Source organism: Artemia sp. Qi Xiang Cuo, chromosome 12, assembly GCF_049724085.1.
Source record: "Artemia sp. Qi Xiang Cuo chromosome 12, ASM4972408v1, whole genome shotgun sequence".
Taxonomy (NCBI): Eukaryota; Metazoa; Arthropoda; class Branchiopoda; order Anostraca; family Artemiidae; genus Artemia; species Artemia sp. Qi Xiang Cuo.
In genome coordinates this window covers 33587047-33659135 of record NC_142805.1, presented here as the reverse complement: position 1 = coordinate 33659135, position 72089 = coordinate 33587047, and the positions used below count along the sequence as shown (strand labels likewise).

The following is a 72089-nucleotide window of genomic DNA, read 5'->3' as shown; positions in this document are numbered from 1 at the left end:
GATGGTAATTAAAAACGAAATTTTTGTGTTATATAAGTAGTTTTTGTATCTTTTAAAAGAGCTTTAAGGGGTTTGAGAGACTCAGTTGCCTGATTCCGTGTGGTTTTTTCTTTACTTGGTGGTCATTAAAAACGAAATTTTTTGTGTTAAATAAGTAGTTTTTGTATCTTTTAAAAGAGCTTTACGGGGATTGAGAGACTCAGTTTTACCTTGTCACAGTTACATTTTCATGATTTTTCAAAGTTCATTTTGAATTTCTTTCGTTGAAATGCAAGAGTTGGAATATTTAAGTATTGTTTGTTTGTGGTTTACATTGTCACAGTTACATTTTCTTTATTTTTCAAAGTTCATTTTGAATTTCATTCGCTGAAATGCAAGAGTTGGAATATTTCAGTAGTGTTTGGTTGTGGTTTAACTTGTTACAATTACATTTTATTGATTTTTAAAAGTTCATTTTGAATTTATTTCGATGAAATGAAAGAGTTGGAATATTTCAGTAGTGTTTGGTTGTGGTTTACCTTGTCACAGTTACATTTTCTTGATTTTTCAAAGTTCATTTTGAATTTCTTTCGCTGAAATGCAAGTGTTGGAATAGTTCAGTTGTGTTTTATCTTTGAGGTCCTTTAATAAGATTCTATTTCATGTAAATTCAAATATCTTTTTGCATTTCTTTGCTTGAAATCCATGTTATTTAAATATTCAGTGGCGAATTGTTATTGTTTAACTTATCACTCCTTAATTTTCTTGATTTTTCAAAGTTCATTTTGAATTTCTATTCCTGAAAAACAAGATTTGGAATAGTTCAGTAGTGTTTGGCTGTGGCTTACCTTGTCAACGTTACATTTCCTTTATTTTTCAAAGTTCTTTTTGAATTTCCTACGTTGAAATGCAAGAGTTGGAATAGTTCAGTAGTGTATTGTTGTGTTTTACCTTGTCACAGTTACATTTTCTTGATTTTTCAAAGTTCATTTTGAATTTTATTCGTTGAAATTCAAGATATGGAATATTTAAGTATTGTTTGGTTTTTGTTTAACTTGTAAAAGTTAAATTTTATTGATTTTTCAAAGTTCATTTTTAATTTTTTTCTTTGAAATGCAAGAGTTGTAATATTTCAGTAGTGTTTGGTTGTGGTTAACCTTGTCAAATTTATATTTTATTGATTTTTAAAATTTAATTTTTTATTTTTTTATTTGAAATTCAAGACTTGGAATATTTAATTAGTGTTTGGTGGTGGTTTACCTTGTCACAGTTACATTTTCTTGATTTTTTCAAAGTTCATTTTGAATTTATTTCGTTGAAATGCAAGAGTTGGAATATTTCAGTATTGTTTGGTTGTGGTTTAACTTGTCACAGTTAAATTTTCTTTATTTTTTCAAAGTTCATTTTTAATTTCTTTTGTTGAATTGCAAGATTTGGAATATTTCATTAGTGTATTGTTGTTTTTTACCTTGTAAAAGTTAAATTTTATTTATATTTATTATTTAATATTTTAATTATTTAGTTGTAATTAAAGAGTTTTAATATATAAGTAATTTTTTGATGTTTTTTAAATTTTCACAATTACATATTCTTGATTTTTCAAAGTTCATTTTTAATTTCTTTAGTTGAAATGCAAGCGTTTGAATATTTCAGTATTGTTTGGTTGTGGTTTACATTGTCACATTTAAATTTTCTTGATTTTTAAAAGTTAATTTTTAATTTCTTTAGTTGAAATTAAAGAGTTGGAATATTTCAGTAGTGTTTGGTTGTGGTTTACCTTGTCACTGTTACATTTTCTGGATGTTACATTTTATTGATTTTTCAAAGTTCATTTTGAATTTCTTTCGTTGAAATGGAAGAGTTGGAATATTTAAGTAGTTTTTGGTTGTGGTTTACCTTGTCACAGTTACATTTTCTTTATTTTTTAAATGTTCATTTTTATTTTATTTCTCTGAAATGCAAGAGTTGGAATAGTTCAATAGTGTTTGTGTATTTATGACTTTGTCAACGAGAAATTCTATTTTTATTAATATTGACATTTTTATTTTCGATAGTTGACAATCATGTTATGGAATATATAATTAGGTCTTTCTTTTTATATAAATTATATCAGGTACATACTATTGTTTTTTCAAAGTTCTTTTTGAATTTCTTTCTTTGAAATGCAATAGTTGTAATATTTCAGTATTGTTTGATTTTGTTTTACCTAGTGACATTTACATTGTATTGATTTTTCAAAGTTCATTTTTAATTTCAGTACTGTTTGGTTGTGGTTTACCTTTTCACAGTTAAATTTTCTAGATTTTTCAAAGTTCATTTTTAACTTCTTTCGCTGAAATGCAATAGTTGGAATAGTTCTGTAGTGTTTGTTTGTGGTTTACCTTGTAACAGTTACATTTTATTGATTTTTAATAGTTCATTTTTAATTTCTTTCGCTGAAATGCTAGAGTTGGAATAATTCAGTGTCAAAGTTACATTTTATTGATTTTTAAAAGTTCATTTTTAATTTCTTTCGCTGAAATAAAAGAGTTGGAATATTTCAGTTGTGTTTGATTGTGCTTTACCCTGTCAAAGTTATATACTTTTGGTGTTTCAAAGTTTATTTTGAATTTAATTCATTGTATTAGAGCAGTTTTACTATTTCAGTTGTGTTCCGACGTGGTTTACCATGACACATTTTCATTCTCATCATTTTTCACTGTTGATTTTGAATTGTATTTGCTGAAATGCAATATTTCGAATGGTTTAGCAGTGTCTGGTTATGGCTTACATTGTCAAAGTTACATTTTCTTAATTGTTCAAAGCTCATGTCGATTTTCTTTCGTTGAAGAGTAATAGCTGAACAATTTCAGTAGAGGATGATTGTGGTTTACCGTGTCACAGTTAAATTTTCATGATTTTTCAAAGTTCATTTTGAATTTCTTTCATTGAAACGTAAGATTTGCAATATTTCAGTAGTGTTCGGATATGGTTTACCATGACGCAGTTACATTTTAGTAATTTTTAGAAGTTCTTTTTGAATTTATTTAGTTGAAAAGCAATATTTGGAATTTTTCAGTAGTGTTTGGTTTTGATTTACCATGTAAGATTTAAATTTTATTGATTATTAAATTGTAATTATGAATATCTTTCTTTGAATTGCTAGAGTTGGAATATTTCAGTAGTGTTTGGTTGTGGTTTACCTTGTCACAGTTAAATTTTCTTGATTTTTCAAAGTTAATTTTAAATTTCTTTCGCTGAAATGCAAGAGTTGGAATATTTCAGTGGCACACCAGTCTAAGATAAATTATATCAACCAAACTTTTTCTAAATCTCTCTCAAAATGAATCTGGGTGTTGTTCTTATCTTGGTGTTTCCCGTGGCGATGTGTGTGTGTCAGAGCTGTGGGTGTGTTTGCCAAAAAACCCGTAGTTGTTAACACGTTGTGCGGTCGTGATGCTCACTTTTTTTGCAATGGTTAAGAAACCCGGAGGGCTTCACATTCAATAGGAACGTTGTCAATGAAAGGTACGCGCGTAGCATATAGTTTAAAAACAAGTGTAATCATAACTCTTGATTAATTGCACATGAACTTTGAAAAATCAATAAAATGTAACTGTGACAGGGTAAACAACAAGCAAACACTACTGAAAGATTCCAACTCGTTCATTTCAACTAAAGAAATTCAAAATGAAATTTGAAAAATCAAGATAATGTAACTGTGACAATGTAAACCACTACCAAACACTACTGAAATATTCCAACTCGTGAATTTCAAAGAAATAAATTCAAAATGATCTTTGAAAATTCAAGAAAATGTAACTGTGACAAGGTAAACCACAACCAAACACTACTGAAATATTCAAACTCTTGCATTTCAACGAAAGAAATTCTAAATTAAATTTTAAAAATCAATAAAATTTAACTTTTACAAGGTAACACAAAACCAAACACTACTTACATATTCCAACTATGTCATTTCAACTAAATAAATTAAAAATTAACTTTTAAAATTCATGAAAATGTAACTGTGACATGGTTAACGACAACCGAACACTACTGAAATATTCCAACTCTTACATTTCAATGTAAGAAATTCAAAATAAACTTTGAACAATCATGAAAATGTAACAGTGACAGGGTAGACCATGAACATACACAGCTGAAATAGTCTAGCATGTACATTACAACGACTGAAGATCGAAATGAGCTGGGAACAATTAAGAAAATGTAGCTTTAACTATGTGTACCACAAGCAAGCACTGCTATTTTATTCCAGCTACAGCATTTCAACGAAAGCAATTCAAAATGAACTTTGAAAAATCATGAAAATGAAACTGTGTCATGGTAAACCACAACCAAAACTCCACTGAAATAGTCAAACTCTTGCTTTTCAACTAAGGAAATTAAAAATGAACTTTGAAAAATTAAGAAATTGTAGCTTTGACAGGGTGAACCACAACCAAACACTACTGAAATATTCCAACTCTTGCATTTCAACCAAAGAAATTCAAGATGAACTTTGAAAAATCAAGAGAATGTAACTTTGACACTGAAGTATTCCAACTCTTGCATTTCATCGAAAGAAATTCAAAATGAACTTTGAAAAATCAAGAAAATGTAACTGTGACAAGGTAAACCACAACCAAACACTACTGAAATATTCCAACTCTTGCATTTCAGCGAAAGAAATTCAAAATGAACTTTTATAAATCCATTATATTGAACTGTTACAATGTAAAACACAAACAAAAACGACTGAAATTCAAAATGAACTTAGAAAAATCAAGAAAATTTAACTGTGACAAGTTAAACCACAACCACAAAAAACTTAACTCTTCCAACTATATCATTTCAGCGAAATAAATTCAAATTGAACTTTGAAAAAATCAAGAAAATTTAACTGTTACAATGTAAACAACGACAACACGCTACTGATATATTCAAACTCTTGCATTTCAACGAAAGAAATTCAAAATGAACTTTGAAAAATCAAGAAAATGTAACTGTGACAAGGTAAACCACAACCAAACACTACTGAACTATTCCAACTCTTGCATTTCAGCAAAAGAAATTAAAAAAGTAATTTGTAAAAATCAAGAAAATGTAAATGTGACAAGGTAAACCACAACCAAACACTAATGAAATATTCCAAATCTTCCATTTCAACGAAAGAAATTAAAAATGAACTTTGAAAAATCAATAAATTTTAACATCAAGAAAATGTAACTGTGACAAGGTAAACCACAATAAAACACTACTGAAATATTCCAACTCTTGAATTTAAACGAAATAAATTCAAAATTAAATTTTAAAAATCAAGAAAATGTATATGTGACAAGGGAAAACACAACCAAACACTACTGAAATAGTCCAACTCTTTCATTTCAACGAAAGAAATTCAAAATGAAAATTAAAAAATCAAGAAAATGTAAGTGTTACTATTTAAATCACAAACAATCATTACTTATATATTAAATATATTTATTTAAATATAATTAAATTAAAATTTAAATATTAAAAAAAAATAAAATTTAAAATTGACAATTTAAAACAAAACCAAACAATAATGAAATATTCCAACTATTGAATTTAAACGAAAGAAATTAAAAATTAAATTTTAAAAATCAACAAAATTTAACTTTGACAAGGTAAAACACAACCAAACAATAATGAAATATTACAACTCTTTCATTTCAACGAAAGAAATTCAAAATTAAATTTTAAAAAATCAAGAAAATGTAAGTGTGACAAGGTAAACCACAACCATACACTAGTTAAATATTCCATATATTTATCTAAAACGAAAGAAAATATTTCTTAACTTTGAAAAAAAAATACAATTTAAGAGTTAAATTTTAAAACACAACCAAACACTTATTAAATATTCCAAATCTTGCATTTAAACTAAAGAAATTCAAATGAGCTTTGAAAAATCAGGAAAATGTAACTTTGACAAGGTAAACCAAAACCAAACACTACTGAAATATTCCAAGTCTTGCATTTAAACGAAAGAAATTCAAAATGAACTTTGAAAAATAAAGAAAATGCAACTGTGACAAGGTAAACCACAACCAAACACTACTGAAATATTCCAACTCTTGCATTTAAGCGAAGGAAATTCAAAATGAACTATGAAAAATCATGAGAATGTAACTGTGACAATGTAAACCACAACCAAACACTACTGAAATATTCCAACTCTTGCATTTCAACGAAAGAAATTCAAAATGAACTTTGAAAAATCAAGAAAATGTAACTGTGACAAGTTAAACCACAACCAAACGCTACTGAAATATTCCAACGCTTGCATTTCAACGAAAGAAATTCAAAATGAACTTTGAAAAATCAAGAAAATGTAACTGTGACAAGGTAAACCACAACCAAACACTACTGAACTATTCCAACTCTTGCATTTCAGCAAAAGAAATTCAAAATGAACTTTGAAAAATCAAGAAAATGTAACTGTGACAAGGTAAACCACAACCAAACACTACTGAAATATTCCAACTCTTGCATTTCAACGAAAGAAATTCAAAATGAACTTTGAAAAATCAAGAAAATTTAATTGTTACAAGTTAAACAACAAACAAACACTAATGAAATAGTCCAAATCTTGCATTTCAACTATTGAATTTAAAAATGAACTTTTATTAATCAAGAAAATGTAACTTTGACAAGGTAAACCACAAACAAACACTACTGAAATATTCCAACTCTTGCATTTCATCGAAAGAAATTCAAAATGAAGTTTGCAAAATCATGAAAATGTAACTGTGACAAGGTAAAACTGAGTCTCTCAATCCCCGTAAAGCTCTTTTAAAAGATACAAAAACTACTTATTTAACACAAAAAATTACGTTTTTAATTACAACCAAGTAAAGAAAAACCACACGGAATCAGGCAACTGAGTCTCTCAAACCCCTTAAAGCTATTTTAAAAGATAAAAAAAATACTTATTTAACACAAAAATTTCTTTTTTAATTACCATCAAGTAAATAAAAACCACACGGAATAAGGCAACTGAGTCTCTCAATACCCTTAAAGCTATTTTAAAATATAAAAAAACTACTTATTTAACACAAACATTTAGTTTTTAATGACCACCAATTAAACGAAAACCACACGGAATCCGGCAACTGAGTCTCTCAATACCCGTAAAGCTCTTTTAAAAGATACAAAAACTACTTATTTAACACAAAATTTCGTTTTTAATTACCATACAGAAAAGGGAAACATATACTCATGTAAATGAGAATATCGAAACATTTCACTCTACTTTAAAATTTACAAAAACGAATAGTGGCAGACACAAATTCCGTTTTTAATTCCAATACAGTCAAGACAATTAACACGGGCCCGGCAACTGAGTCTCTCAATACCCGTAAAGCTCTTTTAAAAGATACAAAAACTACTTATTTAACACAAAAATTTCGTTTTTAATGACCACCAAGTAAAGAAAAACCACACGGAATAAGGCAACTGAGTCTCTCCATCCCCGTAAAGCTCTTTTAAAAGATACAAAAACTACTTATTTAACACAAAAATTTCGTTTTAAATGACCATCAAGTAAAGAAAAACCACACGGAATTAGGCAACTGAGTCTCTCAATCCCCGTAAAGCTCTTTTAAAAGATACAAAAACTACTTATTTAACACAAAAATTTCGTTTTTAATGACCACCAAGTAAAGAAAAACCACATGGAATCTGGCAACTGAGTCTCTCCATCCCCGTAAAGCTCTTTTAAAAGATACAAAAACTACTTATTTAACACAAAAATTTCGTTGTTAATGACCACTAAGTAAAGAAAAACCTCACGGAATCAGGCAACTGAGTCTCTCAAATCTCTTAAAGATCTTTTAAAAGATACAAAAACTACTTATTTAACACAAAAATTTCGTTTTTAATGACCATCAAGTAAAGAAAAACCACACGGAATTAGGCAACTGAGTCTCTCAAACCCCTTAAATCACTTTTAAAAGATAAAAAAACTAATTATTTAAAAAAAAAATTTATTTTTTAATGAACAACAATTCAATAAAAATCACACGGAATTAGTCAACTTAGTCTCTCAAACCATTTAAAGAACTTTTAAAATATACTACAAATGACCACCATGTAAAGAAAAATCACACAGAATCCGTCAACTGAGTCTCTCAAACCCTGTAAAGCTCTTTTAAAAGATACAAAAACTACTTATTTAACACAAAAATTTCGTTTTTAATGACCATCAAGTAAAGAAAAATCACACGGAATTAGGTAACTGAGTCTCTCAAAACCTGTAAAGCTCTTTTAAAAGATACAACAAATGACCACCATGTAAAGAAAAATCACATGGAATCCGGCAACTGAGTCTCTCAATCCCCGTAAAGATCTTTTAAAAGATACAAAAACTACTTATTTAACACAAAAATTTCGTTTTTAATGACCATCAAGTAAAGAAAAACCACACGGAATTAGGCAACTGAGTCCCTCAATCCCTGTAAAGCTCTTTTAAAAGATATAAAAACTACTTATTTAACACAAAAATTTCGTTTTTAATGACAATCAAGTAAAGAAAAATCACACGGAATTAGGCAACTGATTCTCTCAAACCCCTTAAAGCTCTTTTAAAAGATAAAAAAACTAATAATTTAACACAAAATATTCTTTATTAATGATAATCAAGTAAAGTAAAAACACACGGACTTAGGCAACAGAGTCTCTCAAACCCATTAAATCTCTTTTAAAAGATATAAAAACTACTTATTTTACACAAAAATTTAGTTTTTAATGAACATCAAGTAAAGAAAAATCACACGGAATTAGGCAACTGAGTCTCTCAAACCCCTTAAAGCTCTTTTAAAAGATATAAAAACTACTTATTTTAACACAAAATACAAGCAAGCAAATAACATGGGAATTCCTATACACGCAAGCAAATAATTGAGTTATTTTTACGTCACAATGTTTCAACTTAAAATCATTCTAATTATAGCATCCCATTTCTCATACTTTAATTACCTGTTTCGCTTTCTTAACCATCTGAAGTTTAACATCACACGGAATTAGGCAACTGAGTCTCTCAAACCCCTTAAAACTCTTTTAAAAGATGTAAAAACTACTTATTTTAACACAAAATACAAGCAAGCAAATAACATGGGAATTCCTATACACGCAAGCAAATAACTGAGTTATTTTCACGTCACAATGTTTCAACTTAAAATCATTCTAATTATAGCATCCCATTTCTCATACTTTAATTACCTGTTACGCTTTCTTAACCATCGGAAGTTTAACCAACGTAAATTAAGTTATAGACAATACTGGTTTAATCTCTTGGCAAAGAGTGTAATGACCTGTTTACCTAACAGAAAAACCGGAAGGAACGTAAAGTCCCCAAATTCAAAAGATGGTATATACTCCTGTGTCCCTATTTATCGAAAGGTTAGCAAACATATGTTTTTTAATTTCTATGGCTCCCCTCGCCCATTGGGTGTAACCCTTATCATTTGAAATAGCTAAGGCTTCATAAAATTTTACAAAATGATCTGGTTGAAACCAAATATGCTCTGCTAAAGCAGAAACAAAAGTTTCTGGAGGCTTGCTTAATTGTAGGGTTTTTTTCAATTGAATTTCGGTGTTCAATAAACCTTTCAACAAATTGTTGGTGGGTCCTACCAATATAGAACTTCCCACAAGAACACGGAACTTTATATACCCCACTTACTAAATTTCCCCGGGTTAAATCCTCACCAGAACTAAAAAAACTACCCATTGGCCTCAACAATTGGAAACATTTATCAATACCAAATTTACGTAAGACCCGTGAAAGTTTTTCACCCAAACTGGGTACCTATGGTAATGAAATGAAACTTTTTGATACATCTAAATCTAAAGACTGAGAAGCTCCAATAACCATACTATCATGTTTAACCCGTCTATTTTCAATTATTTTGTCAAAGAACTTAATTGGGTAGCTATTACAAAACAAAATATCCCTCAAGTATAACAATTCCGAATCCAGAAATTCCTGGGAACAAATTCTAAAGGCTCTATCCACTAGTGATATTACAACCCCCCTTTTCACCGACACAGGGCGGCAAGAATGAAAATTTAAATACCTATCATAGGTCAAAATCTCCAAGAAAAACTGTATTTTCAATATCTTTCTGTATATATGGGGCTATTTTTTCTTCGAAGAATACTTCTCGTACTTTTTGTTTTGCGACCCAGATGGAGCATATATGTTGACAAATTTACACCCACCTGTCTCACACCTAATTATTCTCCCGTCTGTATCGGTTTGAATGTTTTTTACATGGAGCTTTTCTACATGTATTATTGCCACACTTCTTTCATCTGCATTGTAATTCGTATAATAATTATATTCAGGCTCTAAACCTTTTAATTCCCTCGTTTCATTATCTTGTATAAATGCTAAGTCTATTGTTTCTTTTGGTAGATAACCTTATAGCTTTATTTGTCTACTTTTTTGCTTTATTCCATTTACGTTCAAAGTAGCGAATTTTTTGGACGCTCTTGCTGATTTATCACCATGTCTTCTGCATTTTCTCTAGTTCTTGCTTTCTTGGTTTCTAATCCTTCTACTAATAAGAAAGAAGTATCAGCGTAATTGATTAGTTCCAAAGACTGGCTTGCCAAGGGCTGTTACTGCTCTGTACGATTTCTTCCACACTATCGATCATACCTTCGATGCTTTCAAGTTGGCTCGAAAGTTCAGCTTGCCCTGTCTGTGATTTCGTTCTTTGCGATCTTTTGTTCGTTTTCATACCCCTAGTGAGTACTCCTGCTGCGAGCCTCTTGCAACTCTTCCTCTTTGCTATCCGTATCTTGTCCCTTTTTCTCCAGTTTCATTTTTCTTTTTAGCTCATCCTTGTAATCACGGGTCGTTTCCCACTTTTCCGATCTTGCGATTTCCTGTTTCATTTTCTCCATTTCGTCATCTATTTTTTCTTCCTGATTCTTACACGCATTTCTCTTTTCCTGTCCAGTTTCTGATTCTTTGGGTCTCAGGTTGGTTTGGTTTTTAGGTTGTTTTTCCGGCCAAACGTTTCTTTGTCTACTAACGGCATTAGGGCCACTTGGTTTGGATGTTATGTTTCTTTGTGACCTCTGTGAGGAAAAAGAACACTGAACTGCTAAATGTCCTGTTTCATCACATATAATGCAAGTTTTGATTTAGCCATCATACCATATCCACATTCTCATTCCATTTACGAAAATGAAAGAAGGGATGTTCTTATGTAGGCCTACTCTTATGCTTGCTATTGCTCTTGTTTTGGCTGTTTCGAGATATCTGTCACCAGAGTAATACTCACGTTTGCATGAGAAAACCCTACCATACCTTTCCAATGTCTCTTGGACATCTAACAACTCCATTTCTAATAACATTCTTTCTATTCTCACAAAAGTGGGTTTTGTTTCGGAACTTTCGACGCATACAACTCTTTCATCAAATGATAACATTCCGTCTTCAGTTTTAGTGAGGAACTTATGGAGCTCGTTGCGAGTGGTGAACTTCACAGACATAGTTTTTCTATATCGCAGCCCTGATCCGTCTATACTTATCAGGCTCTCTTTTCGACTCCATAATGTTTCAGCCATCTGTGTACTTCTACCTCTAGAGGTACATCTCATCCGAGAAAGCCAAAAAGCTCAGAAACCCAGTGTTTGTTCGTACATACCTTGCTAATACCCCTCCTGGCTGTTGCGTCATTCTTTTCTCTTTGTTTTATCTTTTCAGGTACTACCATTACCTTATTTTTTTCTTCTTTCTCTTTCTCTCCTTATTCCTTTTCCTTTTTTTTGTTTTACCAAATATTCTAATTCGCAAACAAAAAATAAATAAACCTACTACAAAAACAAAATTTAACACAGTAATTTCCCCCTCCCCCTTTTTTTCTTTTTTATTTTTTCCTTTTCCTTTCCTTCCCTCTTTTTCTTCCTTCCTTCTCTCTTTTTCTCTTCTTTTTTCCTCCCTATTCCCCTTTTTTCCCTTTAATTTACAACTCTATCAACACTAACTCCTATCTCGGGATTAATTAAAAAAAACTTTTTCCACAATATAAGTTTTTCAAAGAAAAGTAAAGAACTCCACTAAACAAAAAATGAGCAAAAATAAAATTAAATAATCTAGAAAGCGTGAAACTACCATAAATCAGCATTGATAAATAAATGAAACCCGAAACGAACAGAAATTACAATAAATAACCGAATCAAACTCAAAACGAGCAGAAATTAACATAAGTTGGACTCAAAACCCCTATGCCTTCCCAAGGCCAGAACATAGTTTGCACTTTACTGAAAAAAATATAATTTTTTTTTTTTTATAAAAAACTTTATAACTTTAATAAATCAAATAATATTAACATTCTGATTACTAAATTTCAGTACATTTATATTAAACTGACAATGCAAATTAATTTGTATTTTAGTCGGTAAAGTGCAAATTATGTTCTTGCCTTAGGAAGGCATAGGGATTTTGAGCCCAACTTATGTTAATTTCTGCTCGTTTTGAGTTTGACTCGGTTTCTTACTGGAATTTCTGTTCATTTTGGGTTTCATTTATTTATCGATGCTGATTTATGGTAGTTTCACGCTTGGTAGATTATTTGATTTTATTTTTGCTCATTTTTTGTTTAATGGAGTTCTTTACTTTTCTTTGAAAAACTTATTTTGTGGAAAAAGTTTTTTTAATTAATTTCTATTCATTTTATATTGAAATAGTCTTTTAAGAGAAAAATAAAATAATATTTTAAATCTTCGTTTTTTTTTAAGACTTTATAGTTTTGTCTGCTATTTGTATAATGGAGAAAAATTTTCAGCAATTTTTAACAACGTAGACCCTTTTAAGAATCTTGACACAAATAGTAGTGTTTCATTTACTTTCATACCTTCTCTAGTTGACCTGAAATGTAAAATGTGATACCATTTCCAAAAAAATCTCTTTAATTTCTTTGATAGCTTGCATGCACTTACGCTACTTTGATTTGGTTAAATTTTAAGAGCAGAAGCAGCACCGAAGGTTTGAACATAATACCTTCAGTCGTACCTGGGATACTGCTAAGATACCTTATTGAGAATTAGCATTAACACAGTTCATTTTGATTTAGTCTTATGGCAACATATAGTTTTTAAACATAAAGTCAAATGGGAGGGTTGACGCGGGAGGAGATTAGTTTCCCTCCAATCACTTTTGACTATTAAAAAGGGCATCAGCCCTTTCTATTTTGAATCGAATGAGCCCTTTTCGAAGTTCTTGAAAACCGACTAAAAAGGTACTTGCTAAGTTGCTAAGTAATCGACAAAAAGGGAGGATTAGATGGACAGAAAACAGCTGATGTTCTAAGAGCCAGACGAAACGTAATAAATGCGATGGAAAAAAAGAAGAAAAGAAGAAATACAGAATCACAATCTCTGACATTCGAAAAGCATTTGACAAAATAAGAAGAAAAATTCTACTTATTATACTAGGGGTATATGGTTTCTGTAAAGAGTTTATCGAAGGGATGACCCATTTTTGTGATATTTGGAGCAAGAGATACAAGGAATCGAGATAAGAGGAATCCAACCAAAGATAGAAGAATTTGTCGACGACCTCACGACTTTCACGGAAACAGACATGGATTATTTACGAGCTCTGCATTGTATAACTAGGTAGTGCGATTTGTTCAAACTAGAATTAAACAAAGAAAAACGTGAAGTCCTGTCTTTAAGCTGATATATACTGGTGAAATTGTTTCATCTATTTCTTCGTCCGAAGGAATAGGCTCTGATTTCCATGGTTTTGAGAAAAATCTTTTTTAATTCTATTATGGTGCACTACTTCTTCCTTTTCATTATACTGATGTTTTAGAACATAAGTTAAGTTATTTGGTAGAATTTTTACAATCCTGTAGGGCCCATCCCATTTCAGTTTTTAATTTTTTGTCCCTTCTAGATTGGTTTTGTATACATAGACCAAATCTCCTAAACAATAATTTTTATTATTTTTGCTTGTTCTTTCATAGTTTTCTTTTTGTTCTGTTTTCGCATCTTCCAAATTGTCTTTAACTTGTTCCATAGCTTTTTTCATTCGCATCACAATTTCTTGTTTGTATTGGTCCAGTTTGTAATGTATTCTATCATTTTTTATTTCATCTAAACAAATTCTGGGATCTCTTAGATGTTGGAAAAAAATGGTATTTCTTTAAAAGAACGTGAAAAAGCCGCATTTACTGCAAAGACTACGAATGGTATAGGTTCGTCCCAATTTTTATTTTCCTCTCTTAGATGCATCTCCAGCATGTAAGCTAATTCCCTATGTTTGTGTTTAGCTTTTCCATTAGTGGATGCCATGTGAGACGATGTAAACCATCGCTTTACCCCCAAATATTCCGTATTTTTGTCTAATAATTGGGCTCTAAAACATGGCCCATTGTCACTAAGTAAAATTCTAGGAAAAATTCTGTAGCATCTTAACATAAGATTTTACTTTTATCTATATAAGAGTTATCGAAGTCCTTTAAAAAATGTTTAAACTGCTCTTACAGTTCCGTTTCTTTTGATAGAAAGGATTTAATCGATAAACAAAAATCATTTTTATATTAATGGTTCGAATTATTTCCATTATATTGTATTTCTACTGCTTCCCGTTCGTTTTGGATGGTTGATATCAAATTTCCTTCCGGATCAGGATTTCGTGACAAATAGTCAGGTAACATTTTTGTACGGCCCTTTAAATATATTGGGGTGCATGAATATTCTTGCAGACGTAGTATCCATCGTGTCAGCCGTGCTGAAGTATTTTGCATCGTATGTAGCCAAATTAGTGATTTTTGGTCTACACGTAAAATGAATTTTTTTTCAAGCAAAAATTGCCGAAAATATTCTGTAAAAAATACAACTGCTAGGCATTCTTTTTCAACCGTCGAATATTTTCTTTCTGCCTCCGTCAGCGACTTGCTGGCCTATTGGATTATTGCTTCTACTCTTTCCAAATTTATGTTTCATAAAATGGCCCCAATTCCGTAGTCTGACGCATCTGTTTGTAAACAGAAGTCTTGTGACAAGTCTGGTAGTTTAAGTATTGGTGCCTGTAATAATTGATTTTTTATTTCATTCAGCGCTTGCATTGCGCCCGCTGGACATTCGAATTTACCTGATTTTTTCAAAAGGTTTGTCAAAGGTTGTGTTATTGTTGCATAAATTTAATATATCGTCTGAAATAACTTAACAAACTTCAAACTGATCTGCAGCTTTTTTGATCTTTAGGTGGCTGTAAATTTTCTATGACCGTAAATTTTTCTGTATTTGATGAAATTGTACCTTGGTTTATCAGATGTCCAAGAAAAACTAGTTTTAGTACTGCTATTTTTATTTTTCTGGTTTTAATTTTAAGCCTGCTTTTTCAAATTTTTACAGTATTTTACTAAGTCCGACTAAATGGTCTTCCAGGTTTTCAGTAAACAAAGTTATATCATCTAGATAAGCCAAGGTATCTTTTTTCCTTCCTGGTTCGTTATCTTTTAACATCAAATTCATTAGTCGACTAAAGCAATTTTGACGAAATGATAAGCTAAAAGGCATACGTTCAAATGTGAACTTTCTTCCATCGTCTAAGATTACTGTTGCTTTGTGCTTTGTTTCTAGATCTAAAGCTATTTGCCAATATCCTGCTATTAAGTCAAAACTAGTTTAGTATTTTGTACCTCCCAGCGAATCTAAAATCTTTTCAATTCTTGGTAATTTCATAACGTCTTTTACCGTGACTGCATTTAACGCTCTAAAATCCATGCATAACCTCTAGGTATTATTTTTTTTCGGACTGTTACTAGTGGAAAGCACCGATCGCTAACACTTTCTTTAATTATACCCTATTCATCCATTTCCTTTATTTGGTCTTCTACCCATGGTTTTAAATGATAAGGTGTTTTATACGGTGACTTTTTAATTGGAGGGCCCTGTGTTGATATTTTGTGCTTGATTAAGTGAGTTAATCCGCAATCCGCTTTTTATCTTGTGAATGTCCATCTCAAATCCCAAAGAATATTTCCCATCCGGGTTTTTACGTTTTCCAGTAAATGTTTTAAATCGAATTGATGCAAAAAGTCAGTTTTTGTCATTCCATATTTTTCTTGTGGTTGCGGTTTTGATGGCATTTTTTCGTGGCTAGTGAAATTTACGCTTAATTCTAGGCTGTTTAGAGATTTTATATCTGAATTGCAAATCTTTTCCACTGACCCAACCCCCAATTTGGTTCAGTTTTACTTGGTTTTTATTTAGATTTGATAGTTTTAAGTGTTTGATACCATTTTAATTTTAATAACTTGATTTTCTACGAAAATCGTGGGGTATTCTTTTAGGGTGTATCCTCCTATCATGGCATCCATTGTTTTAACCTTTCCTTCCTTTGTATTTAATGTCAATAGCACTTGAGCTGTTGTTCCCCCTTCTATTGTGATTTTTACGTTTATTTTTAGGTTATAATCCGAATCGTCACTCTCTTTATCTGTTGTTACGCAAATTCGCCTATTAGTTTCATTTGCCTGGCTTATGTTTATTGTGTCAGTTATGGGTTCCCTTACGATCCCATATTTCTTTATAGCATCTACTCCTAGAATACAAGGAAATGGTAGCTGCTTACATAGTATCACCATTACTGTTATTTCTTTATCCCCTGTGCTAAATTTTAATGGATATTCCCTCAAAATTGTCAGTTTGTGACCTGTTACTGATGTCAGGGTATTTTGGCATCTGCTTACGCAATTTTTGACACTAGGAGGAAACCTCTTAAAAACTTCTTCTTGAATTAATGATTTAGATGCACCCGTATCCAGTAAACACGGTAAATTTTGGAAATACTCAATTTTAAAACAACGCAAAATCGGTAGATTATTATTATTTGCATTTTATCACAACGCTATAAACTATAAAGGGGTCTTTGTAAGGAAACAGCTCTGTCGACCAATACAGGCTGGTTTCTCCGTTTAAATGCCCAGTCTTTGACCAAAAGTTTCTGGGGTTATCCCAGTTTTCTTCAAAGTTATTATTTTCACCCTGGGTGTTGTTAATCGTATGATTTCTAGGCCTAAATTCTGGAATATTATTCGGCGTTTGCCAAGTGTTATTTGTTCCCTGCCTTCCAAAATTTCTGCCCCCATGTGTTCTGAACTGGTATCTTGTCTTGTACGTCTGGCCTTCTTTGGGTATTCTATGCCAGAAATCTGCCGCATAGTGGTTTGGTTTGCCAATATAATAGCAGTTGAATCTTTTCCTATATTGCTTTGTGATTTGCCCTTTCTCATGGGGTCTATCCCTATTTCTATATATTCTTGACCTGCCACCATTTGCTCTATAATTTTCATCGGGAGGAGGAGGTGGATGTCCATAATACTTGGTATTCCAAGTCATTAAGGATCTAATACCATGGAATTGGCCGTCAAATGGGGAGGGTTCAGTATATGGTGGGAGAGTTCAGCCTTCCTCATGCCTTCTTGTTTCACGATTGGGCTCCCCAAAGCTCACCCGCTTTTGTCCCCTTTCATATTTCATACTTTCTCGGCCTCCAGTGTTATTTATTGACATCTGATCAAACTTTTTCATGGCCTCGTCAATTCTTACCTCTGTTTCTACTAGGATTATAGCCTGCTCTAAATTTTCCGGTTTCCGTGATAATATTAATCTTAATAGCTTTTTTGGTAACCCTTGGGTAAAAGTATGTAATTGTACTTTCTGTACTGTCTCATCATTTCCGCCTTTCTCTAACTGTAAGCATACAGATCTAAAAATTTTGTATGCATATTCCCTGATACTAATTGAGGCATTGAATGTCACTACCTCTGTTCTTAACCTCTCAGAGATACTCTTCTCTATGAACCTTGTTTTGAAAGATTCAATTAGAGTACAAATGTCCTCGGGCTCTTCCTTAATTGTCTCAAAGTGTTTAAGGCCGCTTCCCTTTAATCTGGCTGCAACGCATTGCTCTTTGACCTTATCGTCAAATGATTCAGTTAATTCCTCGAAATTTTTTTAATTTTTCAATAGACTCATCTACATCTGAAATTCCCGCGTATTCTGGTGTAATTTTTGCAATTTCAAGTAGCCTACCGTTTTATAGGGAAGCCATTTTTCTTCTGGTAAAGCCATTGTATTTCAATCTACTAATTTTACCTAGCCCTCTCGACCCAGTTTTTGCAACGGCCACCAGTTGTGGTAAAATTGTTTTTGTGTTGTTAAGGTGACGTTGTGGTAGATACCTTTATTCTTCCTTTATAGGGGAGATAAACTATGGCCCTAAGGTATTTAAACTTTGGTAGCGTGCCTTAGGCTATGACTTGACTAATTAGGCGTACCAGCAGGGTATATTCGACAGACTAAATGTAGATTGTAGAGAGGTTGGATTAAATACAATACTTTTATTCATTTAACATATACCAGTACAAGTTATAATAATATATATCATATATATATATATATATATATATTTATATATATATATATATATATATATATATATATATATATATATATATATATATATATATATATATATATATATATATATATATATATATATATATATATATATATATATATATATATATATATTTCCGCTGAGACTGGTGGTTCCAGAGAGACAACAAAAATCAGAAACACTTGCAAACACCAACCCACACATGCAAACAAATAGATTCAGACATACGAACAGAGAAAGACAGGCACTTTAGACATTCAAACAAACAATGACAAATTCTTGGACTTGCAAACACCAACCCAGACACGTAAACAAATATATTTAGACATGCGAACAGAGAAAGGCAGTCACTTTGGACATTCAAACCATCAAAGACAAATTCTCGGACTTGCAAACACAAACCGAGACATACAGACAAATAGATTCAGACATATAAACAGAGAAAGAAAGGCACTTTAGACATTCAAACCAACAAAGACAAATTCTTGGACTTGCAAACATCAACCCCGACATGCAAACAAATAGATTCAGACATACAAACAGAGAAAGACAGACACTTTAGGCATTCAAACCAATAAAGACCAATTCTTGGACTTGCAAACACCAACCCAGACATGCATACAAATTGATTCAGATATACCAACAGAGAAAGACAGGTACTTTAGATATTTAAACCAACAAAGACAAATTCTTGGACTTGCAAACACAAATCCAGACATGCAAACAAAAACATTCAGTCATACAAACAGAGAATGACTAGCACTTTAGACATTCAAACCAACAAAGACAAATTCTTGGACTTGCAAACACCAACCCAGACATACAAAGAAATAGATTCAGACCTACAAACAGACAAAGACAGGCACTTTAGGCATTCAAACCAACAAAGACAAATTCTTGGACTTGCAAACACCAACCCAGACATGCAAAAAAATAGATTCACACATATAAACAGAGAAAGACAGGCACTTTAGACATTCAAACGAACAAAGACAAATTCATGAACTTGGAAACACCAACCCATACATGCAAACAAATAGATTCAGACATACAAACAGAGAAAGAGAGGAACTTTAGACATTCAAACCAACAAAGACAAATTTTGGGACTTGCAAAAACCAACCCTGACATGCGTACAAACAGATTCAGACATACAAACAGAGAAAGACAGCCACTTTAGACATTTAAACAACGAAAGATAAATTCTTGGACTTGCAAACACCAACCCAGACATGCAAACAAATAGATTCACACATATAAACAGAGAAAGACAGGCACTTTAGACATTCAAACCAACAAAGACAAATTCATGAACTTGGAAACACCAACCCAGACATGCAAACAAATAGATTCAGACATACAAACAGAGAAAGAGAGGAACTTTAGACATTCAAACCAACAAAGACAAATTCTGGGACTTGCAAACACCAACCCTGACATGCGAACAAACAGATTCAGACATAAAAACAGAGAAAGACAGCCACTTTAGACATTCAAACAACGAAAGACAAATTCTTGGACGTTCAAACACCAACCCAGATATTCATACAAATAGATTCAGACATACAAACAGATAAAGAGAGGAACTTTAGACATTCAAACCAACAAAGACAAATTTTGGGACTTGCAAAAACCAACCCTGACATGCGAACAAACAGATTCAGACAAACAAACAGAGAAAGACAGCCACTTTAGACATTTAAACAACGAAAGATAAATTCTTGGACTTGCAAACACCAACCCAGACATGCAAACAAATAGATTCACACATATAAACAGAGAAAGACAGGCACTTTAGACATTCAAACCAATAAAGACACAATCATGAACTTGGAAACACCAACCCAGACATGCAAACAAATAGATTCAGACATACAAACAGAGAAAGAGAGGAACTTTAGACATTCAAACCAACAAAGACAAATTCTGGGACTTGCAAACACCAACCCTGACATGCGAACAAATAGATTCAGACATAAAAACAGAGAAAGACAGCCACTTTAGACATTCAAACAAAGAAAGACAAATTCTTGGACTTGCAAACACCAACCCATACATTCATACAAATAGATTCAGACATGCAAACAGAGAAAGACAGACACTTTAGACATTCAAACCAACAAAGACAAATTTATGGACTTGCAAGCACCAACCCCGACACGCAAACAAATAGATTCAGACATACAAACAGAGAAAGACAGGCACTTTAGACATACAAACCAACAAAGACGAATTCTTGGACTTGCAAAAACCAACCCAGACATGCTAACAAATAGAGTCACACATATAAACAGAGAAAGACAGGCACTTTAGACATTCAAACGAACAAAGACAAATTCATGAACTTGGAAACACCAACCCATACATGCAAACAAATAGATTCAGACATACAAACAGAGAAAGAGAGGAACTTTAGACATTCAAACCAACAAAGACAAATTTTGGGACTTGCAAAAACCAACCCTGACATGCGAACAAACAGATTCAGACATACAAACAGAGAAAGACAGCCACTTTAGACATTTAAACAACGAAAGACAAATTCTTGGACTTGCAAACACCAACCCAGACATGCAAACAAATAGATTCACACATATAAACAGAGAAAGACAGGCACTTTAGACATACAAACCAACAAAGACAAATTCATGAACTTGGAAACACCAACCCAGACATGCAAACAAATAGATTCAGACATACAAACAGCGAAAGAGAGGAACTTTAGACATTCAAACCATCAAAGACAAATTCTGGAACTTGCGAACACCAACCCTGACATGCATACAAATATATCCACATATATAAACGGTGAAAGGCAGGCACTTTAGACATTCAAATCAAGAAAAACAAATTCTTGGACTTGCAAACACCAACACACACATGCAAACAAATAAAATTATACATCCAAATAGAGAAAGAATGACACTTTAGACATTCAAACCAACAAAGACAAATTCTTGAACTTGCAAACACCAACCCAGACATGCAAACAAATAGATTCAGACATAAAAACAGAGAAAGAGATGAACTTTAGACATTCAAACCAACAAAGACAAATTCTTGGACTTGCAAACACTAACCCCGACACGCAAACAAATAGATTCAGACATACAAACAGAGAAAGACAGCCACTTTAGACATTCAAACAACGAAAGACAAATTCTTGGACGTTCAAACACCAACCCAGATATTCATACAAATAGATTCAGACATACAAACAGAGAAAGACAGACACTTTAGACATTCAAACCATCAAAGACAAATTTATGGACTTGCAAGCACCAACCCCGACACGCAAACAAATAGATTCAGACATACAAACAGAGAAAGACAGGCACTTTAGACATACAAACCAACAAAGACGAATTCTTGGACTTGCAAAAACCAACCCAGACATGCAAACAAATAGAGTCACACATATAAACAGAGAAAGACAGGCACTTTAGACATTCAAACGAACAAAGACAAATTCATGAACTTGGAAACACCAACCCATACATGCAAACAAATAGATTCAGACATACAAACAGAGAAAGAGAGGAACTTTAGACATTCAAACCAACAAAGACAAATTATGGGACTTGCAAAAACCAACCCTGAAATGCGAACAAACAGATTCAGACATACAAACAGAGAAAGACAGCCACTTTAGACATTTAAACAACGAAAGACAAATTCTTGGACTTGCAAACACCAACCCAGACATGCAAACAAATAGATTCACACATATAAACAGAGAAAGACAGGCACTTTAGACATTCAAACCAACAAAGACAAATTCATGAACTTGGAAACACCAACCCAGACATGCAAACAAATAGATTCAGACATAAAAATAGCGAAAGACATGAACTTTAGACATTCAAACCAACAAAGAAAAATTCTGGGACGTGCAAACACTAATCCTTAAACGCGAACAAACAGATTCAGACATACAAACAGAGAAAGACATGCACTTTAGACATTCAAACCAACAAAGACAAATTCTTGGACTTACAAACACCAAACCAGACATGCAAACAAATAGATTCATACATCCAAACATAGAAAGAAAGGCACTTTAGACATTCAAACCAGTAAAGACAAATTCATGAACTTGGAAACACCAACCCAGACATGCAAACAAATAGATTCAGACATAAAAACAGAGAAAGAGAGGAACTTTAGACATTCAAACCAACAAAGACAAATTCTTGGACGTGCAAACACTAACCCCGACACGCAAACAAATAGATTCAGACATACAAACAGAGAAAAACCGGCACTTTAGACATACAAACCAACAAAGACAAATTCTTGGAGTTGCAAACACCAACCCACACATGCAAACAAATAGATTCAGACATCCAAACAGAGAAAGACAGACACTTTAGACATTCAAACCAACAAGACAAATTCTTGGACTTGCAAACACCAACCCATACATGCAAACAAATAGATTTAGACATACAAACAGAGAAAGACAGACACTTTAGACATTCAAACCAACAAAGGCAAACACTTGGACTTGCAACAACCAACCAAGACACACAAACAAATTGATTCAGGAAAGTATTTAAAAAATGGTGATTTGGGTTCTTTGGGGGCCCGGGGGTCTTTTGGGGGCCGGAGGGCCTTTGGGGGCCTGGGGGCCTTTGGGAACCTGGGCCCTTTGAGGACCCGGGGGGCCATTGGGGGTCCGGGGGTATTTGGAGTGCTCGGGAAGCCTTTGGGGACCCGGGGGGCCATTGGGGTCTGGGGGCATTTGGTGGGCTCGGGGGTCTTTGAGGGGCTGGGGGGCCTTTGGGGGATCGGGGTCCCTGGGGTTCTTTGAGGGCTCAGGGGCCTTTTGGGGCAGGGGGGATGAGGCCCTTTGGGGTTGGGGTAGGGGGCCCTTTGGGGTTGGGGTAGGGGGGCCCTTTGGGGTTGGTATAGGGGGGCCCTTTTGGGTTTGTGTAGGGGGGCCCTTTGGGGTTGGGGTAAGGGACCTTACAACACTGTTCAAATGGAACTTGTGCATTATAACTACCACAGAGTTTCACCCCAAATCATCTTCTAAATCATCTTCTAAAATCATCTTCTAAAATGTTTCAAACTGTTTCGCCCAAATCATCTTCTAAAATATATCAAACTGTTACTCCTAAATCATCTTCTAAAATGTCTCAAACGGTTTCGCCCAAATAATTCCTAAACATAACTTCTGTGTGGTCCTTTTGTTTTGGCATCCCTGCGCTGTCACATTTGAAATTCCCAGGAAAAAAATTCCCGCGTTAATCTCTTCATCTCTAAGGTGTTCTTGGTTACTCTCTTAAGGCTTGGATAGAATATTAATTTATCACTAAGCCTAAAGATCAGAGAAGCCATATTTAAAAATAGGATTTCTATCTCTTCAGCGTCCCGTATAATTCCTAGGAAACAAGTGATGTCATTCATATCTCAGACTTAAAGATCAAAGAAGCCATATTGTTTTCTTAATTCCCCTTTCGTGGATCAATAATTCCCCTCGATTATGCAAATCAATTTCTCAGAAATTCTCACCTCTTCTTGGATCAATGACATTGCCTATGTGGTTAGGTCCCGTTAGACTCAATTGTAGATGGCAGCACGGTGTTTGTACGGCGTCTATTATGCCCTCCCTACTCCCATAAGCAATTTCAAAGGATACAATATAGGCTCATATGAAAAATTAGGCAAAAATTATAATATCATTAGTCCAAGTTTTTGATATTCTTGTGCTTCAGTAATAATTTATTTTTTTAGTGCGCTACAAAACTACAAACCACCAGCGGAGTTCTAGGAAAAAACAAACATAAAGAAACTTCAATATACACAATCACTAACGACAAATCGCACAATCACTAACGACAAAACCATCTAATTAACCGGGTAAAAACAACCTAGAGAAAAAACAGCTTTATCAGCTAAAACAGTATTTGATCTTTCGAATTACTCAGTAATATCTCTAGCACCGTATTTGCTAACAAAGGCATGATGACGGTGAGATCATTCTCACCGTCATTCAATCTCATTAAATCTTTAATCTCACGTCGACTGAAGAGGCAAATAAAGTAGGTACTTCAGGTGCCGAAAGTTCATCACTCCAATTGATTTTAGTTTCTTCTTTTGGGGCAGTGCATACATACCAGACATAAATAAACGGAGTGGTGAAAAAGTACTATAAAGACGAGCGAGTACTCGACGTGAGTAAGGACCATGACTAGTGATGATTTTCCCGTCAATTTTCAGCTTCTTCTTTTTTCAGCCGTGATTTTCAGCTTTTGTTTAATGTCAACTAGAGCTTTTGCACGGAGGCCAGAGAGATAACTGCAAATATGGATACTAAGCCACTTAATAACCACTTAATAGTCACTTAATTCCGAGGGAAGTAAAGAGCGAAGTTGAAACTTAAAACGGACAAAAATTATTACTTCACAGCCTATTTAATATACATTAAAATAACCAGTACAAATAAACCAACTAATTATGTTTCCCTATGCTTTTATGATTATAGAGAACTAGCGCTTTACTGAAAACACAAAAGTCAAGTATAAAAAACAGGATTATTGATATAAGAGTCAAAATTGTTGTTAGCTTGACAACACTAAACGAATCTATAAGGCTTTTCATAGTCTTACACGAGTTGTGACATTAGTAACTTTCAGTAAACAATTAAAATTATCTTTAAAACATAAGCATAAAACTAAATATTTTTTAATAACCACGAAGTAATTGAACAGCATACATAAATATTGGATTGAATTATCAAGCAGCATTTTGCTTTCATAAGCTATAATACCGATAGTGAATAATATACAGTCTTAAATTATAAGAAATAGGCTTTAGTATCACTTGAAATGAAGATCAAATATGACATAATATGAACTCTGGAAATCCGAGTATTCATCTCTATACAAGAGTGAATTTCTAGCTATGATACAAATTCTAACGCTAGTTTATTGCCCTAATACTATCAAGATGGTTTTACTTCAAACTTTTGTACAAACTAATCATGAAATGTCCTTTTAAGAACCAAAACGAGGGCCAGTCATTGAACTGAACCATTGTGCAGAACTGATGCAAAATTAAACGTAAAATAATAAAGAAAATCCTAAAATAGTCCAGGACTTTTAGCTCAAAAAAGTGTCGAATTCTTGGACGTGCAAACACCAACCCAGACATTCATAGAAATAGATTCAGACATGCAAAAAGAGAAAGGGAGGCACTTTGGACATTCAAACCAGCAAAGATAAATTCTTGGACTTGCAGACCTCAATCCCGACATGTAAACAAAGAGATTCAAACATACAAAAAGAGAAAGTCAGACACTTTAGACATTCAAACCAACAAAGACAAATTTTCTGACTTGCAAACAACAACCCAGACATGCAAACAAATAGATTCAGACATACAAACAGAGAAAGACATGCACTTTAGACATACAAACCAACAAAGACAAATTCTTGGAATTGCAAACACCAACCCACACATACAAACAAATAGATTCAGACTTACAAACAGATATAGACAGACACCTTAGACATTTAAACCAACAAGACAAATTCTTGGACTTGCAAACACCAACCCATACATGCAATAAAATAGATTCAGACATACAAACAGAGAAAAACATGCACTTTAGACATTCAAACCAACAAAGACAAATTCTAGGACTTGCAAAGACCAACCCAGACATGCGAACAAATAGATTCAGACATACAAACAGAGAAAGATAGACACTTTAGACATTCAAACCAACATGACAAATGCATGGACTTGCAAACACCAACCCAGACACACAAAAAAAATGATTAAAAAAAGTATTAAAAAAATGGTGATGGGGGCTCTTTGGGGGTCTGGGGGTCCTTTGGGTGCCTGGGGGGCCTTTGGGGACCCGGGGAGCATTTGGGGACCCGGGGGGGCCTTTGGGGACCCGGGGGGCCATTAGAGGCTCGGAGGGCCCTTGGGAGCTCGAGGGTCTTTGGGGACCCGAGGGGCCATTGGGGTCTGGGGGCATTTGGAGGGCCTTTGGGGGGTTGGGAGCCCTTGGGGGCTCGGGTGGGATGAGACCCTTTGGGGTTGGGGTAGGGGGCCCTTTGGGGCTGGGGTAGGGGAGTCGTTTGGGGTTGGGGTAGGGGGGCCTTTGGGGTTGGGGTAGGGGGCCCTTTGGGGTTGAGGTAGGGGATCTTACAACACAGTTCAAATGGAGCTTGTGTATTATAACTACCACAGAGTTTTGCCCCACATCGGCTTCCGAATCATTCTGTAAAATCCTACTCTAAAATTTCTCAAACGGTTTCACCCAAATCACCTTCTGAAATTTCTCAATTTGTTATGCTACAACAGTCTTCTAAATTGTATCCAGCGGTTTTAACTAAATAATCCTCTAAACGTAATTTCTGGGTGTTCCTTTTGTTTTGGCATCCCTGCGCTGTCTCATTTGAAACTCCCAGGAAAATATCCCGCGTTAATCTCTTCATCTCTAAGGTGTTCTTGGTTACTCTATTAAGGCATCGATAGAATATTAATTTATCACTAAGCCTCAAGATCAGAGAAGCCATATTTAAAAATAGAATTTCTATCTCTTTAGAGTTCCGTATAATTCCTAGGAAACAAGTGATGTCATTTATCTCTCAGACCTAAAGATCAAAGAAGCCATATTGTTTTCTTCATTCCCCTTTCTTGGATCAATAATTCCCCTCGATTATGCAAATCAATTTCTCAGAAATTCTTTCGTCTTCGTGGATCAATAACATTGTTTTTATGGTTAGGTCCCGTTAGACTCAATTGTATATGGCAGCACGGTGTTCGTACGGCGTCTATTATGCCCTCCCTACTCCCATAAGCAATTTCAAAGGATAAAATATAGGTTCATATGAAAAATTAGGCAAAAATTATAATCTCATTAGTACAAGTTTTTGATATTCTTGTGCTTCAGTAATAATTTATTTTTTTAGTTCGCTACAAAACTACAAACCATCAGCGGAGTACTAGGAAAAAACAAACATAAAGAAACTTCAATATACACGATCACTAACGACAAAACGCACAATCACTAACGACAAAACCATCTAATTAACCGGGTAAAAACAACCTAGAGAAAAAACAGCTTTATCAGCTAAAACCGTATTTAATCTTTCGAATGACTCAGTAATATCTGTAGCACCGTATTTGCTAACAATGGCATGATGACGGTGAGATCATTCTCACCGTCATTCAATCTTATTAAATCTTTAATCTCACGTCGATTAAAGAGGCAAATAAAGTAGGTACTTCTGGTGCCGAAAGTTCATCACTCGAATTGATTTTAGTTTCTTCTTTTGGGGCAGTGGATACATACCAGACATAAATAAACGGAGTGGTAAAAAAGTACTATAAAGATGAGCGAATACTTGACGTGAGTAAGGACCATGATTAGTGAGGATTTTCCCGTCGATTTTCAGCTTCTTTTTTTCAGCCGTGATTTTCAGCTTTTGTTTAATGTCAACAAGAGCTTTTGCACGGAGCCCAGAGAGCTAACTGCAAATATGGATACTAAGCCACTTAATAGCCACTTAATTCCGAGAGAAGTAAAGAGCGAAGTTGAAACTTAAAACGGACAAAATTATTACTTCGCAGCCTATTTAATATATATTAATATAACTATTATAAATAAACCAACTAATTACGTTTCCCTATGCTTTTATGATTATACAAAACTAGCGCTTTACTGAAAACACAAAAGTCATGTATACAAAGCAGGATTATTGATTTAAGAGTCAAAAGTGTTGTTAGCCTGACAACACTAAACGAATCTATAAAGCTTTTCATAGTCTTACACCAGTTGTGACATAAATAAGTTTCAGTATACAATTAAAATTATCTTTAAAACATAAGCGTAAAACTAAATATTTTTTTATAACCACGAAGTAATTGAACAGCATACATAAATATTGGATTGAATTATCAAGCAGTATTTTGCATCTCACCAGCTATAATACCAATAGTGGGTAATATACAGTCTTAAATTATTAAAAATATGCTTTAGTATCACTTAAAATGAAGATCAAATAACACATAATATGAACTCTGGAAATCCAATTATTTCTCTCTATACAAGAGTGAATTTCAAGCTATGATACAAATTCTAAAGCTAGTTTCCTTTTAAGAACCAAAACGAAAGCCAGTCATTGAACTGAACCATTGTACAGAACTGATGCAAAATTAAACGTAATATAACAAAGAAAATCCTTAAATGGATTGTTGCTTTATCTTAAAAGGGGTTGATCCTAAAAGGGCTTGATAATATTTTGATTCTATATAGTGTTCTTAATTGGTTTGCTTTTACTGTATCAAAACTTCCATATTATTTTGTGTTTTCAGTAAAGCACTAGTTTTGTATAATCAAAAAAGCATAGCGAAACATAATTACTTGGTTTATTTGTACTAGTTATATTAATATATATATTAAATAGGCTGTGAAGTAATAATTTTTGTTCGTTTTAAGTTCAACTTTGCTCTTTACTTCCCTCGGTAAAACATGGTTTCTTTTAAATTAATCTTTGATCGTTTTGATTAAAATTTAATGCAGAAACAACGCTGCCATGATCTTTTTTATTTATACGGAATAATGTGTTTGTTTTAAGTTTTAATGCCATTTCTTAGTTTCAGTTTAAAACTTATTTTTAATATAATTTCTAATTATCACCAATCTAGGGGAGATAAGAAAGCTCTAAAAAATACTGCAAACAACCTTGACAGCTAAGGAAAACTTTCAGTCTATAACGTAAAGTTCATTATCCATAGTTCACAAAACAATACATGTTTTTCAGAAACGTCTGTTATTCGATAAGCAAAAATCCGTTTTCCCTCGGCCGACTTCGCCTGAAAAAGCCATAATGAAGACAGGGCTTTATAACTCACCTTCTGACGAGCAGAAACTAGAAGGCTACTGTAACAAAAGAAAGCTGTTTATGGATCCATTTAAAAAGTTACATTTATACTTAGTCGCTTTTTATAAATTTGACTTGATAGCCCATTCCCACAAAGTGCACTTTAGGTTGTTTTCCCAACTTTTTTAAATGAAATAATTGCCTTTTCCAATGAAATAAGGTGATGTGAAAACCTAGCCAAGAGCAAAAACTAAGGGGGAAGGACGTCTCTTCCCTTCAGTTACCGCCGTTAGAACTAACACACAGGCTTCATCACAGAGTAAAGTTTGAAGGTTCAATTCAAAACTGTTGATCAATCAAGCTTAATTTTTGGTAGATCTGTTTTTAATTTTAGTTATTTTTTTTCGTTAATCTTTCCACTTTTAATTTTAGTTAATCTTTTACTTTTCACATGACTAGTCGATTTATGAAACTTACTAAGAGGGTCTGGAGGGCGAGTACATGTTAGGGGATTTTATAAGCCTCCAGTTAGAGGCTTTGGACCATAGCTATTGCAATAGTACCATTTTATGCTTCCAAACTGTTCCACTTAAGAAGTGTTATCAACAGTGCCGTTTTTAGTGCTATATGGCACTTTCGGATGGTAAAACTGATAAAAAGCACGTAGATATGAGTAATAGATTTAAAATCTGCCTTCCCAGGATATGCCTTAAAGAATGAGTGCATCACGCTTACAAAAATAGTGGATTATATGAAAAGTAATCATAGGAAGGGACCAAACCATGATTGAAAAAAAAAGTCCAAGTTTGAATCGAATGCATGATAATCTTATTTGAAGTCTAGCGCTGTACTGACAGAACCACGCCTCTAACAAAGTAATTTAATATATTGGTGTTTGTAGGAATTGAATTGTGTAGTTTATTAAGGGGGCCTAAAGGAGGAAGTTGCATGAGGTGTTCTTACAAACCTCCAGTTAAGGGCGTTGGACCATAATTATTGCAATGATACCGTTTAATGCTTCCAAGATTTTACACTTAAGAAGTGGCACCAAAAATATTGTTTTCAGTGCTATATCTCACTTACGAATGGTAGAATTGATAAGAAGCACGTAGATATGAGCAAAAGTTTTCAAATGAGCCATTAAACATCACTCTAAAAAGTTCCAGTAGCCCCTCGCCCTAGCTTTTCCACCTGAGAAATGGCACCAAAAGTGCCGTTTTTAGTGCTATTTAAAACTTGCAGATGGTGGAATTTATAGGAAGAACGTAAATATGAGCAATATTTTTATATGAGCTATCAAAAATCTATCTAAGATGTTCTGGTCGAGGGGCTAATAGCTGACCGTCGTAGGTGTCCCTTCCTTCGTGCCTCCGGCTGTGCCTCCGTACCTCCGACACGGAGGCACGTGCCTCCGTGCCTCCGGCACACCTGAAACAGCGTGTTCCTGGAAGCGAAGTAACAAAGTTTTATCTTTGACTTATGGAAAGTGTACGGCACGTTTTTTACGACGGCAAACTTTCTCCTCTTGAGAGGTTATCTTTACTTGGTCGTGTTGTTTACTGCGTTCGATATTGAAGATCCTGGGTCCTAAAGAGTGGACATTATGCTTTGAACGAGAATTTTATTACCACAAACCTTTACCATTGCCTAGAGATAAATATGCACTCCCTAGTGCGTCTCATTCGTCGATTCAAACGGCTTGGGCTCGAACGTCTTTTCAAACTCTCCGACATGAATAGCCAACCGTGTGAAGTTTTTTTTTAGGAAGATGCGGTCTCAAACCAGCACTTACAGTACTTTAATAAACTTTTCGTTCCTCCAACTTCGACGTCAAATTCGTCGATATGAAAGTATAACGGATTTTGAAGCTCAATATTCTAATCAACAGTTGTCCTTGCCCAAGGCCAAGCGAGTTAGATCCATTGGTGTTGTTTCTGTCAGTTCCGGTTTTTCTTTGCCCGGGGACGATGAAATCAAGCTCGAGCTAGGGCGAGCTCGTACTGAAAGCTAGCGAATAATGAAAGCCTTGATACCCGACGACGTACTTTCTGCTTTCGGTCACCAAGTACCGAATGTTCGTCTTTCTGTACTTCACGACAGTGACTCAGACGATGACTCAGAGGAAAATACTCTGTCCGATAAGCAGGAAAAGGCTTCCACGACTGACACTGAATCGGGCTCGGAAAGTGACGGCATCTTTGAAGATTTGGCAGTAATTGCTCACTGTGTGAAACACCGAGTTGAGAAAAAATGGGTTAGTGAGCCTGTGACGAACATGAAGAATTCTAGGTTTTGTCTTGTCAAGAATTCTGACGTTCCATAACACCAATAAAAAATCCACGCTGTTGTGGCTTCTGAGGGAAAGCTCTGAGAAGCTGAGTAGTGACCGATTAAAACGGGTGATGGTCCAGGGCCGACGAGTAGGACTACGTGAGTCGCCACAAACCAATGCAGAGGTCGGTGTGAAATCGGAATTGCGTATCGGTGAATGATGCGTTTAAAGACCGGTTGGCTGGGGAAAGAGAGTATTAGTTGAGCGGGTCATACAGTTTGATTACTTGTCTGGGCGAAGATTCGACTCTGTTGACACGCAGAATATGGTGATGCCGTTCCCTGACGACATAGGAAATGTGTGCCAGCGGTTTCGGCTGAATGCTGATCTCACATTAACTGCCGCATTGGCAGACCAGGGCTACTGTGACTCCAGCCTGTATATCATGCATTCAGCAGAACCCGTTTCTATGGAAATCAGCACCAACATTGTCTTTGGCTTTGACTCAGACGTATTCACAAAGCTAAATTTTATTATCCAGAAGAAAGGGTTCCACTTTTTGATGTCTCGTCAGCATCGCAATCATCATGTTAAAAATGGCACCTAAACCCAAAACTGACCTCATGACCATAACCACCACCATCGCCATGTTCTGTGTGTCAAGAGAAGGAATTTTGTTTAACATTTTTCAGAGGTAGTTATTATTTTTTTCCCTCCCCTCCTCCTCTCCACTCGGTGATATTTTAATAAAAAAACATATAAATCTTAAAACTTTATGCATTATCATATCACCTAAACTTCAAAAAAAAGTTATTATATACCAGTCAACGTGTCAGTGGATATGAAGGCACACTACCATTTAACTTTTTTCTTGCCAAATATCTATAGATCCCCCCTTTCCAGGGTGTCCTTCCCCCTATAGGAGATGCTTTTCTGGTGGCATTTTTACTTCAATTTCTTAAAATTCATATCCTTCAATTTTCACTAATATGAATTCGAATTTTAAAGTTGGTCTTCCAAAAGGCTTACTCTTACAACTTAAAAATTTTTTAACACAAAAAAATTATTTGCTCTCCCGTAGACTGGGCGTCCTCCGTCCACAAGAAACCCATTCTTGCGGTGGCACTTTTTTCCTTCTTTTTTTTTATTTTTTTCAGCCTTTTTACGGCCAACCTTAAAAAAAAAAAAAAATACAACCAACCCTTCAACAAAAACCAAAAATGACCTTAATACCGACGTGCATGAGGGCAGAGAACTGAACAGAATCTTGAACCATGTCTCTTACGACGAGGAGGCCACCCACGGTGGGGCTGGTCCTTCCAGCTCAAGTGCGTGTGCCCCTCGTCCCCATTCGCTTGAGTTCTTGATATAATTTTTTGAGTCTCGAATGCATTCCGAGATCTAGGGCAGCGGAAGCGATGAATACCATAGGAAAACTTGTTATGCTCAGTAGAAGACTTAGTAGTAGAAGACTTAGTGTTTATACTTGTGCTAACCGAGCTTAGTTTGATTTACTGAAGCTCATTTGCCCAGTTTCTTAGGGTTGTCATTTGAGCTGTGATTATCGAGATGACTACTGAAACGTACCAATAAATATCTGAGAAACTAGTTATTTTTGTTTAGTTGGCTCGTTAGTAACAGTTTTTCTGACTGTTGCTTTACAGTTTTCTCTTCAAATACCCAAAGGCCTGGGTTTAATACCAAGAAAGCTGGATTCTAAGTACATTCGGGAAAAAGGGATCAGTGTTTCTTCCGAATTCTTTCGTGTCAAAGCAGCAGATTCCTTTTTTTTCGTACAATTAAGAATCCGAGATCCAAGGGTGCGTCTTGGTACAGCCACTAAACAGAAAAGCAGATATGATAAAAGGGAAAGGGACGTGTGATGACGTGATAAAAGGCAACTTTTACCGCTGGTCAAGCCATATTGAATAGGGCTGCGAAGCGTGACGTCAATTTTTCGCGGGAAATTCAAATAACGATGAAATGTGGATGCGTAGACACATTTTTTCGGAACTTTGGTAAATTGTTTTGGCCTAAAATATTTGTCGTAGATCCTACTAATCCACCAGAACGTTTTCACGTCGCAATAATACTAGGAATATTGACAATCAGTTGTTAGTTACAACTAGAAACCACGTTTCACGGTACTTTGAATTTTGCACCTTGCTTTTTACGTCATCACCGCGCAGCCCTATGTTGTATAACTTAAAAACTGTGTTCCGGGATTTTTTTGAAATTTCTGGATTTTTTTTTGAAGAAAAATCGAAATTTTAAGTTTGAGCTGGTGGCAACGCTGCATGAGTAATAGGAAAACGTGACACCATCAATGCAATCGTAGGGTTACCTAATTTTTGCATGAATATCAACAACTTGCAGTCCTCTGTTCTTCTTCTTTAGGTACATATCAGTTGTTTTCAGTCTTGGGGGTTCTTTTCCTTGCCAAATAAACCCGTAAATGATTTTTTCCAAGTTTTAAAAGATCGCTTTTGAAGGAGCTGAAATATTCGACAGATACCGAATAACAGGCCAGCTGTATATATTTACATATTGCGCACTTTGGAATATTTTATAAGTTTCCTTCCCTGTCCATTTTTAATGCCTCCGGCATGCCTCCGGAGGCATGCCTCCGGCGTGCCTCATGCCTCCAGGTGTCCCTCAAAATGCCCAGTTGTTACCCCTCGGTTCTAGTAGCCCGCTAGCCCCACCCTCGAGAAACGGCATAAGAAGTGCCTTTTTTCGTGCCATATGGCACTTGCACATGGCGAAATTTATATAAACCAAGTACATATGAGAAATAGCTATTGAATAAGCTCTTAAGCATCTCTCTATGATATTCTAGTAACCCGCTAGGCCAGGAATAAAAAAGAAAAAACGATAGTTTTAACATATTTTTTACTTTTAGTTACTATGCGGTGTGGTTCGCTCTTTACTATGTGGCAGCTAATGCTTCAATCATGACAAGGAGCTCATTCCAAATTCTCCTCAGAAACTAGTTGACATTAAAATATGTGAAATCTAATAGATTGCAGAATATTTTAAAACCTAGTAATTATTACCAATAGCTTATAATCGAGCCATTAAACATCTATCCACGACGGTGGGGTAGCCTGCTAATGTTTCACTAGCTTACTGATGAGCAGACGATTTATGAAACTTACTAAGGAGGCTGGGAGGGGAGTGTACGCGATGGGTTCTTGTGAACCTCCAGCTAAGGGTTCTGGAAATAACTATTGCAATGATACCTTTTTTGTACTTCAGAGCTTTTCCACTTAAGAAGTGGCACCATAAGTTTGGTTTTCAGTGCTATATCGCACTAACAAATGTAAAATTGAAAAAAAAAAAACGTATATAAGAGGAATAGCTTTCAAATGAGTCATTAAAGATCACTTTTATAAGTTCTGCTAGCCCAATAGCCCCACACTGTAAAAATATTGTTTGATGTTCACCAAATGTTGTTTGTAATGTTTATCAACAGCAAAATTGGAATTTCAACAGCTGAAATTGAATATCGGAGACCATTTTGGAATTCCATGGTCATTATTGAATTTCCATTTTGTTGAGAAAGAAAAATGTTGAATTCCCACACCCGCAAATTGAATTTTCATTTTTTTGACAAAACAACGTGTTGGATTTTAAGATCCTTATTGGATTTCCATCTTGTTTGCTGGATTTCCCATTCTTTTATTGGATTTCCATCACTAGCCTTGTTCAATTTCCTAGGTCTACAGTCTAATATCTAGTTCTTAGAATTCAGTTTCCCTTTCTTCTTTCTGAAGCATCAATAAACACCAAAAAAAAAATCATTTATTTTACAAGAACAGGAAATTACAACAAAAAATTTCTCCCAGATAATATGACACCTCTTAACGGCTGCATTTTTTTCATGGTGGGAATCAGTAAATCAATGGCGTAGTAACAGGCCGACAGAAGACACTTGAGCAAGATATATCTTCCCATCAAGAAAACAGTGACATTTGGACCTAAAATTAAGATGAAACCAAATCGGGGGAAATATAAAAGAAAGATTTCCCCCCTTTTTTCTACCTCCAGAGCTGAACGGTTGCAATAATAATGCGACGAATCCTGTCTTTTTTGAATACCTTCGACTTACTCGTTATATCTCATCAAATGCCTTGTTCAGTGCCTCCTACAACCTGTTTGTAATAGAATTGAAACTTTTCAAAATAGATCTTCTGCTTATATGAAGTACAACAAGATTTTTTTAAGCTTTACAACTTTACTCAATTCCAGTTTATAAGGTTTTAAACATATGAAGATACATTACCAAAATCTTGAAGAAAAAAACACTGACATGGTCAAAAATTCTACTCAAATAACAGGAATTGTATTTTCGGAACTAAACCTTGAGAAAAAGAAACTGATAACTGAAAATTAAGGTAAAATGTTGTTTTATAAAAATTTCAATAGGTATATGTCATGTACCGGTCATGTAGGCGAAATTAAGGACCCTCTAGAGGGAGAAGGAGTGGAGGTAGGTACTTCAAAATACCTTCCCGGGACATACTTTGGTACTATCTGGAACACACGCGCTATATTATATAGGGAAGGTGCAGGTTTCTTTCGAAACGGGTTTCTTTCAATAGTGAAATGGATTGTACCGCGCGGTTTGTTATTGAGTTTACAATATTTAAACTATTGTTTTTTGGGGTTTAGGGGGAAAAAAGGTACCTAGGTTTGGTTAGGTATTTAATATATGCTATGCCTTACCCCCGATCCCCCTTCCTAATGCGCAAATGTATCGCCGAAATTTGTTTATAAACTACTATATTTTTATCCTATTTTGTTTTACTTCATTAGCATCAACCAAACTTCACTTTTCGCGTGTGTTCCAAGATAGTACATAAGTACCCATACTTTAGCCTGTAGACCCATCCCTGACAGTTTCATTTTCCTAACCTAACCCCTTTCCAAGACAGCCAAAAGTAGCTAAAGTAGAATTGGTACTGTTCTATTAGCTCTAAGCCACGTAAGATAGATGACAAAAGAAACTAGTCAAACAGGTTGTTTCAACGGAGAATAAGATTGCAAACAGTGGATTCTAAGTGCGTTTACAATATTTAAACTTTATTTTTTGGGGGGTTTTGGGGGGGGGAAGGTACCTAGGTTAGGTTACGTATTTAATATATGCTATGGTTTACCCCCCATACCCCCTAATGTGCAAACATATTACCGAATTTTGTTTTCTAAACTATTATATTTTTATCCTATTTTGTTTTATTTCATTATCATTAACCAAACTTCAGTTCTTTCATGGTTTGCAGCTAAATAGAACAGTAGAAAAAGTTTACCAAACATTTTTTTATTTGTAAATATATACTATCGCCTGCGTATGCAGCCTGTCCCAAGCCAGGATAAAGAGGGAGGGTTGGGTAGTGGGGTTGCGACCCACACCTGGGACCTCAAGGGTCTGCCCTTGGGGGGAATCCTAACTGCAACTGAAACATCAAGTTTGAGCCTCGGATTTTCGAACCCCCTTTTGATGACAACCTCTGCATGCCCACGGACAAGATTTATGAATGCGAAACAATACTTCAAATTTGGTTTCTGGAACGTCCGCACAATGTCTCAAGATTCCAAGACTGAACAAGTGCTAAGAGCACTGGAAGATTACAATCTTGACCTTCTGGTTCTGTCAGAAGTTCGATGGCTAAGATCTGGATCAAATAAACAGGATGGAGATGTGACCATTATATACAGTGGATCGCAGCAAAAGCGTGAATACGGAGTAGCCCTAATGCTGACAAAACGGACTTCCCAAGCTCTACTACAGTGGACACCGGTTTCACCCAGAATCCTGAAAGCCTGGTTCATCAGTGCGCATGTGAAACTGTCAGTAATAGTATGCTATGTACCCACCAATGATGCCAACGACAAAGCAAAAGACTAATTTTACAGAGCTCTCAACTCCGTGGCAAACGACATACCACGGCATGACATGGCATGTTTTCTAGGAGACTTTAACGCAAAAGTAGGAAACGACCGACCGTTTTCCCCAGAGGTTCTCGGAGAGCATGACCTTGGTCAGCGAAACAAGAACGGAGTACTACTTATAGACTTCGAACTTCTTAACAACATACTAACCGGAGGTACTCTATTTTCTCATTAGGATGTACACATACATTCTTGGATACCTCCCAATGGCCACACCCAAAATCAGATTGACCAATACCCGAAATCAGATTGACCATTGTATTTGGAGCAGGAAGCGAAGATTAAGCCTACCTGATATAAGGGGATATAAAGGATTTGACGTTGTCTCAGATCATAATCTGATGGCAACAAAAATCCGCCTCAAATTGAAAAAAAATAGAAAAGTAGATAAGGCTCCCTTAAACCCAGTCTTTGACTCGGAGAAACTGAGGTTGAGAGAATTCAACCAAGCCTTTAAACTAGAGATTCGGAATAGATTTGAAGCCTTGTCTTTATTAGATGATGCTGATAGCAATCAATACTGGGAAACCATAAGGTTATGTTTTCACAATGCCGCGAAAGCCACCATTAGGTACCGCAAGAGCCCAAAAGACCAGTGGCTATCTGACCAAACATGGGAACTTATTGAGACAAGGAAAAAAGTAAAAGCATCACTTATTCAAAGACAAACCCCCGACCAAGAGATCCTCAGAAACGATGAATACAGAGCCGCGGATAAAGCGGTAAGAAAGAGCGCCAGAAAAGACCAGAGAAACCTGCTGAAGCGAAAAGCAGTGCAGGCAGAGGGGGCGGCGGAGAGAGGTGATTCAAGAGCCGTCTATAAAATCACTAATGAAATTATCAGAAAGAAATCCTCTATTCAACATGGACCAGTAACAGACCCCTCGGGCATCCTGATAACACAGCAGTCTGAAGTAAGCGGAGTTTGGGCCAGCCCCTTAGAGAAGCTTTTGAATAGACCTCCACCAGACTATTCCCCAGATATTTCAGGAAAAACACTGTTTCCCTGAGATATCAGCATGGATCCCTTGTTATCCACTGATATTATAGCAGCAGCAAAGAAGCTGAAAAATGGGAAGTCGCCTGGCGAAGCCAGGATATCCGCGGAAATGATCAAAGCAACTGTTATGACCTGCCTCAAGTTCTGGACAGCGTTGTTCGCAGTAATCTGGACGACCGCCAAAGTACCTTCGGATTGGAAACGCAGCACGCTTGTGAGGATCTTTAAGAAAGGCGATACGTCCTTCCTAGGCAACTGGCGAGGAATCTGCATGCTTTCCACACCTAGCAAATTGCTGACGCACATTTTACTGCAGAGAATCAGCTCGCAGCTCGACAGACACCTTCGCAACGAGCAACATGGATTCAGACCGAACCGTTCATGTGCAGACTTGATATTCACCCTACGGCTACTGACGGAAGAAAGCAGAGAATGGCGCTCCAAAATCTATATGATATTCATCGATTTTGAGAAGCCATTTGACTCAGTAGACCGCCAAAGTCTGTGGAAGATCCTACTGCATTACGGAATCCCTGAAAAGATAGTGTCACTGATTGTTGCGTTTTATGAAGATAGCGAGTGCTGTGTAAAGACACCAGATGGCCAAACCCGTTTCTTCCGCATTATGTCAGGAGTTAAGCAAGGTTGCGTCTTGTCACCGCTACTTTTCGTATTTGTTATTGATTACATACTGCGAAGTACAAGCACAGACAGAATACAGCTGAATCCAGAAACACGCCTCAGTGATGTAGACTTCGCTTAAGACATCGCTGTCCTAGAATCATGCAAGCAAAGACTCCAAGAACTCCTTGACAAAGTGAGGGAGAGAGGCGGCCATGTCGGCCTAAAAATAAATAATGAGAAAACAAAATGCATGGCTACCACCAGATTCACCCCTGAGCATCACTTGCGGAGACCAAAACATAGAGCAAGTTGTCCATTTCAAACACTTGGGAAGCATAATAGAAAGTACCGGATCGACCGCAAAAGAAGTGCTCACAAGAATCGGCCAAGCCAATGGGGCCTTCAATAGATTACGGAAAGTGTGGCGGTCCCAAAGCTTCTCTATACGGCTGAAGTTACGACTCTTCAATAGCAATGTTATGCCAGTGCTGCTTTACGCTGCCGAAACCTAGCACCTGAACCAGGAACAAGAGCGAAGAATACTTGCTTTCGAAAACACATGTCTCAGAAGAATTCTCAACCTCCGTTGGCAGCAGAGAATAACAAACCAATCCATCCGTGACAAGACTGGCCAGCCTCTTGTGACACATATCATAAGAGTCCGCCGATGGAGATACCTTGGCCATGTACTACGTATGGACAATCTCCGACTACCAAATGCAGCGCTCCATTGACAGCCATCGGGTCCACGCCGCAGGGGCAGACCCAGAAACACCCTGCGTCGAACGTACCAGACAGATCTCCGTAACCTGCACACATCAATCCAACCTCAGTGGGAGAACATACTTGCAGCAGCAAACCGGCGGGAAGATTGGCGGCTCCTTCTTGATGCCGCTCTACACGCGCTCTACAAAAACCTTATATGACCCCAGGGCATAACTTACAACCCTTTCCCTGAGGGCTGTGGGGGAGTGTCCTCCTCAAAAACATAATTTCTATTTGGAAATGAACAACGCTGAACAAAATGGCTATCTCAAAAATTTTATTGGATGTGTTTCGGGAAATGATGGGCGGGGAAGGGGTGTTAGTCGCCTTCCAATCACTTTCGACAATTAAAAAGGGCACAGGCCACTCCAATTTACAACTGGATGAGCCCTTTTCGAAGTTTCTACAACTTCTTCGATACGAAGTGCCCTGCTTTAAAGAAAAAATAATAAATAATACATTGTGCCAACGTCGTTCTTATATGCCCCCAGGGCGTAACTTAAAACCCTTGCCCCGAGGGTTGTGGGGGAGTATCCTCCTCAAAAGCGTATTTTCTATCTGGAAATCAGCTACGCTGAACAAAATGGCTATCTCACAATTATGATTGGATATGTTTGGGGGAATCATGGACGTGGGAGGCTAGTCACCTTCCAATAACATTCGACTATTAAAAAGGGCACAAGCCACTCCAATTTACAATTGAATGAGCCCTTTTCGAAGTTTCTACGACAACTTCTTCGATACGAAGTGCCCTACTCTAAAGAAAAATAATAATAAATAATAGATTGCGCCAACATCGTTCTTATGTGCCCCCAGGGAATAACTTAAAACCCTTGCCCTGAGGATTGTGGGGGGATGTCCTCCTCAAAAGCATATTTTCTATCTGGAAATCAGCTACGCTGAACAAAATGGCTATCTCAAAATTTTGATTGGATGTGTTTGGGGGAATGATGGACGTGGGGGGCTAGTTGCCCTCCAATCACTTTCGATTATTAAAAAGGGCACAAGCCATTCCAATTTACAATTGAATGAGCCGTTTTCGAAGTTTCTACGACAACTTCTTCGATACCAAGTGCCCTGGTTTAAGACCACGAAAAAAAAATAATACGTCTTTCCCATATCGTTCTTTACTTCGGCAGCGCGATTGCGCTGCCTACGATAGAAAAGAAAAGTCGGGAAAACAACCAGTCAAATTACTGAAAGAAAATGTTTGATAATGCAAGAAACCGAGAAAAGGACTATGAAAAGAAACACAAGTAGAAAAAAAATCACGAAAAGACGAGAAACCAGATGAACTGAAGGAGAACAATATGACAGCAGATCCAAAAAAATATTATAAGTTTGAACACGAACGGATTGAAACAAAGAAAATGTGAAGTAATGCTAAAACCATTTTTGAAGACAGAAGACATGGACTTGGCATTTCTGCCAATTGTAGCGATACTATATTAGGAAATTTTTAGACCGAAAGATATACGACTAGAAGAAGAAGGAAGAATACTGAGATACTGCATTAATGAAATTACATATTTAAATGTATATGCTCCTTCAGGAAGCCAAAATAAAAGAGTTAGAGATAAGTTTTTTTCAGGAAGATCTTGTACCTTACACACCAAAGAAAATTGAAAACGTGGTACCCTTGGGAAATTTCAATTGTATTCTCAACAAAAAAGACGCAACAGCACAGGGAGATAATATATTCAAACCACTATGTGACTTCATAAAGGAAACAGATTTTGTCAATACATGGATGAGAAAAAGAAGACAACAAATTTCACTAGAATAAACTGGACAGAAAGACAAGGAAGTGGGGCAAGGCTAGACCGCGTCTATGTATCGAAAGAGCTGGTGGAAAAAGTGGTGCATATAGAGCACAAGATACTTCTCGAACCTTTATAAACCACAATGCAGATGCCGTGAAAATGACAGAAAACTCAACAAGTAGTCTCAAGAAGAAAAATTGTCCCTGGAAAATGAATACAAAAATACAAAGAGATGAATATTTTTCAGAAATGGTCAAGAAGACACTGAAAACACCGAGAGGAAAAAGTAACAAAGACCTACCTGAATATTGGGGAACTAAAACAAAAGTGGATATATCAAAGATAGTAAAGAAGTTGTCAAGCGAAAAAATACATACCCAAAAAAATTACACTTAGTTCCTCTACTAAGTTCTGTATCAGCTAAATACAGACATTAACAAAGACAAAAATTCGAACGAAGAGCACTTTAAGACTCTTCACGAAATAAGAAAATTAAAGAATGACAGAGCAGAAGCAACCAAAGTACGAGCGAAAATAGATAAAACCATCCAAAACAAACACCTGACAACCACACTGGTTTGGAGGGGAAAAAAGAAAATAAAAGAGAATACTGTACCAAGGTTAAAGAGGAAAACGGAGAAGTAATAATAGAGCAGAAGAAGATATTGCATGAAATGAAAGGATATTAATAGAAAATATTTAAAAAAAGAAAATCAGGTGAAAGAGTAGGCTACCGGAAAAGAATAGATGTAACGAATAAACCCCGGCGCCGCGCCGATAAGGGAAGACCGGCGGCGGTGCCAAAAATAGCCGCGACACGCCATCGATGTTTTTTTGCGCCGAACGGTTCTTCATATGTTTCCAAAAGTATCGTCTTTATGAAATTAAATTTTAAAAAACAAGTTTTCTTAACTGAAATTAAGGAGCGACATTCAAACTTGAAACTAACAGCAATTATTCCGTATATTGAAGGGGTTGTCCGTTCCTCAACGCCTCGCTCTTTACGCTAAAGTTTGACTCTTTTTTACCACCCCACTTTTTAAAACCATAAAAAACTTTAGCGTAAAGAGTGAGGCGTTGAAGAGGGGAGGGCCCCTTTCATATACGGAATAATTGATGTTCGTTTTAAGTTTTAATGTTACTCCTTACTTTCAGTTAAAAAAAAAAACTTATTTTTTTTTCAAATTAATTCTTTAAATACGATACTCTTGTCAACACATTAAGAACTGTGTACGCTGAAACTGGATATGTCTGGTTTATATGCAAAGTAGTACAAGAGACTAAAATTAATGAACAAGAGAGCAGTGAAGAATTATGGTATACAAAGTAATGTTTGGAAGGGATAGTCACTAGTGATAAATCACTAGGGGTGGCACCGTAATTGGGTGATTTTCGGGGATTTGGGGAACCTAATTTTTTTTCGGGGTGACACATAATTCTTCGGGGAAATCCCCGAACATTCGGGGATAGTACAAGCCCTGCATGAGTTCTAATCAGGAAAATCGAAATACTTGACCATGCGAAAAAAGAAAAGCTCCGACTTTTGCAGTTAACGCAATAAAGAATGGCCGCAAAATTAATTCAAAGTCAACCAAACGCCACCACCTCTACCGGTGGTGGCGCGCGTGCCGCGCGCCGGCTGCGTTGCGACACATCGGCGGCGGTCAACCGGGTCTCTCGTTGGCGGCGTTCGGTCGATGCACCAGCGTGGCACCGGGGTCTAGTAACGAAGGTAACAGAATACCAAAATGAATATTTAATTTAATATCTGCAAGAAGAAGTAGAAAAAAAATCAATAAAAGAAACTGAAAATAACAAATCTCCAGGAATGAATGGGGTTCCTTACGAGCTGTACAAAAGATACTCGGAAGATTTGACTGAGATATTGATAAAAATGTACAATGATATGCTTAACGGTGAAGAACAGAAGATAGAATGTCTTGTAAAGTCGGTTTCCTGTCCTCCAGGAAACTGGAGGCCAGTATACGTAACAGACTGGGACTATCGTCTACTTTCTAAGATTCTTTCACACAGACTGAAAAAAGTGCTGCCGGAGATATTGAGCGAGAACCAGAGAGAAGGACTTTAAAATTGTAAAACATCTGACGTTTTACACACGGTTAGAGACCTCATAATAATTTCGCACAAACAGGAGAAAATAATAAAAGCTAAATTCTGAATAACGAGTTACGATATAAGAAAAGCTTTTGACAAGATAAGAAAAATCATGCTGTTTTTTATAATGGAATCACACGGGTTTGATAAAAAAAAATATTATAGCTTGGATAGAAAAGATATGTGAGAAGATAGAACTAGTAATAATCGTTGGAAGAGATATATTACCGACATATTCAAAGCAGAAACTAGAGTGAAACGGGGATGTGCCCTTAGTCTTATAATGTATTAGCTCTATTTTAACCCCTGTTAAAATACCTGTCAAGTCAGATGACTGGAGTAGATTTGGAAAGATTTTAAGCTGAAACTTGAGAGCTTCGTAGAAGACCTCACGACCTTTGCCTCAACAGAACAAGACTATGAGAAAACAGCGAGGCATATCAAAGAATACTGCAGGATTCTTAAACTAGAACAAAACAGAGCAAAGTGCGAAACCATGATCCTTGGAGACCACGAAGAAGGAACTCTATCAGGAATATTCTTTAAAGAAAAATAATGATACTGGGAATAGAGTTCACGAAAAAATGGAGAAAGACAGAAATAGAAAACTGGAAACGGACGAAAACGAAATTTGAGAACGATTTAAAGAGAGGTTACGGTAGAAGTATGACGGTTCACCAAAGAGCTCAATATTTAAGTGCGTGTGTGTGTCTGAATTTATGGTATGTGGCAAGTATATTGAAAGAAAAACACACACAGAAAACTGACAAGTTCAATGTGTCACTCCTTATAGAGTAGGGAAATCCCCCCTAAATTAAAGACATTGTACATTGTGATTCCACGGCAAAACGGCGGGTTGCAAGTAATTGATATTGAAGCAAAAAGGGATTTGTTTTTACAAGGACTATAGCAGAAGGATTGATAGAGAAAACAAAACAATTTCAGCTAAATGGTATGAAGGATGAAAAAAGATAGAATTGATTGTCCAAATGCGATAAAGGTTTCAGCACATTGAAAAGATGGAACAAGAAGAATGGTTAGATTACGAAAAAGAGACACTAAACAAAGAAGAGATTAAGAAGCATTTTCAAGTATTCAAAACAAGCCCACCATTAAGGATAATTGAAAAAGAAGCATTTACTGAAGCAAAAGCTACAACGAGTTTTACTCTGTTGGAAAAGAGTTTATTACCGCCGAAAGTAAAAGAACATATGTTCTTCCAGTTACATGATTTATTGCCAACAGAACAGGTAAAGCAAAAAAAATGAAACTAGAAGGGAGCGAGGGATTATGAAAATCATGCAAGGAAGAACATGAGACCGTTGTCAGTCTGATGCTCGAATGCGAAAAACAAAAGAACAGACAGAAAAAGGTAACCGAAATGATTCAAAGGGAGATAAATTGTGCACATGCATTAACTTAAAGACAAAACTTAACCTGAAGGTTAACGGAATAAATGAGCACACAAACCGAATGGCGACATACATTATATCTTAGTATTGCTACAATACATGGAGAGCACTAGAAAAACAGATAAGTCCTGAAAATGTTATGGTGAAACACTTCACTAGTTTAGTTTCAACACTTGTTTAGACTGTTCATGTTTAACATTAGTTTTTTTAAGGTAAGATTGTAGTGTATTAAAATATTTTGAATTTTATTTGGTTTAAGATTGAATAGAAAATTTATATTTTAAGAGGCAGTATGAATATTTGATTTTAAATATTCAAATTTTATATATAAGGTCATTTAAGCTGTGATTTTTGTATATTTAAATATTTTGGATTTTCAGGGTTTAAGCTGGAATATAGATTTAAGGAATAAAAGTGGAATTTAGAATAAATACTTCGAATTTTTAATGAATTGCTTGAGTTTAGAGTTTGATTCAAAATTTTAGATTATAATGGTTAGTTTCAAGATTTTTTAGTATTTTTAAACTTATATTTTAGGTAAGATTTGAATGTAATAGAATATTTTGAAAGTACGGGACTTAAGATTGAATACAATTTTAGGGGATATAGAAATAGTTTAGGATATTGTATGGAATTTTAGGTTACAGAGTTTAGACTTGAAGTGATTTTTTTTAATTGATTGTTTGAATTTTAATAGCAAGTAGTGAAATTATCTTATGTCTGGAGGCGATACGATTCGCTTTGATTATGAATTGATTGTTTTTTGGGGAATTTTTGAGGAAAATTGTAGCTACACAACACTACCAAGCCAAGCAAGAGTAGAATGTGACGAAATGAGTAATATATTAAAAAAAAAGATGGTGTTACGTTTTATATTTTGTTTTCATTATGTAAATGTAGTAAAAAGTGTATTTTAATGTTTAAAACCATGTTATATCAATTGTAAATTTGTATTTTAATATTATAAGTTATAGGCCTAATGAATGAGAGTAGCCCCTTGCCACCGTGGGTAGCTAGAAAGTGAATGTTGAGAATGTGAAATGGTAAAAAATAGATGGGGAAACCGTATGAAATAGGGAATTGTTAAAAATAAAATGTTTTTAGCAAAAAGGTAGAAAAAATGTTATAGGAGAGAAACAATTATGCATGTGAGGAATTAGAAAGGTAGAAAGCTATGGAATGCCAAAGTAAGAGGCAAGATAGATAGGTAGTAACGTGAAGGAAATTATAGTGAAATCATGATGAAATAGATTACAAAAAAGCAGGGAGTCTTAAAGTAAAAAAAAGAAGAAAGAAACGTGATTGATTTTTATTTTCAGGAGTACAGGAGAAGAAAATGAAACACTATATATACTATACGTATATTTTTGTAAAAATAAATCTTTTGCAATAGAATTTTTGAAAAAAATTCTAATTCTTCATTTTGGGGCAGAGATCTGGGGCATTGATAAAGCTCCTCAGTTTAAAAATGTTCAGCTGAGATTTATTAAGAGACCTAACGAACTGCATTGGAAGGCTCGTAGATAACTTATAAATGGTGATCTTGTCCTGTAGTCGCTTTTAAAGTAAGGAGGTACTTGATAATAAAAGGTTTACATACGCATATAATGGTGGTTTTGACCTATCCATCCGCAGTTAGCTTTTGGAAACAAAATTGAGCGGCTACCGGAGGACAAGAATTCTACTGTATGTTGAATTTGCTAGCTGGATGTAGCTGCTGGCCAATAGCCTCCCCGTTTGGCGCAAGGGCAAAAGATTTTGCAATGGCTGTTTTCTGTCTTCTATCTTCTGTAAGTATTGGTTCGTGGTTCCCACGAGGTTCATTTTTATCTATTTATAAAGTTGCATTTTTCTTCTTTTTTTTTGAATATATATGTAGTAAGTGAGTAAAATATTGAGGGCCATCACAAGCAAATCTGTATAGATTTTCACGTGGTAGGTCTGTTTGATATTATTTCTTTGTGAATATTGGCCTTTAATAAAAATGAATTTCTCTCTCTCTCTCTCTAATAGGGAAAAGTGTCTCGAAGGGCAAACTAGCTGACCCACACAGGATAGATGGTGAATAAAAATTTGACCTGAGTTAGAAATTTTTGGATTAGAAATACTGAATTACGTCTTTTGGGAGTGTTAATTTGTGTCTTGTCCTTAGGATCAGAAACCTACTTAAGAGGGAAGAGTGTCTCAAAGTAAAGGTTTAGTTGGCCACCTGGAAGAATTCTGGGTCTACTTGAGGTTAAAGATTTGCTAATTAGGGTAATATTTTGACAAAATTTTATAAAAAAAAATTCTGTGAATTAAGTATGAATATGCTTTGAGTTTTTTTTTTATTATGGACCTCTTTAATTGTTTTTTTATATATAGTTATTGTGCACGAGATTATTTTATATAGTATTGAAGTGCTATAATAATGCTATTTGTGCTGAATGTTAGCCATTTTTTGTGCATGACCTAAGTCTGACTGTATCCCTTACTATAAAGCTTGGACATAGAACCAAACTGAAAAGAGCAATCAGAATGATGGATGTGGGGAGGAGAGAGGGGTTTTACAGGATCTAATAATCAGTGTATGTAGCAGAAGAGGTAGTTCGATCTTAACAAAACTTTATCAGAAGTATAAAATTGCTAGTCCAGTCGTGACGAACGACGTCGATTATGTCAGTTTTTAATCCCTGAGCAATAAACTAATTTAGGCAAAGTTGCGAGTACTTTATAGCTAATATTTAGCTACCAAAAAATCACAACATTCCTTTTCTCCATTTAACTAGCTTAGATGCTTGATCTCTTCCAGATTCGTAGGCACCGTGCGCTGTTGCGTAGTGGCTGTAACTGTATGCCTCACCAGCAAAAAGTAATAGAGGCTGAAAAGAGGAATAAACTGTCTGTTAGTTGTCAAGTTGACTAAAATTTCATTATCTTCAGATAAGTCTGCAAGAAGTGAAATAATTTTGCGAAGTTGGAAAACAGTTCGGATCATAGCCTGAGAAAAAGCTACACCCAGCAACAAAATTCTTACTAGCCCTAAATTACTTACACCTTACGGTTCTTGGTAGCTGCTTTCAATTAAAAGAGGGCAAATTTTCCTCTCTGGCAGGGGTTTTGCCACCACTTCCCCTAAGAAAACTTCCCAGCTATGACAGAACCACGTGGTGTTAATAATAGTAAAATTATTTATCATAAACTAGAAACAAAAAAGTCAATCAGCAGCACACCAAAAGCTATGCTTACAAGGGCAAGCTACTAATCTCTGCTAAGCAAAAGAACAGAAACAAAAAACTAACAAAAAATTGAATATTAGAGATAAAATGCGCCTGCTTTTAAATTATTTTCAGAATTAAGAGGTGAGACCATATACCGAATTAAACAAAAACAACCAAGCAAGTACATAACGCTGTACTTCATAACCTAGAATTTTTCTTTTAAATAATTTCTCTTTCTAATAGCAATTAAGTCGCAAAATTCTTGTTTCAGAGGAAAAATATACCTTAAGTAAACAATATATATATATATATATATATATATATATATATTTATATATATATATATATATATATATATATATATATATATATATATATATATATATATATTATATATATATATATATATATATATATATATATATATATATATATATATATATATATATATATATATATATATATATATATATATATATATATATATATATATATATATATATATATATATATATATATATATTAAACTAATCCCATTCAATCTATTACAAAGGATTATTTATCAAGCAACTTTAAACGTAATTCGGGTTTAAATTGATCAAAATTATGTACTTAAATGCTTGGGATAGGCTTACTTCAGAGTTAAGACGCTTTGTATAAACAAGCACGGCTAGACAAATCTTAGGTTAGAAACAATGCAGGCTACAGTATAAATTCAAAGATTTGAAGTTGTATACCGATTCTAAAAATATGGCATTTATTAAGTTTAGTTAATAATAAAAGGCCATTAGCAAAGTAAGCTAAAAAAGAGCAAGAAAAACTCAAAGAGAGGTCAAGCCCTGAGAAATATCTGTCAATGTTCAAGTTCTTCACCTGAAAAAATGGCTAAAATTTAGTTTATTTAGTGGTAAAGGGGGGTTGAAATAGACAGTAAACCGTTCTTATGCCTTTTCGCTCCAACACATTTTAGGCATTGAAAAGGTAGTTGAACTACACTCTCCGTTTTTATAAAGCATACTGAATCTTATCATCATTTTATTTTAATTATTAAAAGCCCTTTCTTACGCCCAATATAGGTTAGATGCGCTTCCTATGTGCACCATAAGCGAACCAGTTTTGAAGCATGGATCCTGTCACGTTTGTGCATTACTGCAGGTGCAGACAGCCCCAACTCTTGGGAAGGGGTTCAGAATTAAACGATTTGTCCTGATGGTGTTTGGGTGTTTACAGCAAAAGTAAAGGTTCCTAAAAAATCAAGGTTCCAATCAAGTCGGATTTTGTGTATAGGTATATGTATTTGTCTGTACTTACAAGAAGTTTGCAGATAAAAAGTAAAAGTTACTTTTATCAAAGTAGAAAGTGCATTTTTTTCGAATAATCTTGTAACCACGAAAATGGTTGTGAACTATAGAGAACCACAAAGAAGTTCATAAAAGGGCCATACAAACGGACAAGGTCCAATACGGTTGATTGTATTAAGTCTTGTTGATATAGCAGACTTACATTTTTTCGATTCATCTCCTAACATACAGATTACGCTAATCTCTGGCAATCCTTAAGGATCTGCAATAAGGACAACATTTCCCTCAATTATAATGACCTTTTAATGCCGAGAAGAACATTATGATTTTGCTTATTATGGAACCTTATTTACCTCTGTAGGATCTTGAAATCACTTAGCTTCTGATATCACTGAGTTACAGTAAAGAGCAGGTCAGGTGCTGTATACTAGCATGTTAGCTTCAAATGTTTCGAAATCAAATTTTCCTTTTTAGGAATAATTCTTTTTCCCTCACCAAGACAATCTATACATTTTCCTCATCTGTATCGCAAATGCGACACATACTAATTCACTAGAATTTATCTTATTATATATAAGATACAGTGTCCATATATAAGATACAGAGGTAGTGTCCTTCTTTTCATGATTCGATATCCCAGATACATAATGAGGGGACTAATTTGTTAAGATAGTCCAACCATTTACTTGCTGGTTTGATTCTAGATCTCTAAGAGACTTAGACTCTTTCATGTTTGTGTTATTCTTCTTAGTGGTTTTAGGGTTTACTTCCAGATGTTTTGTCTCTCGATCAAAATTGGCTGGGCGGATTTTTCAGTACTAACAACCGATCTATTGAAGTTTTATCAAATCATGATGTTTTTTTCAAATCAGATTGTGGTCTACCTCTTCTAGCTTTTATAAGACGGGAAAGTTTGCCATAAGATGCTTTGAAATGCCACTTGTGTGATAGGTTTGGGAGCCATATGAAAGAATCCCTCCTTAGTTAAATTGTCCAATTTTTCAGTTGTGCTAACACCCGGTATGTATGTGGTGTGCCCCCTGCAGTAAGTGGATTGTAGAGCTTTAAATTCAAATAGGCTATCTGGGTTGGGATAGTTTTTACTTTACTAGATGTTCCACCAATCCAAAACCGGATTGATAACAAAACTGGCTTTAAGGGGTTAAGTAAAAGTCAATAGTTACTCACTTTATCTTCTCTTGACCAAATGGGATCTTGAAGACACATATCGAACGGCGCAGTTCTATAGCTATAGGCACCTTTAATTAAACTTTTGGAGTGCCATTTAGTCCTGCAATTAGAATAGAAATATTAAAACAGTCATTTCTATCCAACACCATCTAAAATATTTCCTTAAAAGGAGAAACACTTCCTTATCCAGTTCCTATTGTGCTTAATTTTAATGTACCTTATTATGTTTTTACCAAACCATTTCGTCAAGTCTCTACATCCATTTTTCTTTATACCCTATAACTAGCTTTTCCTCAAGTGTTCAATATTTTATCAAACTCATCAGGGTATTTTCCTTCTTCTTGGTAATCTTGTTTCTTAGTTAACCACTAATTGTGATTTTTGTTGTTTATTTTGTAGCTTCTAATTGTTTTAATCGTAACTTTGACTGTTTTTTTTGTTTTTTTTTCTTTGTAAATTTTTTTGTCATCGACATCTTATTACTTAAAACTAAGGAATAACGAATACATATACTCCATTAAACAAGCAACTGTTTGTTTATATTTGTATGAATGTATGTGTAATTTTGATCTTGAAAACGATTTTGAATGAATCCGAACAGCTAAAACAAAAGCCATGGGAAGATGTCTGATATACTGATCTACGAAAATGAAGCGCAAGCGAGATGTGCGGCTAGAAGGAATGTGACAATAAACATCCCTACGAATCTAAAATGAAAATACTGAACAACAAAATCTGTGGCTAGCATAAAAGTGACAGGAATGACCACACCTAATCGCAAGTGAAATCTGTGGTCAGCTGAGAAGCAACGGTAAGAATCACAACGGTTCCGAGAAGAAACAAATCCTACTGAATGGACGATTCTTTGATTCATTAACAGGAAGCAGGAATTTAATTCTCGTCAGAATTTCTTAGAACAGACTAATAAATGATTAGAGACTGAAATATACGCAAACCTGCAGCATGCAGAGCCCTGGGACCCTGGCGAAGCCTGGGCTCCCGGTACTGTAAATTAAGCCAATGACCAGTCATTTTTTGATCAAATATAACCAGAGGCCTGTGGCAAGGACTCAAATAACAATTTGGAGAAAATTATTTTTGTAATACAAAAAACTATACGATTAATCAAAACCGCCAAAAAGATGAGGGTTTCTGCGTGTGGTTATAGCGTCCTGTCAGAATTCTAAACCAGGCAGAAAACTGTGGTATTGCTTTGACTGAGTAATTAAATGAAACAACAATTTTTTTCAACTGAAAGAAAGGAGCAATAATAAAACTAAAAACGAACAAAAATTATTCCGTATCTGAGGTGAACCGCCCCTTCCTCAACTCTCGCTCTTTACGCTAAAGTCTTAAAGTTAAAAAAATATGCTTCTCATTCAAAATCAACAACCCTTGTGTTTGAGTTGTATTTCCTAAAGGATCAGGATAAAAAGTCAACCTTAGCATCAAGAGCGAGGATGGAGGAAGGGATATCCTCCCTACAGGATTAATCCCTCCATTGAAGAAGCAAATCCTCCTCAAATTTGTTACTTAGATACTCTTTAGCACCAACGGAGGGACAAGCATAGCCCTCTGCAAGCAAGAAGTCCCGTTGAAAGTATTCCCTAGAAAAAATTTCAGAAACAATTCTCTCGGCAAGAAAAATTTTTCCAGTGAAACACCGGTGTCTGATTCAGAATTTTTGTTTATTCGTCCATTTGTTTCAACGAAACACTAAAGTACATTCCGAGTACACAGGGAAGCAGAATACAAAATCATCATTTTATCCATAAATAATACTCGTGCACTTAGGGATAGCGCGAAATATTCTTGACAAGACGAGAACAAGACATTCGTGAAGAAGAGAAACGAGCATATTTACAGCCAGTGAAAATGGAAAAACCTGGCAAATATTTCAGCGAGATCTCCGCTCAACCGTCCTCAGTGCATAAATAGAGCTAAAGCAAATAAAAACGAACCGTTAAAGTTATTTTGTCACGCTTAGCAACAGCGGTCTCCGAAATTATTTATAAATATTCTTTTTCCTGCCTAGTTCAAAATTGTTAGCTTTTTCTGTCTCGAAATTCTCAGCAAAATGTTAAAATTCATAGAGATTCGGTTAATATTCACCTGTGGATAGTTTCTATAGGAGGTATGCGTCTTTTGAAATAAAACCTCTGCAACAGGTTATGACAATCCGATTTGAGCGTTTGACAGTCTAGTTTCTCTGTCAGTAAGGCACCGTGTCCTCCAACCCATGCTACTAAGCAGTTTCGATGAAATGGGAAAATATCAAAACCAGTCAGATCGTGATACCATTCCTAAAAAAAGAGAAAAGAATATATTGCATTGAAACTACAGTGTAACAATTCATAAGGCTATAGCTTTTAGTTCTAAAATCAACCTCCTTTGCAACGTTAGATTTCCTCAGAAAACTCATATTTTGTCTACTTTTTTTATCAAAATTTCGTGACACATTTTGAAATAATGACCAAAATCAATAATTGCAAAAGCTATTATGAAAAAATAGCTGTTCTATATGGTTTTTCTAGCTTAGCAATGCGACTGTTCAAAAAGAACTTCTATTAAAGTCCTTCAATTTAGCCGATCTTCAAAGGAATTTCGAATTATTTGAGGTTTTTCCTGGAATTCTTTCTGAATTATTTCAGGTGGATTAAAGGATTTTATGTGATATGATTTTATAAAAAAAAAAGTTTATCTTCACATCTGACTGTCACAATAACCATGCCGTCAAATTTGAAAGTTATAATGATTGATTTACATTTATGAAACATTGATTTTTGATGAAATTTACAAAACTGCATGTGACATATAAAAAGGCTTATATACCAAAGGTACCTTCAATAAAGTTTGATAGGAAAGCCCATTTCAGAACAAATAGCAGTTAACTATTGCTATCATAGGCAGCGCAATCGCGCTGCCCAAGTAAAGAACGATGTTGGCACAATGTATTATTTATTTATTTTTTCTTTAGACAAGGGCACTTGGTATCAAAGGAGTTGTCGTAGAAACTTTGAAAAGGGCTCATTTGATTGGAAATTGGAATGGCTAGTGCCGTTTTTAATAGTCGAATGTGATTGGAAGGCAATTAACATCCCTGCCACACCCATCATTTATCCAAACACATCCAATCAAAATTTTGAGATAGCCGCTTTGTTCAAAGTAGTTGAAAGGTTCGGAAATTATATCTTTGTGGATGACACTTCCCCATAGCCCTTAGGGTAAGGGTTGTAAGTTATGCTCTGGGGGCATATAAGGTGTTATAGAAAGCTTTGTCGTAGAAACTTGAAAAAGGGCTCATTCGATTGGAAGGCATAGGAACCCCTATGTTTTCCCAAGGTCAGAATATAATTTGCACTTTACTGAAAAAAATACAAATGAATTTGCATTGTCAGTTTAACATACATTTACTGATATTTAGTAATCAAAATCTTAATATTATTTGATTTATTAAAAGTTATTTATGGCTAGGTAGATTATTTGATTTTATTTTTGCTTATTTTTTGTTTAATGGAGTTCTTTGTTTAATGGAGTTCTTAATAAAGTTTTTCCACAAAAACTTATTTTGTGGAAAAATTTTTTTTAAATTAATTTCTGTTCGTTTTATATTGACATAGTCTTTTCAGAGAAAAAGAAAATAATGCTTTAAATCTTTTCGTTTTTTAAGAATTTATTGTTTTGGTCTGCTATTTGTATGCTGGAGAAAAATTTTCAGCAATTTTTAACAACATACACCCTCTTAAAAATCTGGAAACAAATAGTAGTGTTTAATTTAGTTTCATACCTCCTCTAAATGACCTGAAATGGAAAATATGATACCATTCGCAAAAAAATCTTTTTACTTTCTTGGATAGCGTGGATACACTTACGCTATTTTAATTTGGTCAAATTTTAAGAGCAGAAGTAGCCCCAAAAATCTGAAGATAATACTCCCAGTCGTTCCTGTGATACTGCTGAGATGCCTTATTGGGAATTACCAATAACAAAGTTCATTTTGAATTAATCTTATATAAACAATTAGTTCTTAAACAAAAAGGCAAATAGGAGGGTGGACGTGGAAGAGGGATTAGTTTCCCTTCCATCACTTTCAAATATTATAAGGGGCATCAGCCCCTTCCATTTTCAATCGAATGAGCCCTTTTCGAAGCTCCTACGACAACTCCTTTGATACAAAGTGCCCTGGTCTAAACAACAACAGTAGTAATCAATTTTATACTTTGCTTGCCTGTATAGCAATCTCCATGTTATTTGCTTGCCTGTATAGGACCATGTTATTTGCTTGCCTGTATAGGAATTCCACATTCCATGGCACCTTTCCATGGTTGATTACCAGACTGATTATTGCTATTGTTGTCAATTGAATATGGAATTATACAAAACCTACCAGACAGGTTTCTGGGCCAACCAGACAGGTCTCTGGGCCAACCAGACAGGTTTCTGGGCCAACTCTAAGTTTCTGGGCCTTTACGTTCCATGGCACCTTTCCATGGCAGATTACCAGACTGGTTATTTGACAGTGTGAAAACCCCATACCTTTGACACTGTATTTACGCGTGAACATTTTAAAAAGCTAATCTGCCTTGGAAACAGTTTGATGTGTTCGGGGAAATTACGTTCCTTGGCGTTTGATTGACATTTGGAAAAAAGGGGTAATTAGTGATAGGATAATTTTTTAACATGAAATCTCTGAATAAAATATTTTTGGAGCATGTACTTGACGATGGAGAACAAGGATTAAGGTGATTAGCAATTACGAGCGGGGATTCCCACCTGTTCCTAAACATTGCAAAAAAGATAGTAATATGATTTGCGAATTTGATCCTATTAAGGTGGAGAAAAAAAGAAAAGGGTTTAGCATTTGCAAATACTTCAATGTGTTGTCAATTTAAAATAGTTTAGAAATTTTGGAGGGAAAATCAAAAATGCTCAGAATAGAAAATAAATGGGATCTGCCTCGAGGGGAAGGCTCAGAGGCCCTTCGTTCCCCCATTTCTGAGGGCAGGGGAGGGGGGGGTCAATTTTGGAGGGAAAACCAAAAATACTCACAATCGAAAATAAACGGGATCTGCCTCAAGGGGACGGCTCAGCGGCCCCTCCTTCCCCCGTTTGGGCGGGCAGGGGAGGGGGGGGTCAATTTTGGAGGGAAAACCAAAAATACTCAGAATCGAAAAAAACGGGATCTGCCTCAAGGGCAAGGCTCAGAGGCCCCTCCTTCCCCCTTTTCTGAGCGCTGGGGAGGGGGGGGGGACAATTTTGGAAGGTAAACAAAAATGGGCAGAATCGGAGATAATTTCCATTCATATTAGTTTTTAACGATGCTCCTTATTTCTAGTTGAAAATGATTATTTTTTAATTTAATTGGGAATGAAAAGTCAAACTCTAACATAAAGAACAAGGTATTTTGGAGGGGGTATCTTATGAAATAATTTAGGTCGTATCATCAATTTAATTTATTTTTTAAATTCAATAGTTTTTCAGTAAGGACACTCGATACCCTAAAAGTGTCTGATTAAAACTTTTACCTTGAGCATCGATGTTGTTAGCAGAATTTCAAAAAGGATCTTTTATGAGGGCTGGCGTATCTGATGAAATAATTTAGCTCGTATGATCAATTTAATTTATTTTTTAATTCAGTATTTTTTCAGTAAGGACACACGATATTCTAAAAGTGTTTGTTTAATAATTTTTACTTTCTCCACTTATGTGTTAGAAGTATCTCAAAAAAGGATTGTATTTGAGTACTGTTATGTCTGATAAAATAGGTTAGTCCGTATGATAAATTTACTTATTGGCTTTTTTAAGTAATTTATAAGAAATGACAAACAATGTCATAGGATTTTTTGATTAATACTTTTACATTGATAATCTATGGTGTTAGCAGACTTTCAAAAAAGGATCGTTTATGAGTGCTGGCGTATCTGATGAAATAATTTAGGTTGTATGATCAATTTAATTTATTTTTTAATTCAGTAGTTTTTCAGTAAGGACACTCGATATCCTAAATGTTTTTGATTCAAACTTTTACATTGAGCATCTATGTTGTTTGAGTAATTTAAAAAAGGATCTTTTATGAGTTCTGGTATATCTGATAAAATAATTTAGTTTGTCTGATCAATTTAATTTATATTTTAATGCAGTAGTTTTTTTCAGTAAGGACACTTGATATCCTAAAACTGTTTGATTCAAACTTTTACCTTGAGAATCGATGTTATTGGATCCCAGTCCACCAGCCTGAATGGTGAAAATCCACTAGCTCAGAATTGGGGTCTTAGTCCACCATCCTGAATTGTTGAAATCCACTAGCTCACAATTTGGGTCTCAGTCAACCAGCCTGAATGGTGGAAATTCACTAGCTCATAATTGGGGTCTCAGTCGATCAGCCCAAATGGTGGAAATTCACTAGCTCAGTATTGGGGTCTTAGTCCACCAGCCTGAATGGTTGAAATTCACTAGCTCAAAATTGGGGTCTTAGTCAGTGTTCAGATTGGAGCGTGGGGGTCCGACTATCTGGGCTTTATATGTCAAGATCTGAATGCTAAGCGATGGACATGAGCTCGATTGGGACCCCATTGTGAAAATGGAAAACAAAAAACAAAAATATATTGTTGGTATGTGTGTAGAGCATGGCATGGTTACCGCTAGGGCAACAGTCTAACCGTTGACGGTTTTAGGTATCCGTGAATAAGTTCTAAGGCTAGAGTGGAAGTTGGGACAAATTTTTGGAGGTGCCCACCTCACCTGCCCAGATTCTCAGGCAAGTGACCCTAAATTTTAAAAATTGGAAATTGGCTCAGATTTTCTAAACTGAACTGAGACAATGAATAGATACTATTGGGAAAGTGATTGGAGACGCTGGGCATCCGTGAACAAGTGCTAAATTGAGAGAGGAATTTGGGACAATATTTGGGGGCGCCCACCCGACCAGAGTCTCCGGCAGGTGACCCAAAAATTTAAAAAACACACAGAGACGACAGACACAAAGAGACGAATCACACACAGAGAGGACAAACACATAGAAACGACACATAGAGACGACACATGCACAGAGACGATACACACACTGACAGAGTCAACACACACAGAGAGACGAGACATACACACAGAAATTACAAACACACATAGAGACGACACACACAAAGAGACGTCACACACACACAGATACGAAACACAAATAGAGACGACACACACATAGAGACAACACACAGACACGGAGACAACATCCACACAGAGACGACACACACAGAGACGACACACTCTAAGTGACGACTTACATATAGAGACGACACACACACAAAGACGACAAACACACAGAGACGACACACATAGAGAGACGACACACACACAGAGACGACACACTCAAAGTGACGACACACACAGAGAGAAGAAACACACACAGAGACTACACACACACAGAGACGAACATCAGAGAGAGACTAGACTCACACAGAGACTAAAAACACACAGAGACAACACACACACACAGATACGAAACACACAAAGAGACGACACACGCACAGAGAGGACAAACACACAGAAACGACATACACACACAGAGACGACGCACACATAGAGACAACACAGACATAGAGATGACAGACACACAGATACGAAACACCCACAGAGGCGATACATGCACAGAGACGACACACACACACACAGAGTCCACTCACACACAGAGAGGACAAACACACAGAGACGACAGACACAAAGAGACGAATCACACACAGAGAGGACAAACACACAGAAACGACTCATAGAGACGACACATGCACAGAGATGATACACACACACAGAGAGACGAGACACACACACAGAAATGACAAACACACATAGAGACGACACACACAAAGAGACGTCACACACACACAGATACGAAACACACATAGAGACGACACACACATAGAGACAACACACACACAGAGATAACATCCACACAGAGACGACACACACACACACACACACACAGAGACTACACATACACAGAGACTGCACACTCAAAGTGACGACTTACACATAGACACGACACACACACATAGACGACAAACACACAGAAACGACACACACACACACAATCACACACAGAGAGGACAAACACACAGAAACAACACGTAGAGACGACACATGCACAGAGACGATACACATACACAGAGTCAACACACACAGAGAGACGAAACATGGCGTATCTGATTGAAAAATTTAGGTTGTTTTATAAATTAAATTTTTTTTTTTTTAATACCGTAATTTTTTTTATTAAGTAAAATCAATAAAAAACGCAAACAGAGAGAACACACACACAGAGATACGAAACACACACAGAGACGACACACACACAGAGACGACATACTCAAAGTGACGACTTACACATAGAGGCGACAGACACACACACACACATACATACACACACACACACACACACACACACACAAACACAGAGACGACAAACACAGAGACGAGACACATAGAGAGACTACACACACACACAGAGAGACGACAAACACACAGAGACAGCAAACACACACAAAGAGACGACACACACACACACACAGATACAAAACACACAAAGAGACTTAATTCAGTAGTTTTTTTTCACTAAGGACAATCGATATCCTAAAAGTGTTTGATTCAAACTTTTACCTTGAGAATCGATGTTGTTGGGTCCCAATCCACCAGCCTGAATGGTGGAAATCCAATAGCTCAGTATTGGGGTCTTAGTCCACCAGCCTGAATGGTGGAAATCCTCTAGCTCAGTATTGGGGTCTCAGTCCACCAGTCTGAATGGTGGAAATTCACTAGCTCAGAATTGGGGTCTTAGTCCACCAGCCTGAATGGTGGAAATTCACTAGCTCAGAATTGGAGTCTTAGCCCACCAGCCTGAATGGTTGAAATTCACTAGCTCAGAATTGGGGTCTTAGTCAGTGTTCAGATTGGAGCGTTGGGGTCCGACTATCTGGGCTTTATTTGTCAAGGTCTGAATGCTAAGCGATGTACATGAGCTCGATTGGGATCCCATTGTGAAAGTGGAAAACAAAAAACAAAAATATATTGTTGGTATGTGTGTGTAGAGCATGGCATGGTTACCGCTAGGGCAACAGTCTAACCGTTGACAGTTTTAGGTATCCGTGAATAAGTTCTAAGGCGAGAGTGGAAGTTGGGACGAATTTTTGGAGGTGCCCACCTCACCTGCCCAGAGTCTCAGGCAAGTGACCCTAAATTTGAAAAAGTGGAAATTGGCTCAGATTTTCTATCTGTGTTTCGTATAGGTGTTTCGTATCTGTGTTTGTGTGTCGTCTCTGTGCGTGTGTCGTCTCTGTGCGTGTGTTGTCTCTGTGTTTGTTGTCTTTGTGTGTGTGTGTCGTCTCTGTTTTTGTGTCTTCTCTGTATGGTTGTCGTCTCTATGTGTGTGTCGCCTCTGTGTATGTGTCGTATCTGCGTGTGTTTCGTCTCTGTGTGTGTGTCGTCTCTGTGTCTGTGTTGTCTCTATGTGTGTGTCGTCTCTGTGTGTGCGTGTCGTTTCTGTTTGCTTGTCCTCTCTGTGTGTGATTCGTCTCTTTGTGTCTGTCGTCTCTGTGTGTTTTTTAAATTTTTGGGTCACCTGCCGGAGACTCTGGGCGGGTGGGCACCCCCAAATATTGTTCCAAATTCCTTTCTCAATTTAGCACTTGTTTACGGATGCCCAGCGTCACCATTCACTTTCCCAATAGTATCTATTCATTGTCTCAGCTCAGTTTAGAAAATCTGAGCCAATTTCCACTTTTTCAAGTTTAGTGTCACTTGCCTGAGACTCTGGGCAGGTGAGGTGGGCACCTCCAAAAAATTGTTCCAACTTCCACTCTCGCCTTAGAACTTATTCACGGATACCTAAAACCGTCAACGGTTAGACTGTTGCCCTCGCGGTAACCATGCCATGCTATACACACACATACCAACAATATATTTTTGTTTTTTGTTTTCCATTTTCACAATGGGGTCCCAATCGAGCTCATGTACATCGCTTAGCATTCAGACCTTGACAAATAAAGCCCAGATAGTCGGACCCCAACGCTCCAATCTGAACACTGACTAAGACCCCAATTCTGAGCTAGTGAATTTCAACCATTCAGGCTGGTGGGCTAAGACTCCAATTCTGAGCTAGTGAATTTCCACCATTCAGGCTGGTGGACTAAGACCCCAATTCTGAGCTAGTGAATTTCCACCATTCAGGCTGGTGGACTGAGACCCCAATACTGAGCTAGTGGATTTCAACCATTCAGGCTGGTGGACTAAGACCCAAATACTGAGCTAGTGGATTTCCACCATTCAGACTGGTGGACTTGGACCCAACAACATCGATTCTCAAGGTAAAAGTTTGAATCAAACACTTTTAGGATATCGAGTGTCCTTACTGAAAAAAACTACTGAATTAAGTCTCTTTGTGTGTTTCGTATCTGTGTGTGTGTGTGTGTGTGTGTGTGTCGTCTCTTTGTGTGTGTGCTGTCTCTGTGTGTTTGTCATCTCTCTGTGTGTGTGTCGTCTCTCTATGTGTGTCGTCTCTGTGTGTTTGTCGTCTCTGTGTATGTGTGTGTGTGTGTGTGTGTGTGTCTGTCGTCTCTATGTGTATTTCGTCTCTTTGTGTTTGTCATCTCTGTGTGTTTGTAGTCTCCGTGTGTGTTTCGTCTCTGTGTGTGTGTGTTCTCTCTTTGTGCGTGTTGTCTGAGTGTCCTTACTAAAAAAAACTACTGTATTAAAAAAAATAAATTAAATTGATCATGCGACCTAAATTATTTCATCAGATAAGCTATGTCTCGTCTCTGTGTGTGTGTTGACTCTGTGTGTGTGTATCGTCTCTGTGCATGTGTCGTCTCTATGTGTCGTTTCTGTGTGTGTTGGTGTGTGCGTGGTTGGTGGTTTGGGGGTGGGCTTGTGGGTTTTTTTTAGTTATCTTTTTGTTTTTTTGGAGTGGGATTTTGTCACTTTGTGTTTTTGATTTTTTTTTTTTGTGTGGGCGTTAGAGTGAGTGTTTGAGTGCGCGTGTGGGTGTGTGTGTGTGTATATTTATGTGTGGTCTCTGTGTGTTTGTCGTCTCTTTGTTTGTGTCGTCTCTATGTGTGTTTGTGATTTCTGTGTGTGTGTCTCGTCTCTCTGTGTGTGTTGACTCTGTGTGTGTATCGTCTCTGTGCTTGTGTCGTCTCTATGTGTCGTTTTTGTGTGTTTGTCCTCTCTGTGTGTGATTCTTCTCTTTGTGTCTGTCGTCTCTGTGTGTTTGTCCTCTCTGTGTGTGAGTTGACTCTGTGTGTGTGTGTGTAGTCTCTGTGCATGTGTCGTTTATGTGGGTGTTTCGTATCTGTGTGTCTGTCATCTCTATGTCTGTGTTGTCTCTCTGTGTGCGTCATCTCTGTGTGTGTATGTCGTTTCTGTGTGTTTGTCCTCTCTGTGCGTGTGTCGTCTCTGTGTGTGTGTGGTATCTGTGTGTGTGTGTTGTCTCTGTGTGTTTTTCGTCTCTTTGTGAGTCTCGTCTCTCTATGAGTTTCGTATCTGTGTTTTTGTCGTCTCTGTGTGTGTGTCGTCTCTCTGTGTAAGTCGTCACTGTGAGTGTATCGTCTCTGTGTGTGTGCCGTCTCTCTATGTGTGTCGTCTCTGTGTGTTTGTCGTCTGTGTGTGTGTGTCGTCTCTCTGTGTCAGTCGTCACTTTGAGTATGTCGTCTCTGTGTGTGTCGTCTATGTGTGGATGTTGTCTCTGTGTGTGTGTGTTGTCTCTATGTGTATGTCATCTCTATGTGTGTTTCGTATCTGTGTGTGTGTGTGACGTCTCTTTGTGTGTGTCGTCTCTATGTGTGTTTGTCATTTCTGTGTGTTTGTCTCGTCTCTCTGTGTGTGTTGACTATGTGTGTGTGTGTATCGTCTCTGTGCATGTGCCGTCTCTATGTGTCGTTTCTGTGTGTTTGTCCTCTCTGTGTGTGATTCGTCTCTTTGTGTCTGTCGTCTCTGTGTGTTTTTTAAATTTTTGGGTCACCTGCCGGAGACTTTGGGCGGGTGGGCGCCCCCAAATATTGTCCCAAATTCCTCTCTCAATTTAGCACTTTTTCGCGGATACTCAGGGTCTCCAATCACTTTCCCAATAGTATCTACTCATTGTCTCAGCTCAGTTTAGAAAATCTTAGCCAATTTCCACTTTTTCAAATTTAGGGTCACTTGCCTGAGACTCTGGGCAGGTGAGGTGGGCACCTCCAAAAATTTGTCTCAACTTCCACTCTAGCCTTAGAACTTATTCACGGATACCTAAAACCGTCAACGGTTAGACTGTTGCCCTAGCGGTAACCATGCCATGCTTTACACACATACCAACAATATATTTTTGTTTTTTGTTTTCCATTTTCACAATGGGGTCCCAATCGAGCTCATGTCCATCGCTTAGCATTCAGATCTTGACATATAAAGCCCAGATAGTCGTACTCCCACGCTCCAATCTGGACACTGACGAAGACCCCACGTTTCAGCTAGTGAAGTTCCACATGACATGCTGGTGGACTAAGACCCCAATTCTGAGCTAGTGAATTTCCACCATTCCGTCGGGTCGACTGCGAACTCCCTATTGAGCTAGGGAATTCCACCATTCATGATTTAGGACTCAGACCAGACTCCGGACCGAGTGGATTTCGATCATTCTGACTGGTGGACTAAGACCCCAAAACTGAGCTAGGGGATTTTCACAATTCAGGCTAGTGGTATGGGACCCAACAACAGCGATTCTCAAGGTAAAAGTTTGAATCAAACACTTTTAGGATATCGAGTGTCCTTACTGAAAAAAAACTACTGAATTAAAAAATAAATTAAATTGATCATACGACCTAAATTATTTCATCAGATACGCCAGCACTCACAAACGATCCTTTTTGAAATTCTGCTAACAACATAGATGCTCAAGGTAAAAGTTTGAATCAAACACTTTTAGGATGTCGAGTGTCCTTACTGAAAAACTACTGAATTAAATCAAAATTTTGAGATAGCCATTTTGTTCAGCGTAGTTGATTTCCAGATAGAAAATATGTTTTTGAGGAGGACACTCCCCCACAACCCTCAGGGCAAGGGTTTTAAGTTATGCCCTGGGGGCATATAAAGTTTGGTTTTTATAGAAGGCGTTGCCGTAGAAACTTCCAAACAGTCTCATTCGATCGAAAATTCAAAGGGCTAGTACCCTTTTTAATAGTCGAAAGTGATTGGAGGGCAACTATCCCCCCCCCACGCCCATCAGTCCCCCGAACACATCCAATCAAAATTTTGAGATAGCCATTTTGTTCAACGTAGTTTTAAGTTTTGAAAATTAGGTCTTTGAGGATGACAACCTCCACAAAGCCCTCAGGATAAGGGTAAAAAGTTATGCCCTGGGGACATATAAAGTTTTTATAGAACGCATTGTCGTAGAAAGTTCAAAAAGGTTCATTTGTTTAGAAATTGGAATGGCTTGTGCCGTTTTTAATAGTCGAAAGTAATTGGAAGGTAACTAACACCCCTTCCACGGCCACCATTTACCTAAACACATCCAATCAAAATTTTGAGATAGCCATTTTTTCCCACGCAGTTAAAGTTCAGGAAATTATACCTTTTAGCAGGACAATCCCTCCACAGTCTTCAGAGAAAGGGTTATAAGTTATGCCCTGGGGGCGTATAAGTTTCTATCGAAATCTTTGTCGTAGAAACTTGAAAAAGCGCTCATTCGATTGAAAATTCAAAGGTCTAGTGCCCTTTTTAATAGTCGAAATTGATTTGAGGGCAACTAGCCCCCTCGCTCGCTCACCGTTTCCCCACACACATGCAATCAAAATTTTTAGATAGCCATTTTATTCAGTGTTTTGGATTTCCAGATATAAATTATGTTTTTGAGGAGAACACTCCCTCACCGCCCTCAGGGCAAGGGCTGTAAGTTATGCCCTGGGGGCATATAAGGCTTTTACTGAACGCGTCGTCGTAAAAACTTCAAAAATGACTCATTCGATTGGAAATTGAAATGGCGAGTGCCCTTTTTAATAGTCGAAAGTGATTGGAAGGCAACAAACATCCCTTCCACGCCCACCATTTCCCCAATAATATCCGATCAAAATTTCTTGATAGCCATTTTGTTCCACGAAGTTAAAGTTCAGTAAATTATACCTTTGAGCAGGACACTCTCCCCATAGTCTTCCGGGCAAGAGTTATAGTTTATACCCTGGGGACATATAAGGTTTTTATGGAAATGGGCAACTATCCCCCCTCTCACGCTCACCATTTCCCCAAACACATCCAATCAAAATTTTGAGATATCTTTTTTGTTCAACGTAGTCGAAGGTTCTGGAAATTAGGTCTTTTAGGATAAAAACCCCATCAGAGCTTTCAGTGGAAGGGTTTTAATTTATGCCCTGGGGGCATATAAGGTTTATATGGAAAGTTGATGTAGAAATTTCAAAAGGGGCTCATTTGATTGGAAATTGAAATTGCCCTTTTTAATTGTCGAAATTGAGTGGAGAGTAATTAACCCCCCTCTCACGCCCTCCATTTCCCCAAACAGATCCAATGAAAGTTTATAGATAGCCATTTTGTTCAACATAGTTGAGAGTTCTAGAAATTATGTATTTGAGGATGACAAACCCCCAAGAGTCCCCATGGCAAAGGTTGTAAGTTATGCCCAGGGGGCGTATAAGGTTTTTAATGATAGAGTTGTCATAAAAACTTCAAAAGGGGCTCATTCAATTGGAAATTGAGAGGGATAGTGCCCTTTTCAATAGTTGAAAGTGATTGGAGGGTAACTAACCACTCTCTCACGCCCACCATTCCCCCAAACACATTCAATCAAAATTTTCAGATAGCCATTTTGTTTAACGTAGTAGACAGTTCTGGAAAGTTTGGTCTGTGTGGATGACAACCCCCCCCCCCCCATCCAGTCCTCAGGGCGAGGGTTGTAAGTTATACCCGGGGGGCCTATAAGGTTTTTATTTAAAGCGTTTTCGTATAAAATTCAAAAGGGATCATTTGATTGGAAATTGAAAGGGCTAGTGCCCTCTTTAATAGTTGAAAGACTGGAGAAAGACTAACGCCACTCTCACACCCACCATTTTCCCACACACATCCAGTCAAAATTTTGAGATATCCATTTTGTGTAACGTAGTTGAAAGTTCTGGAAACTAGGTCTTAGAGGATGACAACCACCCTCACAGCCCTTAGGGCAAGAGTTATAATTTATGCCCTGGGGCCATATAAGGTGTTTATAGGAAGTGTTGTCGTAGAAACTCGAAAAAGGCTCATTTGATTGGAATTCGAAAGATCTAGTGCCCTTTTTAATAGTCGAAAGTAATTGGAAGGCTTGACATTTTTATAGTAAAGATCGATGTGGATATAATGTATTATTTTGTTGTTGTTGTTGTTAGTAGTAATCAATGTTATACTTTGCTTGCCTGTATAGCAATCTCCATGTTATTTGCTTGCCTGTATAGGACCATGTTATTTGCTTGCCTGTATAGGAATTCCACATTCCATGGCACCTTTCCATGGTTGATTACCAGACTGATTATTGCTATTGTTGTCAATTGAATATGGAATTGTACAAAACCTACCAGACAGCTTTCTTGGTCAACCAGACAGGTTTCTGGGCCAACTCTAAGTTTCTGGGCCTTTACGTTCCCTGGAAGCTTTCCATGGCAGATTACCAGACTAGTTATTTGACAGTGTGAAAACCCCATACCTTTGACACTGTATTTACGCGTGAACATTTTAAAAAGATAATCTGCCTTGGAAACAGTTTGATGTGTTCGGGGAAATTACGTTCCTTGGCGTTTGATTGACATTTGGAAAAAAGGGGTGATTAGTAATAGGATAATTTTTTAACATGAAATCTCTGAATAAAATATTTTTGGAGCATGTACTTGACGATGGAGAAAAAGGGTTAAGGTGATTAGCAATTACGAGTGGGGATTCCCCACCTGTTCCTAAACATTGCAAAAAAGATAGTAGTATGATTTCCGAATTTGATCCTACTAAGATGGAGAAAAAAAGTTTGATCCTATTAAGGAGGTTTGATCCTTTTAAGGAGGTTACCGCCCTAGCGGTAACCATGCCATGCTCTACACACATACCAACAATATATTTTTGTTTTTTGTTTTCCATTTTCACAATGGGGTCCCAATCGAGCTCATGTCCATCGCTTAGCATTCAGATCTTGACACATAAAGCCCATATAGTCGGACCCCAACGCTCCAATCTGAACACTGACTAAGACCCCAATTCTGAGCTAGTGAATTTCAACCATTCAGGCTGGTGGACTAAGACCCCAATTCTGAGCTAGTGAATTTCCACCATTCAGGCTGGTGGACTAAGACCCCAATACTGAGCTAGTGGATTTCCACCATTCGGGCTGGTGGACTGAGACCCCAATACTGAGCTAGTGGATTTCCACCATTCAGGCTGGTGGAATAAGACCCCAATACTGAGCTAGTGGATTTCCACAATTCAGGCTGGTGGACTGGGACCCAACAACATCGATTCTCAAGGTAAAAGTTTGAATCAAACACTTTTAGGATATCGAGTGTCCTTACTGAAAAAACCACTGAATTAAAAAATAAATTAAATTGATCATACGACCTAAATTATTTCATCAGATACGTCAGCACTCATAAACGATCCTTTTTGAAATTCTGCTAACAACATCGATTCTCAAGGTAAAAGTTTGAATCAAACACTTTTAGGATATCGAGTGTCCTTACTTAAAAACTACTGAATTAAAAAATAAATTAAATTGATCATACAACCTAAATTATTTCATCAGATACGCCAGCACTCATAAACGATCCTTTTTTGAAAGTCTGCTAACAGCATAGATGCTCAAGGTAAAAGTTTGAATCAAACACTTTTAGGATATCGAGTGTCCTTACTGAAAAACTACTGAATTAAAAAATAAATGAAATTGATCATACGAGCTAAATTATTTCATCAGATACGCCAACCCTCATAAACGATCCTTTTTGAAATTCTGCTAACAACATCGATGCTCAAGGTAAAAGTTTTAATCAGACACTTTTAGGATATCGAGTGTCCTTACTGAAAAACTATTGAATTTAAAAAATAAGTTAAATAGATCATACGACCTAAATTATTTCATCAGATACCCCCTCCAAAATACCTTGTTCTTTATGTTAGAGTTTGACTTTTCATTCCCAATTAAATTAAAAAATAAGCATTTTAAACTAGAAATAAGGAGCATCGTTAAAAACTAAGATGAATGGAAATTATCTTCAAGTCTGAGCATTTTTGTTTTCCCTCCACGCTGGACCCTCCCTCCCCTGTCCTCAGACTTGGGGGAACGAAGGTTCTCAGAGCCTTCCCCTTAAGGAATGGCCCATTTATTTTCGATTAATTGCATTTTTGGTTTTCCCGCCACCAGTTATCCCCCCCCCCTACCCTCAGAAATGGGGGAGCGAAGGGAACGTTAAACTATTTTAAATTGACAACACTGTTCAAACATCACATGTGTATTATACAGTAAACAATCACCCCATCTCCCCCAAAACACTTTTCAGCCATTTCTTGTTAATTTTTTCTTATTTCTAAACTATTTTAAATTGACAACACATTGAAGTATTTGCAAATGCTAAACCCTTTTCTTTTTTCTCCACCTTAATAGGATCAAATTCGCAAATCATACTACTATCTTTTTTGCAATGTTTAGGAACAGGTGGGGAATCCCCGCTCGTAATTGCTAATCACCTTAACCCTTTTTCTCCATCGTCAAGTACATGCTCCAAAAATATTTTATTCAGAGATTTCATGTTAAAAAATTATCCTATCACTAATTACCCCTTTTTTGCAAATGTCAATCAAACGCCAAGGAACGTAATTTCCCCGAACACATCAAACTATTTCCAAGACAGATTAGCTTTTTAAAATGTTCACGCGTAAATACAGTGTCAAAGGTATGGGGTTTTCACACTGTCAAATAACCAGTCTGGTAATCTGCCATGGAAAGGTTCCATGGAACGTAAAGGCCCAGAAACTTAGAGTTGGCCCAGAAACCTGTCTGGTTGGCCCAGAAACCTGTCTGGTAGGTTTTGTATAATTCCATATTCAATTGACAACAATAGCAATAATCAGTCTGGTAATCAACCATGGAAAGGTGCCATGGAATGTGGAATTCCTATACAGGGAAGCAAATAACATGGTCCTATACAGGCAAGCAAATAACATGGAGATTGCTATACAGGCAAGCAAAGTATAACATTGATTACTACTAACAACAACAACAACAAAAAATAATACATTATATCCACATCGATCTTTACTATAAAAATTTTAAGCTATTAAAAAGGGCACTAGATCTTTCGAATTCCAATCAAATGAGCCTTTTTCAAGTTTCTACGACAACACTCCCTATAAACACCTAATATGGCCCAAGAGCATAAATTACGACTCTTACCCTAAAGGCTGTGAGGGTGGTTGTCATCCTCTAAGACCTAATTTACAGAACTTTCAACTACGTTACACAAAATGGCCAGCTCAAAGTTTTGATTGGATGTGTCTGGGAAAATAATGGGCGTCAGAGGGGCGTTAGTCTTTCTTTAATCACTTTCAACTATTAAAAAAGGCACTAGCCCTTTCAATTTCCAATCAAATGAACCCTTTTGAAGTTTCTACGACAACACTTTCAATAAAAACCTTATAGGCCCCCAGGGGATAACTTACAACCCTCGCCCTGAGGACTGGATGGGGGGGGGTTGTCATCCACACAGACCAAAATTTCCAGAAATGTATAATACGTTAAACAAAATGGCTATCAGAAAATTTTGATTGAATGTGTTTGGGGGAATGGTGGGCGTGAGAGAGTGGTTAGTTACCCTCCAATCACTTTCAACTATTGAAAAGGGCACTATCCCTCTCAATTTCCAATTGAATGAGCCCCTTTTGAAGTTTTTACGATAACTCTACCGTTTAGAACCTTTTATACCCCCTGAGCACAACTCACAACCTTTGCCATGGGGACTGTCGGGGGTTTGTCATCCCTAAAATCATAATTTTCAGAACATTCAACAACGTGGAACAAAATGGCTATCTCTAAACTTTGATTGAATGTGTTTGGGAAAATGGTGGGCGTGAGAAGGAGCGTTAATTATTCTCCACTCACATTCCACTATTAAAAAGGGCAATTTCAATTCCAAATCAAATGAGCCCCTTTTGAAATTTCTACAACAACTTTCCATATAAACCTGATATGCCCCCAGGGCACAAATTACAACCCTTCCACTGAAAGCTCTGATGGGGTTTTTATCCTAAAAGATCTAATTTCCAGAACTTTCGACTACGTTGAACAAAAAAGATATCTCAAAATTTTGATTGGATGTGTTTGGGGAAATGGTGGGCCCGAGAGGGGGGTTAGTTGCCCATTTCAATAAAAACCTTATATGCCCCCAGGGCATAACTTATAACTCTTGCCCTGAAGACTATGGGGAGAGTGTCCTGCTCAAAGGTATAATTTCCTGAACTTTAAACTTCGTGGAACAAAATGGCTATCAAGAAATTTTGATCGGATATGATTGGGGAAATGGTGGGCGTGGAAGGGATGTTAGTTGCCTTCCAATCACTTTCGACTATTAAAAAGGGCACTAGCCATTTCAATTTTCAATCGAATGAGTCATTTTTGAAGTTTTTACGACGACGCGTTCAGTAAAACCCTTATATGCCCCCAGGCCATAACTTACAGCCCTTGCCCTGAGGGCGGTGGAGGAGTGTCCTCCTCAAAAACATAATTTATATCTGGAAATCCAAAACACTGAATAAAATGGCTATCTAAAAATTTTGATTGGATGTGTTTGGGGAAACGGTGAGCGAGCGAGGGGGCTAGTTGCCCTCAAATCAATTTCGACTATGAAAAAGGGCACTAGCCCTTTAAATTTCCAATCGAATGAGCCCTTTTTCAAGATTCTACGACAAAGATTTCAATGGAAACTTATATGCCCCTAGGGCATAACTTAAAACCCTGGCTCTGAAGACTGTGGGGGGAGTGTCCTGCTCAAAGGTATAATTTCCTGAACTTTAACTGCGTGGGAAAAAATGGCTATCTCAAAATTTTGATTGGATGTGTTTAGGGAAATGGTGGCCGTGGAAGGGGTGTTAGTTACCTTCCAATTACTTTCGACTATTAAAAAGGGCACAAGCCATTTCAATTTCTAAACAAATGAACCTTTTTGAACTTTCTACGACAACGCGTTCTATAAAAACTTTATATGTCCCCAGGGCATAACTTTTAACCCTTGTCCTGAGGGCTGTGAGGAGGTTGTCATCCTCAAAGACCTAATTTCCAGAACTTAAAACTACGTTTAACAAAATGGCTATCTCAAAATTTTGATTGGATGTGTTCGGGGGAATGATCGGCGTGGGGGGAGGCTAGCTGCCCTCCAATCACTTTCGACTATTGAAAAGGGCACTAGCCCTTTGAATTTCCGATCGAATGAGCCTGTTTGGAAGTTTCTACGGCAACGCCTTCTATAAAAAATATGCCCTAAGGCCATAGCTTTACATCTGTACCCCGAGTGTCTTTGGGGAGTATCTTCCTCAAAAATATAAATGCTCGCTGAACATAAGCTACTATGAATACCATGACTATCCCAAAGTTTTGATTTGATTGAGTTGGAGAACGGATGGGCGTGGGGGGGGGGAGGCTAAGTGCCCACCAATCCGTGTCAAATAGTTAAAAATTTAATAGTTCATCGAATTTCCAATTGAATGAACCTGTTTTGAAGTTTCTACGACAACACCTTCTATAAAAACCTTAAATGCCCCCAGGGCATAACTTAAAACCCTTGCCCTGAGGGTTGTGGGGGAGTGTCCTCCTCAAAAACATATTTTCCATCTGGAAATCAACCACGCGTAACAAAATGCCGAACAAAACATTGGTAGGTTAGGGGGGGGTGGGTTGGATGGGCGGGGTGAGGGGGGCTAGTTGCCCTCCAATAATTTTTAACTTTTAAAAAGGGTACTATCCTATCAAATTTCCAGTCCAATTAGCCTGTTTTGAAGTTTCTAAGACAACGTCTTCTATAAAAACCTTTATGCCCCCAGGACATAAGTTAAAACCCTTGCCCTGAGGGTTGTGGGGGAGTGTCCTCCTAAAAGACATATTTTCTATCTGGAAATCAACTACGCTGAACAAAATGGCTATCTCAAAATTTTCTTGTGCTGTGTTTGGAGGATGGCGAGACGTGGGGGGGGCTAGTTGCCCTCCAATCATTTTTGACCG

At 36.5% G+C, this 72089-nt stretch overlaps 2 protein-coding genes across 2 annotated transcripts; one reads left to right on the top strand and one right to left on the bottom strand.

The window, feature by feature from the left end:
• Positions 1-37115: 37115 nt before the first annotated feature.
• Positions 37116-37442, top strand: LOC148946045 (protein CFDP2-like). Its single transcript, XM_089097587.1, has one exon. The coding sequence runs from the start codon at positions 37116-37118 to the stop codon at positions 37440-37442; it is 327 nt and encodes a 108-aa protein (XP_088953713.1).
• Positions 37443-47859: 10417 nt separating this feature from the next.
• On the bottom strand, positions 47860-69299 carry LOC148946044 (spermine oxidase-like). Its single transcript, XM_089097586.1, has 4 exons — positions 69273-69299; positions 52970-53160; positions 50855-50957; positions 47860-48026 (listed from the first exon to the last, which is right to left on the bottom strand). The coding sequence occupies exons 1-4, from the start codon at positions 69297-69299 to the stop codon at positions 47904-47906; spliced, it is 444 nt and encodes a 147-aa protein (XP_088953712.1). The 3' UTR covers positions 47860-47903.
• Positions 69300-72089: the final 2790 nt, after the last annotated feature.

Bases quoted from the DNA above. Each gene is read 5' to 3' on its own strand.
- LOC148946044 (XM_089097586.1), bottom strand. From the start codon at position 69,299: ATGACAACCACCCTCACAGCCTTTAGG. The intron at 53,161-69,272 runs GTAAGAGTCGTA...CTCTTTTTTTAG, and splicing joins CCACCCTCACAGCCTTTAGG to GAATGGTATCACGATCTGAC. The intron at 50,958-52,969 runs GTGAATATTAAC...TTCTAATTGCAG, and splicing joins CCTATAGAAACTATCCACAG to GACTAAATGGCACTCCAAAA.
- LOC148946045 (XM_089097587.1), top strand. From the start codon at position 37,116: ATGTCTCAAGATTCCAAGACTGAACAAGTGCTAAGAGCACTGGAAGAT.